We start from the raw sequence: 69874 nt of genomic DNA, 5'->3' as shown, positions 1-69874 counted from the left end.
AGTCTTTTCATCTTTGTGGCCCATCTTCTTTGCCAATGGAGATCTAGTGGTTGATATGTGAAGCAACCTAATCTTTATTCTTGATTAATATATGCATGTAAATGATTTTTAGTATGTAATATGTTGTTACGTTATATTTTAAAAATATTTATCATTGTGTTTATGTTATTTCTAACTAATATATTTAAACGCCAAAAGATGCTCTTGAGCCTGTTTTATAAAACTTTGTAGGATTTTTTTTCACATACTTAGAACAATATAAAAGCAGTCTTACAAAAGATATTCAGTATGTATATAACCTAGACTACAAAATTTATTTATCACTTCCCCACATCATATTATCCCAGATCCTGGAACGGGGATAACAGTTGATGTCCGTAAGTATTGACAGGTGGCACTCATTAATCTTCGCCAATATTTTCGGGCGTTTTCTTTATTTTACACCATATTTGTAACCTGAAAATATCTAAATTGACCAAAATAACCTGCAAAGTTTACCAATGGCACAATGGCGTAGTGATAAGTTCTCCGACTTGAACGCACGTTACCATGGGTTCGATTTCAATTCAGACTGTTTTCATTAATTCGATATAATGTCATTTTATCGATTCTTTTTTATGCCCCCACTTTGGGGGTGGGGGGGGGGGCATATAGATTTGCTCTTGTCCGTCCGTCCTTCCGAAACTGTTGTGTCGCGCGTAGCTCTGAAAGTATTTGACGTAGAGTCACAAAACTTTACAGGAATGTTGGTCAGCATGTGTAGTTGTGCACCTAGGGTTTCGCGTCCGGATTCATCCAGTCATGTAGAAGTTATGGCCCCTGACTTTGTAAAAATTGGTCATTTTAGTGTTGTGTTGCGCCTAGCTCCAACAGTATATGACCTAGAGTCACATAACTTTACAGGCATGTTGGTCAGCATGTGTAGTTGTGCACCTGGGGTTTCGCGTCCGGATTCATCCACTCATGTAGGAGTTATGGCCCCTGACTTAGTAAAATATTGGTCATTTTAATGTTGTGTCCCGCATAGCTCCAAAAGTATTTGACCTAGAGCCACCAAAGTTTACAGGAATGTTGGTCAGCATGTGCAGTTGTGCACCTGGGGTTTCGCGTCCGGATTTATCCAGTCATGTAGGAGTTATGGCCCCTGACTTAGTTAAACATTGGTCATTTTAATGTTGTGTCGCACATAGCTCCAAAAGTATTTGACCTAGAATCACCAAAGTTTACAGGAATGTTGGTCAGCATATGCAGTTGTGCACCTGGGGTTTCGCGTCCGGATTCATTCAGTGGTGTAGGAGTTATAGCCACTGACTTAGTTAAAAATTGGGCATTTTAATGTTGTGTCGTGCGTAGATCCAAAAGTATTTGACCTAGAGTCACCAAAGTTTACGGGAATGTTGGTCAGCATGTGCAATTGTGCACCTGGGATTTCGCATCCGGATTCATTCAGTATTGTAGGAGTTGTGGCCCCTGACCTGGGGAAAAATTGTCATTTTAATGTCATGTAGTGGGGGCATCTGTGTCCAATGGACACATTTCTAGTTGTATTCTTATAACATTTTGTCAAATATATCTAACACTCTTGGTAATAAATTGTACGTAGAAGAATGTCAAAAACTTGTGTATTTCTTTCAATAAATGAACAATAAATCACGATAAGTGTGACAGTTTTCCTGCATTCTAAGTTTACAGATGAAATTAAAAAAAAATGAAAATGGTCAAACAGGTGTCTCGAACTCACATCCCCGAGATTGGTAGCTGAACTTTTTGTCAGCACAACTATAATCTGCATATACGACCTGATGATAAAGAAATGTTTATATTTTATTTGGTTTTCAATATTTATATTTTTGTTTAAGTTTTGGCACCGAAAATTTATTTACGGAAGCATACGGAAAATTCTTGAGTGACAGTTTAATAGTTTCGGACAATACTAAATAATCCTCAGTAGATAAAAAATTACATGCAGGTTAAATATTCAATTGTGGTAAAACCAAGACACCAGTCAAGAATGAATTGAGGTGGAGATCCCCTGATAATAGTCATAACATTTAATCCAGGCATCACATTTAAATTAGGCTTAATAGTTTTGCTAGCTACAGGCTTATTCCCAGGTGTATAATTTTGCCGAGTGGGAATTCAAAATGTATTTATATAATGTTTGAAATATCCAAACATATTCTTGAATTAACAAATTCAAAAGTCAGATTTTAAAGATGCTGTAGAAATCACTTTCATCTTTAACAAAATTGAAATCTATGGCCTGGCCCGGCTCACTCGAAAATTGGGCTCATCGGGCCAGGCCAGAGATTAGAACATGCCCTTAACAGCTACATCGTGTAAAATAAAATTGAAATTATGATTTTGTGTTAAACACAAATGTGTCCATTCAAGAAACGTGTTCATCACTGGAAAATATAATTGTGATTTTGCTGCGAAATATTAAAAAAATTCGGACGTGTATCCAACGTCGCTTAACTGTCTACTACCAATGGCTGTTAGACGTCGTGGTTTCAACGTCTTTTCGACGTTGCATTTAGGTCGCCGAGGCCGCGACCTAAATCAAACCAATATTCAACGTCGATTCGACGTCTACTACCGACGTCTGCTAAACGTCGGGGTTTCAACGTCTTTTAGACGTTGCATTTAAGTCGACGACGTCGCGACCTAAATTCAACCAATATCCAACGTCGATTCGACGTCGCATGCCTGCTGGTATGCACCTCCTATTCATGTGGGGAAGTTGACAGTTAATTTCAGAGAGCAAGTTGTACTGTTACAGAATCCATGAACACTGGTTAGATTAAATGTCCGCCGATACATAACTGAAAGGCGGTTGAAAAACGGCGTTAATTAAGCAAAAAAAATCAAAACAAAAACAACACACACATCATCATCATCACACACACGCACACATGTTTTAGACTTTCAGTGCATAAACAATACAATTTCAGCTTTAGAGAGTTTATGTACGGTTACGGATTTCGCTAAAGTTATTAGATGCGACCATCAAACAATAGAAATAACGTCTGACCAACTTTTCTAACTAGAGCTAGATACTCCTGTGAAGAAAATCAAAACTCTGTCTGATAAGAAATTCAAAACAAGACGTTTTTAAATAGTTATTAATTAGAGATTTACTCAGAGAAAAACGCTGAACATTGAAGTTCTCGAAACCCTATGTTTAATTTTCCAAACTGCTAACAGTCTAGATCTTGGACTTTCTAAAGGGTTATACTTATCATCTCTATAAAGTAGGGATGGAATTCAAGTTCTAGTTTGTATAGCAACAATTTTGTTTCCTGAATGTAAATCACTTGTCAGTGATTTCTAATAATTTGTGGATGCAATATATGTGAATGGACAGCGTAGTAACAAAAGCTTTTCAAACATTTCACGCCTGATAATTTGGAACCCTTCTTTCTATAGTTTGATGAAGATTCTATTTAGACTACTGTATGTAGGAAGTAGATCCACATTGGAATCTGACACCAAAACAAAACCATTTTCGAAACAAGATTATTGTGACAATATTTGCAAAATTCATGTTAAATTCATTAAAAAAATGAAACTGATGAAAAAAAAAAAAATGAATAAATACAATTTCAGTGGAGTTCGGACTTCAAACTTCTGTCTTGTGAAGCCAGCAGCCTACCACCAAGCTACGGCCCTGCACGAACATTACTGTGAATAAATATGTATATATCTATATATAACTGATTTCATAGGTTAAAAATTAGGATAAATCAAAGAAATATAAAATAAATTTATTTTATAGCTCTTTGTGTAAATATATCAGGCACTACTTTTTAGCTCACCTCAGGTGAGACTTTCTGATCGCTCGATGTCCGGCGTCTGTAGTCTGTCTGTCGTCTGTCAACATTTAGCTTGTGTATGCGATAGAGTCTGTATTTTTCAACTGATTTGGTCAGAATGATAACCTTGATGAAATCTAGGCCGAGTTCGAAAATGGGTCACCTTGGGTCAAAAACTAGGTCACTAGGTCAAATCAAAGAAAAACATTGTGTATGCGATAGAGACTGTATTTTTCAATTGATTTTCATGAATTTTGGTCAGAGTTCGAAAATGGGTCATCTGTGGGCAGAAACTAGGTCACTAAATCAAATCAAAGAAAAACCTTGTGTATGCGATAGAGGCTGTTTTTTAGCTTACCTGAGCAATGCTCAGGTGAGTTTTACGGATCGCTCGATGTCCGGCGTCTGTCGTCTGTCTGTCGTCTGTCTGTCTGTCAACATTTAGTTTGTGTATGCGATAGAGGTTGTATTTTTCAACTGATCTTCATGAAATTTGGTCAGAATGATTATCTCGATGAAATCTAGGCCGAGTTCGAAAATGGGTTATCTGGGGTCAAAATCTAGGTCACTAGGTCAAATCAAAGAAAAACCTTATGTATACGATAGAGGCTGTATTTTTCAATAAATCTTCATGAATGTTGGTCAAAATGATAACCTTGATAAAATCTAGGCCGAATTCGAAAATGGGTCATCTGGGTTAAAAAACTAGGTCACTAGGTCAAATCAAAGAAAAACCTTTTGTATGCGATAGAGGCTGTATTTTTCAATTGATCTTCATGAATATTGGTTAGAATGATTGCCTTGATAAAATCTAGGCCGAGTTCGAAAATGGGTCATCTGTATCAAAAACTAGGTCACTAGGTCAGATCAAAGGAAAACCTTGTGTATGCAATAGAGGCTGTATTTTTTCAATTAATCTTCATGAATATTAGTCAGAATTATAAGCCTGATGAAATCTAAGCCGGGTTCGAAAATGGGTCATCTGGGGTTAAAAACTAGGTCACTAGGTCAAATCAAAGAAAAACATTGTGTATGCGATAGAGGCTGTATTTTTCAATTGATCTTCATGAATTTTGGTCAGAATGATTGCCTTGATAAAATCTTGGCCGAGTTCGAAAATGGGTCATCTCGGATCAAAAACTAGGTCACTAGGTCAAATCAAAGAAAAACCTTGTGTACATTGTATGCGATAGAGGCTGTATTTTTCAATTGATCTTCATGGCATTTAGTCAGAATAATTGCATTGATGAAATATAGGTCAAGTTTGAATATGGGTCATCTGGGATCAAAAAGTAGGTCACTAGGTCAAATCTAAGAAAAACTTTGTGTATGCGATAGAGACTATATTTTTCAATTGATCTTCCTGAAATTAAGTCAGAATGATTGCCTTGATGAAATCTAGTTGAGTTTGAATATGGGTCATCTGAGGTCAAAAACTAGGTCACTAGGTCAAATTGAAGAAAAACCTTATGTATGCGATAGAGGCTGTATTTTTCAATTAATCTTCATGAAATTTGGTCAGAATGATTGCCTTGATGTAATCTAGGTCAAGTTCAGTTATGGATCATCTGGGTCAAAAAGTAGGTCACTAGGTTAAATCAAAGAAAAACCTTGTGTATGAGAGGTTGTATTTTTCATCTAATCTTCATGAAATGTTGTCAGAATGATAGCCTTGATGAAATCTAGGTCAAGTTCGAATATGGGTCATCTGGGTTTAAAAACTAGGTCACTAAGTCAAATCAAGGAAAAACTGTATGCAATAGGGACTGCATTTTACACTGGATTTCATTAAATTTGGTCAGAATGGTTGGCTTGATGAAATCTAGGTCAAGTTCGAATATGGGTAGTCTGGGGTCAAAAACTAGGTTACTAGGTCAAATCAAAGAAAATACTTATTTATACTCAATATTTTTTGCTCCAATTTTAATGATAATTGGTCAGAATATTTTTTTCCATGAACTCATTACTTCAAAGATGTTTACACTGTTATGGTGTGTTATGGTGTGTTTCTCAGGTGAGCGACCTAGGGCCATCTTGGCCCTCTTGTTTTCAATTTTGGTCAGAGTAATTACCTTGATAAAATCTAGGCCGAGTTCGAAAATGGGTCATCTGGGGGAAAAAACCTAGGTCACTAGGTCAAATCAAAGAAAAATCTTGTGTATGCGATAGAGGCTGTATTTTTCAATTGATATTCATGAAATTATGTCAGAATGATTACCTTGATGAAATCTAGGTCGAGTTCGAATACGGGTCATCTGGGGTTAAAAAGTAGGTCACTAGGTCAAATCAAAGGAAAAGCTTGTATATGCGATAGAGGCTGTATTTTTCAATTGATCTTAATGAATTTTGGTCAGAGTGATTACATTGATGAAATCTAGGTCGAGTTCGAAAATGGGTCATCTTGGGTCAAAAAGTAGGTCACTAGGTCAAATCAAAGAAAAACCTTGTGTATGCGATAGAGGCTGTATTTTTCAAATAATCTTCATGAATTTTGGTCAAAATGATTATCTTGATAAAATCTAGGCCGAGTTAGAAAATAGGTCATCTGGGGTCAAAAACTAGGTAACTAGCTAAAATCAAAGAAAAACCTTGTGTATGCGATAGAGGCTGTATTTTTCAATTAATCTTCATAAGTTTTGGTCAGAATAATAACCTTGAAGAAATCTAGGCCGAGATCGAAAATGGGTTATCTGGGGTCAAAAACTAGGTCACTAGGTCAAATCAAAGAAAAACCTTATGTATGCGATAGAGGCTGTATTTTTTTTCATTAATCTTCATGAATTTTGGTCAGAATGATTGTCTTGATGAAATCTAGGTTAAATTCGAATATGGGTCATCTGGAGTTAAAAAGTACATTGTAGGTCACAAGGTCAAATCAAAGGAAAAGCTTGTATATGCGATAGAGGCTGTATTTTTCATTTGATCTTCCTGAAATTAAGTAAAAATGATAATCTTAATAAAATCTAGGCCGAGTTCGAAAAAGGGTCATCTTGGGTCAAAAAGTAGGTCACTAGGTCAAATCAAAACGAAAAAACTTGTGTATGCGATAGAGACTGTATTTTTCAAGTAATTCATGAAATTTGGTCAGAATGGTTATCTTGATGAAATCTAGGCGAGTACGAAATTGGGTCATCTGGGGTCAAAAACTAGGTCACTAAGTCAAATAAAAGAAAATACTTATTTATACTCAAGATTTTTGCTCAAATTTTAATGATAATTGGTCAAAATATTTTTTCCATGAAATTACTAGGTCAAACATGTTTACACTGTTATGGTGTGTTATGGTGTTTCTCAGGTGAGCGACCTAGGGCCATCTTGGCTCTCTTGTTTAATTATCAATTACATTGCTATTCACAGTTCAAAAGAATAAGCGGGTCGCTATGATCGTCCGTAAACTGCAAGTGTCTATTGACTCCGATTCAAACAAACATAATACTGTTAAAGTACAGAGCTAGTTTATTTCAACGGGTTTTCGAAATCATTGGAATAAGCCTAATAGAAAAATCGAAAGATTTTATCCGTATGTATATTTATTGGAGGAGGAGGAAGCGTTTGTACAGGCCGGTATGTCTTCGACAGCGACGTCCTCGGCAACGAAGCGAAGTAGGGGGTCATGCGACCCGTCATGTGGTCAGTTTTGGCGCGATCTTTTTGCATTAGAGCATATTCCTACGACCAAAATCAATAAACAAGTAAAATTTTGATGCAGAGCATCAAGTCGCCGGAGAGCAGTAATATTTTGAAGATTGTTTTGGGGAAAAAAGGCTAATAAAGCTATAATTGCTATTGCGGTGCATTGCATGCATGAAAGGCTAAATAACGTCGCATCCTTGATGAAAGTTACCCCAAAACCGTTACCCTCTTACCATCTTAATATTTTTCTTTGTTTACAAACCCACGCTAAGGCTCGTTCTGAATCCCACGCGCCAGCATCCTCACGAAAAAGAACGGAAATCGTCGACGGCAAATATTTTTCACATTTTCCAACAATGAATGCAAAAGATTTCTTGTAACCGAAACATTTCGACAAATTATATTATATGTCCTCTAATGAAATGCCCATAGTTTGACAATAAAGTAAAAAAGAATCACGAAATTTATAGACTGTTCCTATAGGTTGATGGTCAGTAATTTTGTTTCATATCAAGAACGGCGACTTCAGGTCGTCTTGAAGTATCTTTATAGAACATCACTTTTTCCTACACCTATTTTTCATGAATGTTCTATTATAAATTCACGACAAAAATAAAAAGAAAATAGGGGGCTGAATAGTTCCTAGTGAAATGCTAGTCAGTTGTGGTCTGCTACCCTAAAATGGCGCATATTTGCTCTTGTCCGCACAAATAACCCCTGCTTTCGGTTTCGATCTGCAAAACCTGCCATGTGGGGTGTATAAACATGAAAACCATTTCATCTCATGCAGAATGTATTCTAGCAGTGAAAAAGTGTAATTAAAGCACTCGTTCTACAGGAATTTGCGCTAGAAGTGGGAAAATTAGGATCTATTTAATATGGACTTCTTTCGACTACACCACAGAAGCTACACCACAGAAGCGCATTTTCAAGCGAATTACTGACCTTATATCGACAGACAAGAGACAGTCACATATTATTCCCTTAAACTGTGTTACTTCCCTTGTCTTACATGCTCTCATGTAGATTTGTTTTTCGTCTGCAGTAGTATATTCTAAATATAGCCGCGTGACGTAGATACAGATAAAGACTCGGCCAATCATTGCCCGCTGGAAATCTCTAGCTGTCATTTATTTATTTATAGGGATAAGTTCTTTATACATTTTTCCTATTTTCCTAAAAATGCTATCTTTTGAAATAATAAAAATCTTATGCAGTTTTCAGCTCATAATACATTTATGTAAGCATTTCAATAACCGTCTTATAATTCTTTTATCTACAATATCATTTTTTCATTGTCACATATTAATAACTGCTGTTCTCCAGTGGCAAAATCTTAAAGCGTATCAAGTATAGTCGCCGGTTCCTACCGGCGACTAATAAAGGGACAACTTTTAATACTACTATATCTGTTTTGTTACAATATTTTGGTAGCTGTATATCACTCTTTATGATAATGTTGCAGACTCGCATTTTTTACAGGCGAATCCAGAAGTGAACTGTTTTATTTCAACGGAGTTTTACTAGCTCTTGAAGTGATTAAAAATTCAAATAAGAGCCGAAAAATCGTATATATATATTTTGTGCAGGGGTGGAGAAGTGTGTGTGTGGAAGGGAGTGTGGTTGCATTGGCCGGGTTGTCTTCGACAACCGTCCAATAAAAAGGTGTTGATAAGCAATAAACTTGCAAAAAGATGTTGATTGGTAATAAAGTTCTTTGCTCTCTTATGGAAGTATCAGATGCTCAGAAACAATTTACTCAAAATGTAAATAAAGATAATTTACAAAGCTGCTTTTCTAATGTATAAAACAAACAGAACATTCAATTTCTTTCTTTCTTTAATTCAGTTCTTTCTTTCTTTCTTTCTGTCTTTCTTTCTATTGAATTACTTACTGTCTTTTTCTTTCTTTCTTTTGAATTACTTTCTTTCTTTCTGAATTTTTACAAAAATTATCAACTTTAACGTCTAGGGAAACAAGAAGACAATAACAATTTTAACCAGAAAAAAACCTTTATCGCCCAGGCAGGCGTTTTCAAGGGGAATAATTTTACTGATAAGACGGCGAACATAGCCTAATTGATGATCATGAGGGTCTTATCGCATAGATGCTTAGCCTATGTCTTCTTTATTAGCCCACCATCATCAGATGATGGGCTATTAAAATCACTCTGCGTCCGTGGTCCGTCCGTCCGTCATTCCGTCCGTCCGTCCGTCCGTCCGTTAACAATTTCTCGTTATCGCATCTCCTCAGAAACTACTGGGGGGATTTTGACCAAACTTTGTCAGAATGATGTGTTGGTACCCTAGTTGTGTCCCCCTGAAAATCAGACTGGTTCAACAATTCCTGATTGAGTTTTGGCCCTTTGTTTATTTCTATACTTTACATAGATTTATATAGGGAAAAACTTTGAAAACCTTCTTGTCCAAAACCACAGAGCCTAGGGCTTTGATATTTGGTTTGAAGCATCATCTAGTGGTCTTCTACCAAGATGATTCAAATTATTTCTCTGGGGTCAAATATGGCCACGCCCTGGGGGTCACATGGTTTATATAGACTTACATAGGGAAAAACTTTGAATAACCTCTTGTCCAAAACCACAGGGCCTAGGGCTTTGATATTTTGTAATGTGACATCATCTAGTAGTCTTCTACTAAGATTGTTCAAATTATACCCCTAGGGTCACATATGGCCCCGCCCTGGGGGTCATATGGTTTACATATACTTATATAAGGAAAAACTTTGAAAATCTTCTTGTCCAAACCACAAAGCCTAAGGCTTTGATACTTGTAATGTAGCATCATCTAGTGGTTCTCTACCAAGTTTGTTCAAATTATCCCCCTAGGGTCAAAAATGGCCCCGCCCCGGGGGTCACATTGTTCATATAGACTTTTATAGGGAAAAGCATGTAAATGTTCTTGTCAATAACTACAACATTCCAATTTGGACCACATGTATATTTGTTGAGTGGCAAGATGAACCTTGACATGAGTTGACCTTGATTTTGACCTAGTGACCTACTTTCACATTTCTGTAGCTACAGCCTTCAAATTTGGACCACATGCATAGTTTTGTGCACTGGAAAAAACTTTGACCTTGATTTTGACCTAGTGACCTACTTTCACATTTTTTAAGGTACAGGCGTTAAATTTGGACCATATGCATAGTTCCTTGTTTCAAAATGAAATTTGACATTGATTTTGACCTAGTGACCTATTTCACATTTCTCAAACTACAGCCTTCAAATTTGGTCCACATGCATAGGTTTGTGTACCGAAAAAAACTTTGACCTTCATGTTGACCTAGTGACCTACTTTCACATTTTTGAAGATACAGGCTTCAGATTTGGACCACATGCATAGTTTTGTATTCCGAAATAAAAGTTGACCTTGCTTTTGACCTAGTGACCTACTTTTACATTTCTCAAGCTACAGCCTTCAAATTTGGACCACTTGCATAGTTTTGTGTACCGAAATGAACTTTGACCTTTACATTGACCTAGTGACCTACTTTCACAATTTTAAGGTACAGGCTTCAAATTTGGACCACATGCATAGTTTTGTATTCCAAAATAAAATTTGACCTTGATTTTGACCTAGTGACCTACTTTTACATTTCTCAAGCTATACCCTTCAAATTTGGACCACATGCATAATTTTGTGTACCGAAATGAACTTTGACCTTTACATTGACCTAGTGACCTACTTTCACATTTTTGAAGGTACAGGCTTCAAATTTGGACCACATGCATAGTTTTGTATTCCGAAGTAGAATTTGACCTTGTGACCTACTTTTACATTTCTCAAGCTACAGCCTTCAAATTTGGACCACTTGCATAGTTTTGTGTACCGAAATGAACTTTGACCTTAAGATTGACCTAGAGACCTACTTTTACATTTCTGTAGCTACAGGCTTCAAATTTAGACCACATGCATAGGAATTTATTAGGATTGTGTACGGAAACAAACCTTGACCTTGACATTGACCTAGTGACCTACTTTCACATTTCTCAAGCTACAGTTTTCGAATTTGGACCATATGCACAGAGTTGTGTACGGAAATGAAATTTGACCTTGAGCTAGTCAGTAAGTCTTGAAATTTGGTACACTCAAAAATGGCACATTGGTGGGCGCCAAGATCACTCTGTGATCTCTTGTTGAAGCTGCATTATTTACCCTGACTCCTTGATGCTCAGCGCCTATATGCTATCACATGTAGCATTTAACTATCATAAAGGTAACTCTGATGTCTTGTATATCAAAGTACTGAAAGTACAGAATGGCACTGGATGAAAACTGTGCGGGAAAGATGTTTGCAAAACCTTAGATATCATGGGTTTTCCATATCAAACTAAGGCGAGCATAGGGTGTTGTTGTAATGAACAATCTTGATTAACTTGTGAAGGTAGTGTAAGGATATTACAGACTATAGATGGTGAAAAAATACATTGTGTTTGCTTCATAACATAATTAATGAGACAAACAGCACATAATTCTCACTTGTGAGTCTGAAACCGAAAAAATAATATCTTCAAAAAAATGTCAGGTTTCGAGAACGTAATCCATCAAACCACAACCCCGTAACAGTGTATGTATTGATTTGTATACATAAACATATCTTCAAAATATAAATGAAATAAAAATTATAGACAAACGAGGGCAAAATGAACAATGAAAGGAACACAGTCGGGCACCATCTTGTAAATGTCAGTGGCAAACACACCACAGGTTAATTTAAACCGGGTTATGCTATGTTTGTAATCTTATCATTGGCCCCCACTAAAAAGCCAAGTTGATTCATTGACTTTAATATAGCATTTGGACTTGCTTTAAATATGTTAAATCTCATATCAATATACTGTGTTTAGGAGACTATCGTAGGAACAATAAAATTGCTTAAATTGTTTAAGGGGTACAAACAAGAGCAATACAATACTTTCTTCTGGTTAGGAACAGTAGAAAAAAATGAGGTATTATGATTAAAAGCAAATTGACAAGAAACGGAGGAACTTATAGGAAGAAGTAAAGAATGTGAAAAATACGTACCCTACGTTGCTAAAATAAACTATCGGCTTTAACATTTCAACTTTTGATAACGATTTTGCATAATTTGACAGTCAACGTTTATGGCGCGCCAATTGTCCAAAAATTACGTGAACCCAGGTTCACGATTGAAAAACTAGGACTAACGAACGATGAACCAGGTTTTTCGAACGTATAACCAGGTGTTTCGAATACTTACCAATATTTTCGAGCGAAAACACGGCCATGAACCTATAGCTATTTTACGAGTTTGAACTTGCGTTTAGTTTATACGAATTTCTTTAATCTCGATTGCAGAGAGAGCTTAAAGCTTATTTGAACCACTCCCGAGTCCGCTTTCTGGAAAAACAAAAGACTTACTATCATTGATTTGTCGTACAAAAGCGGAAAAATGTCATTTGATTAGCCATTTCTAGCTGTTTAAAATGAATTTAACCTCTGATACAGAAGGGTGAAGGTTTAGACATCTTTGAAAATACTAAGTTACATTTTGTTAAAGTTCTTGATTTTGCGTATATTCTTTAGTTTACAAAGTTTGGTTTTACTTCTGCCCTATGTTTTTTTAATGCAGCGAGTAACTGTTACGCAATACTTTGAGATCTCATTTAGAAAGATATTTGGTAAAATGAATTCTCTGCGAGCGTTTTGCGCAATCATTCGGGTTATCACTTTGAAATTTGTCTCTGTTTGAGCTGGATGAAAAAAAAATATACAAAATAATACAAAAAACAACAACAACAACAACAACAACACGGCAAAAGACATTTAAAGATGCAACAAAGTGCGAAACAATGTTAACTTCATGACTGTATCAAGTTAATGCAATTGTTTTTATACGCCCGTTTGAAAAACGGGATGTATTATGGGAACGCCCCTGGCGGGCGGGCGGCGTCCACAGACATTGTCCGGAGCATATCTACTTCATGCATAGAGGGATTTTGATAAAACTTAGCACAGTTGTTCACCATCATGAGACGGAGTGTCATGCACAAGAACCAGGTCCCTGGGTCTAAGGTCAAGGTCACACGTAGAGGTCAAAGTTCAAAGAACCAGGTCCCTTGGTCTAAGGTCAAAGTCACACTTAGAGGTCAAAGGATACAAGAATGAAAACTTTGTCCGGAGCATTTCTTCTTCATGCATTGAGGGATTTTGATATAACTTGTCACAAATGTTCACCACCATGAGACGGAGTGTCATGCGCAAGAACCAGGTCCCTAGGTCTAAGGTCAAGGTCACACTTAGAGGCCAAAGGTCAGATACAAGAATAACTTTGTCCGAAGCATTTCTTCTTCATGCATGGAGGGATTTTGATGTAACTTGGTACAATTGTACACCATCATGAGACGAAGTGTCATGCGCAGGTCCCTTCTTTAGAATTACTTCCCTTTGTTGTTACTATAAATAGCTTATATTGTAACTTTTTCATTACAAGTCGTAGGGAAAAATTGAGATCACTTTTCTGTAGTGCAACATGCATGTGAAATCCGATTTTGAGGTGTATTTTGACCTGGTAAGGATTTTTGTGTGGACTTTGAATTTTTTGTTTTGGATTTTTTTTTAAAGATTAACTTCCCTTAGTTGTTACTATAAATAACTTATATTGTAACTTTTTTATAATTGACCGTAGGGAAAAACCAAGACCACTTTTCTGTGGTACAACATAGATGTTACTTTCAAATTTTAGGTGTATTTTAAGGTATTCTACCTGGTAAGGAGTCTTTATGTGGATTTAGAAAAACAAAAGAATTACAATAATTACTAAACAACCGCAAAATTAAAATTCCATTTGCAAATACAGGTGCTAGAGTAAAGAAATTTGCTGTGACGGGCGTATATTGTGACATTCTAGCACTCTTGTTAACACTACCATTACGGGTCCACTATCTTAATTTAACCTGAAATACAGTTGAAAATATGTGTTTAAACAAAAATCGCTTACATCTTCGCCCCCACCCTTTAAGCAAATTGGCGACAAAGCACTTTTCGTGCCCCCTATGAGTGGTGGCGGCATATAGATTTGCTCTGGTCCGTGCGTCCGTCCCTCCATCCGTCCGTCCGTCTGTGAGTACGTGCGTCCGTCCGAAGTTCGTGATGCGCCTAGCTCAAAAAGTATTTAATATAAATTGATGAAACCTTGCATGAGTCTTTATCATGATATGAACTTGCGCACCTCCTTTTTTTCATCTGGCTCCGGCCCCCTATTTTCTGAGTTATGGCCTCTGAAATAGTCAAAAATGTACATTTTCACCTAATTATGTGCCTCACTCAGAAAGTATTTAATGTTAATTCATGAAACCTTGCTTGAGTCTTTATCATAATGTGACCTTGCACACTTGGCATTCTTCTTGAGAATTGTAGCGATTATTACAGAGTTATGGACATTGAAATAGCCAAAATAGTGGATTTTTTGTTTGTGATGCTCATAGCTCAAAAAGTATATGGTATAGAATAATGAACCCTTTTCATAAATTGTTTTGAGGCTATACCCCATTAAGACTGCAAACATTTGAATCATTTCCCTTTATTTGTGACAAATGTACCAGTTGGGGGCACACCCTCTGTCCTACAGACACATTCTAGTTACAGTTTATCTTTCAGCATTCGTCAGAAAGTTTCTGAAACGAATTTAGTATAAAGTGATAGCCAAACAAACAAACTGCCGTTAAATCAAATAATATTATAGTTTCTGTTGTAAATGTAAACATATTTCTGTAGAAAAATATAGCATGTACGCTGTTTAGGTATACAACTCGTAGAATGTAGTCATTTGTTTCTTCTCACGTTACTGTGGCAATTCCACGCAGCGATTACGTCCCGCAGTAAGTATAGCAAATGATCCGTGGAAGAATAGATTCTTAAAACTTTAGCCCTAAATATAAGACCTGACATTACTCGTGTCACTATAAGTTCATTTTAATTGATATTTTTTATTTTCATTGTTATGTCAGATCGTCGAATAATGTGCAGTATAACTCATATCGAAAATTGTTTCTCGGTACCAGCTTTTGTTTAATTAGCTATGTATAGATCGGGGCCATAATCTATAACGAAGCGGTCAACAGTGTTGTGTTACGAAAAAGTTCCATTCATATGGACATTAATTTACCATCATTATGCAATATTTTCTTATGTTATCTTTCAAGTATTTACCGTTAGAAAAATAAAACATTATCATAACATGTTTCAGCAAATAGATTTATCGAAACGGGTAAGTTTAACAATTTTTATACAACCCTATAGCAAGATAAACGTGGTGAACTATTTGAATTGCGCATGAAATTATATTTTGTGTTTTCAGTCTCAGCACCTGTTTGAACTTTGTGGAATCTCGATTTATGGTTATAATAGTCTGGCGAATAATTCGCCAGCCTAATAATATAATGTGTGATGCTGGTGTCCAGCTATCACTGTAACTAAGTTACTAACCCAAATCGTCCATAAATGACTCAAATCCTATAATTTACAGCACGAAGAGGTATCAAGCACTATCTGTGCTTAATCAATATATCAAATATAGAAATTATTCTGACAGACATATGAAATGATGACTCTGACGTGAGCTGTTGCAACTTGAACCAGTTTAAGTCCAACAAAATCTTAAGTCTGGCGACTCTTCTTAAGACGCTCAAGAAGATGTTACATTGACTGTATTTATTAAGTTATTTCATTTTGTATGATTTTTCCAAATGTTAGAGATACTTTCTTCATCAGAGTATGTTGTAACCGAAAGGGCATACAAGTAGCTTTAGATGAATAAACCATTACTACATGGACACCAAGTTGCAGGGTCTAAACTTTGTCTAAAATATGCTAAAACGTTTTATTTAATTTCTCAATTAGATTGTGGTGTTATTGAACCTTCTGTGATAATTTTGTTTGTGTGCTAAAATGAAATTTACTTGTAATAATAACAGATGGGATAATTCAATATGTTTATATCTGTATTTTTACTTCTTAAAATATTTTTTTTTTATTCACAAAATGATTGTTCAAAGTCTTGCTAAAGTTCAGTCAATGTCATAGAACTCGTGTCTTATTTTCAGCTGGAATCTGATCCTTTCATCTTTAGACAAGAAACTCCAAGACCTCGAATAATTAATGCTAGTGAAACTGGCGCACAATCAATGGAAATGGTATTGAATGCTTTTGGTTATAATCAGTTTCGTTTGATTGATATATTCCGTGTCTCATAGATGCCGATAAGCATGTTTCATCAGAAGGGTGTAAGGTTCACTTTAGATTAGTTAATACAGATAAGTTCTAGTTTAAGTCATTTAACTGTTTCTATTTTGATATCATGGCTATTTCTTTATAATGCAATTTATTATTCTATGTGTCATAACAGTAGTTTTATTAGCCTTAATTCAAAAACGTATTTCTGTATAAGTTACATACTTGTAACATGTTAGACTGTGTGTTAGACTTCGCTTCGATATATTGGTGAAACAAGTTTTTTCATGTCAGTCAGTTTTTCATCGGGAGGTCTACAGGACGCGGGAAAACTGGAGAACACTTTATAAGATTTAAGACAGTAATAATCTGTCACCTGCTGTAGAAGATGGGATATATCTGGTTTGAGGGCAACTCTTTTGGTGGTAACGAGAAACTGCATTAGAACCACCAAAATGTTTAGCCGAGAGCTAGTTACTCCCGTCTGCATTTACAACCTGTGGTAGTCCTGTCCAGTCCATAACTCTGTCATGCACCAAAGGATTTAATATTTTAGTACAAATGATACGACATGTCATGCATAGCTTCCAGACCCCAAGCTCAAAGATCAAGGTCATTGAAAGTCAAAGGAAAATTCGGCATAAATAGGGTATGTTTTGTTTCTGGTCAAGAACTCTGCCATAACAATATTACTTGGAACAAGTGTTCACCTTAAAAAGACAATATGTCACGTGCAACATTCAGTTACCTAGCTCAGAGTTAAATGTCGCACTGAGGCCAAAGGTTAATGGGTTTTTGCCTGTCTGGTCATAAGTCATCATTGATCTTTTCATGTGCAGTTGTAAACTATTTAAGGTCACTTTTCTTGTCCCGTCTGCGGCGTTTTTCGTCCATGCATGTATATTTTAATATTTTTGTATATATATTCAAAATGGTATGCACATTTGCCATAAAGACCCAGTTAAACTGTTGGTGTATTTTTCAAGTGTACAGTGTAACTTCCGAAAACCGAACGACCTCCGGACCAACCTAAAAGTTCGGTATTTGGAAGTTTCCGGAATTCAGAAGTTTGGAAGTTTGCAGGCAAAGTGGACTTGGTGCACTAGAGTTATGTTTTCTTACACACGTAGGATGAAGGGGATTTTTGTCTTTAATAATTCTACAAGTTTGTGTAAAGTGATTAATTAATAGATTAATTACATAATTAATGAATTAATTAAATAATTAATGAATTAATTAATTACGAACATTAAGGAGAGTCAAGTATGTATAATGAATACACAGATAACAAGTATAAAAAACATATCTTTTATTTATCATCAACTATTGCAACCGAATAGAATCAGTGTATATACATTTACATGTAATAAATATTATCTTGTTATTTATAAACATAACTACAATATTTACTAAACACTATGATCATGTAACTATAAAAATACATATTTACTTTTTCAACATTTTTTGAAAAAACTGTCAAGAGTTGCTTGCTTCTGAATGCACTTTGTTTTTACGATTTTCTTTTCAGCTAATGTTTGAAGCCCTTGCACAGATTTCAAGAAATCACTGTCTTTTGTCATTGCAAAATTCTTAATTCTTATCAACATGTCTAACACATCTTTATGAGAAAGTTCACTTCCTGGTAAATCATCCTGAAAATCTTCCTGTTCAATATCAGTTTGTTCATCATTTGACTCGTTATCTTTGAATGACTGAACTAGGTATTTACTTTCTTTTAATAGAACGAAGTAGACATTACATTTGTTTTATTCTGTATCAAGCAATCAACAAGTAGATTTTTATATATGCAAATTTTAATCGAAACACTGTGCGTTATAACAAGTGACTAGTTAGAACTTTAATTAACTGTATTGAAATTGTACCGATCACCATAATTATCTAATTTGGAGAATGAAAGTTTCCGATGACTATCTTTTGTCCAGAAAGCTGTTAATTAACTTTTCTGTCAGTACCCAAAATCATCTGTCGATATAGCATTATATGAATAGAGTAAATAATTATATATGGCTAAACAATGTACTATCGGTACATCTTCAAAATGTCAGAAAGTTCCGTCACCGCATGCTGAGAAAGATGGATTTTGTTCAATATTTAGGTATTTAAGCGTTATCGTAAACATTAAAAGCAGAATTAATTACAGAAGCAAGACATACGGTTAAAAGGGTCATAATGCCTTCGTTTAAAATGTGGTTATATATTGTATTTAATATTATTTTTTCGTGCTTACTCTTATTGTCGATATTTTCTTTTATAGGTTTAAATATTTGATTAAGTTGTAGAAAGTGCTATTGATAAATTATTTTGACTGCATTCCTTAATGGCTTTGACTGTAAAGGTTCATGTGTAATATGGAAAGCAGTGTTGTCCTAAGTATTTAATTATACATCTCAGCTTTTTTGGCAATTACTTTATCTAAATTTAGCATCAATTTAAAATTATTATGGAATTTTCGAGATCTTTTAACCTTTTTGCACTGTTTCGATTCCCTTTCCTCATTAATATTTCCATTTTCAGAAGCACCACAATGGTAAATGCGAGGTTTGCAAACAAGACGGGCAACTTATTCTTTGTTCGACATGCCCACGTTGTTACCATGCATCGTGTGTGAAATCAGAATCAAAAGAAATTGCTGTGGATCATTGGTTCTGTCCAATATGTGTATGTGCATATTTACCAGACGATACTTATACTTATTCTGGCATCGTACATGCGTAATTTTTGTTCCCCCATGAGTGGTGGGGGCATATAGATTTGGTCTTGTCCGTGCGTCCGTCCGTCGAAGTTCGTGACGCGCCTAGCTCAAAAAGTATTTGATATAAATTGATGAAACCTTGCATGATTCTTTATCATGATATGAACTTGCGCATCACCTATTTTTTGTCTGGCTCCGCTCCCTATTTTCAGAGTTATGGTCCCTGAAATAGTCAAAAATGCACATTTTCACCTTGTGACGCGCCTAGGTCAAAAGTATTTGATATAAATTGATGAAACATTGCATGAGTCTTTATCCTGGTATGAACTTGAGCACCTTCTATTTTTTGTCTGGTTTCTCCCTCTATTTTCAGAGTTATGGCCCCTGAAATAGTCAAAAAGCACATTTTCACCTTGTGACACACCTAGCTCAAAAAGTGTTTGATATAGATTCATGAAACCTTTCACGAGTCTTAATCATGATATGAACTTGCATGGACCTCCCTTTTTCATTTTGGTCCGCCCCCTATTTTTAGAGTTATGGCCCCTGAAATAGTCAAAAATACACATTTTCACCTTGTGATGCACCTAATTCAAAAAGTTTTTAATATAAATGATTGAAAAGTTGCATAAGTCTTTATCATGATATAAACTTGCACACCTCTTATTTTTGGGCTGGCTCCACACCCTATTTTAAAAGTTATGGCCCCTGAAATAGTAAAAATATGCACATTTTCACCTAATTATGTGCCTAGCTCAAAATGTATTTGATGTAAATTAATGAAACCTTGCTTGGGTCTTTATCATGATGTGTCCTTGCACACTTGGCATTCTTCCTGAGAATCTTGGCATTTACTACAAAGTTATGGCCCTTGAAATAGCTAAAATAGTGGATTTTATTTGTTTGTGATGCTCATAGCTCAAAAAGTATATAGCCTAGAATTATAAATCCTTTTCATAAAATGCTTGTTGAGGCTAAACCCAGTTAAGACTGCAAACATTTGAATTATTTCCCTTAATTTGTGACAAATGTACCGGGGTGGGGGGGGGGGGGGGGGGGGGGGGGGCTCACCCTGTGTCCTACAGACACATTCAAGAAGGTCAATGTCATTAAATTTTCTCTTTTTTTCCTATCAGTAATTATGTATGGCAAGAATATATTTGATAAAAAATACTGTTACACAGTTTCTCTCTTTTACAAATTAATAGGCCATTAGGTGTAATGAGATTTTATTATCAACGTATTTTTTTTATATACATATTGTTATATTATTTGTATCTTAAATATTAATATCATAGTTTCTTTGCTACATATTTTGGCTGGTAATGTTTCTATGATTGTATCTGTATACGCATTGCTTTTTTTTAAATTACAGATAACCTGGAGAAATGACATTGAAGATATAGAACGGTTTCGTACTGCACAGAAGCAAAAACAGCAGGGTATTGTACTTTATAACCATTAATATAAGTAGATTCATGTATTAAAATTATGATCATAGTAGACCTGATGATCCATGTATATACAGTTTTTTGCACTCAATTTGCTATTTCCGGTGCTTCTGTGTCGTTGGATTCTATTCAGTTTTGTTTCGAATTCTACATAAGGGCGTAAGTGATACATGTAATACTCTCTCAGTAAATAAAATGTTAATATGTTTGGTAAGTAACTGGTCCACTGATATAAAATAATACATATGTTTATAGCAAAATGCACAACTACCACGTTGTCTAAATGATTAGTAACCTTATATTCGTTTTCATGCTTCCAAAGCTCTTTGCTACCAAATTATTACACGCCCGGCATTCGACCTGGCGACCTCTCGATCTATAGCCTAATGCTAAAGCTACCGAACTAATAGTGCGTTCTCATATTTTCCAAGTATTTATTAGCCCACCATCATCAGATGGTGGGCTATTAAAATCACTCTGCATCCGTGGTCCGTCCGTCCGTCAGTCCGTGCCCGCGAAATGATGGTTAAGTGACTGCATAACGGTACTTTCTCTTTGATGTCATTCGTTCCGTTCTGTTTATGTGACCTATTTCTTTTTATGTGACTGTTAGAACAATAGAGAGAACAATGGGGGTGTCACATAAATACCGTTTCGTTAGAACGTCCGTCCGTTAACAATTTCTCGTTATCGCATCAACAAGCATAACAATTTATGAGTGAGTTATGGCCCTTTGTTTATTTCTGTAATTTACATAGATTTATATAGGGAAAAACTTTGAAAACCTTCTTGTCCAAAACCACAGAGCCTAAGGCTTTGATATTTGGTATGAAGCATCATCTAGTGGTCCTCTACCAAGATGATTAAAATTATTTCTCTTGGGTCAAATATGGCCCCGCCCTGGGGGTCACATGGTTTATATAGACTTACATAGGGAAAAACTTTGAAAAACCTCTTGATCAAAACCACAGGATCTAGGGCTTTGTTATTTTGTATGTGACATCATCTAGTGGTCTTCAACTAAGATTGTTCAAATTATACCCCTAGGGTCAAATATGGCCCCGCCCTGGGGGTCATATGGTTTACATAGACTTATATAGGGAAAAACTTTGAAAATCTTCTTGTCCAAACTACAAAGCCTAGGGCTTTGATATTTGTCATGTAGCATCATCTAGTGGTTCTCTACCAAGTTTGTTCAAATTATCCCCCTAGGGTCAAATATGGCCCCGCCCCGGGGGTCACATGGTTCATATAGACTTATATAGGGAAAAACTTTTAAAATATTCTTGTCAATAATTTCAACATTCAAATTTGGACCACATGTATATTTGTTGAGTGGCAAGATGAACCTTGACATGAGTTGACCTTGATTTTGACCTAGTGACCTACTTTCACATTTCTGTAGCTACAGCCTTCAAATTTGGACCACATGCATAGTTTTGTGCACCGGAAAAAACTTTGACCTTGATTTTGACCTAGTGACCTACTTTCACATTTTTGAAGGTACAGGCGTCAAATTCGGACCATATGCATAGTTCCGTGTTTCAAAATGAAATTTGACATAGATTTTGACCTAGTGACCTACTTTCACATTTCTCAAGGTACAGCCTTCAAATAAGAACCACATGCATAGTCTTGTGTACCGAAAAAAACTTTGACCTTGACATTGACCTTGTGACCTACTTTCACATTTTTGAAGGTACAGTCTTCAAATTTGGACCACATGCATAATTTTGTGTTTCGAAATGAAATTTGACCTTGATTTTGACCTAGTGACCTACTTTCACATTTTCTCAAGCTTGTATATACAGCCTTCAGATTTGGACCACATGCATAGTTTTGTGCAACCAGAAAACACTTTGACTTTGACATTGACCTAGTGACATGCTTTCACATATTTTGAAGGTACAGGCTTCAAATTTGGACCACATGCATAGTTTCGTGTTCGGAAATGAACTTTGACCTTGATTTTGACCTAGTGACCTACTTCCACATTTCGCAAGCTACAGCCTTCAAATTTTTACCACATGCCTAGTTTTGCGTATCGAAAAAACTTTGACCTTGACATTGATCTAGTGACCTATTTTCACATTTTTGAAGGTACAGGCTTCAAATTTGGACCACATGCATAGTTTCGTGTTCGGATATGAAATTTGACCTTGATTTTGACCTAGTGACCTACTTCCACATTTCTCAAGCTACAGCCTTCAAATTTTGACCACGTGCACAGTTTTGTGTATCGAAAAAACTTTTACCTTGACATTGACCTAGTGACGTACTTTCACATTTTTGAAGGTACAGGCTTCAAATTTGGACCACATGCATAGTTTTGTATTCCGAAATGAAATTTGACCTTGATTTTGACCTAGTGACCTACTTTTACATTTCTCAAGCTACAGCCTTCAAATGTGGACCACTTGCATAGTTTTGTGTACCGAAATGAATTTTGACCTTAAGATTGACCTAGTGACCTACTTTCACATTTTTGAAGGTACAGGCTTCAAATGTGTACCACATGCATAGATTTGTGTTCTGAAGTGAAATTTGACTTTGATTTTGACCTAGTGACCTACTTACACATTTCTCAAGCTACATCCTTCAAATTTGGACCACTTGCATAGTTTTGTTTACCGAATTAAACTTTGACCTTAAGATTGACCTAGTGACCTACTTTCAAATTTCTCAAGCTACAGATTTCAAACTTGATGCACGTGCATGGTTTGTGTAAAAAGAACTTTGTCCTTGAAATTGATCTAGTGACCTACTTTCACATTTCTCAAGCTACAGCTTTCGAATTTGGGCCACATGCACAGTGTTGTGTACGGAAATGAAATTTGACCTTGAGCTAGTCAGTAAGTCTTGAAATTTGGAACACTTAAAAATGGCTCTTTGGTGGGCGCCAAGATCACTCTGTGATCTCTTGTTATGAATTTGATTTATTTGTTTTTAGTGAAGTTTTTTGGTTTAAGGTGGAATGCGCCCCAAATTTTTTTTCCGAATTTCGTCCTGAAATTTATTCTATACAAAATTCAGGATATATGCGATTAGGTTCCGATTTTACTTTGTCGCCATATTGTTCGAGTTTTTTGCTATTGTGTCACAAACATGGCCCCTGACGTCACTTTTCGTGCAACGCCCAATTCCGAATGCTCTCGGCATTTTTCCTTTCCTGCGCTCTGAATGTCATAAAAATGAAAAATACAAAATAAATTTCACTTTGCATTTAGAAAATGCTACTCAGTGGTACAAAATTCAGCGAAATAAGATTGACGCTTAAGACGTCAGAGACGATATTGTGACGTCAGAACGGAAAAACTCACATCAAGTTTTGCTATAAATTTTGCCTTAAAATCCAGTTTATAAAAAATCGGCTCGATAAAAAAACGTATAACTTTGGTATGTTGTTTCACAGTATGTGTACGTCTAGCAGACATATATATACTTAGGGGTCACCGACTTTTATTTTTCAATATTTGACGATATTTTACCCCTACCCCATTAAGAAATTTCACGCTTAATCGTGTTTTCACGCTAAATCGTGTTTTATTTAACAAAATAATCTAAATAGTATGCGAAGTTGCATGTATCAACGGTAAATCGGAAAGTATTGAGATACATAAGCGGAGATTCGCTAAGAAAGTGTTAAAGAAAAAGTCAGATTTTTTAAAACATGTAATAAATTGAAACATTCAGTGATTACGGACATGTTCCGAAAAGAAGAATTGTAGATATGAAATGTAGATATGAAATATCTTGGTGAGATATTTGATAAAGGGTGTAAATCATGTTAACGACATGTCGTATCTAAGGATATTATCGAAAACAAGAAATATCTTTAAAAAAGATGGTCGGCGTGATGTAACTGAAGCACAAGTTATACATAGGCAGAAACATGTATTTTAAATCTTTTGGCAATGTTGAAAGGGGCCTCTGTGAAGTTTTGTATAAATGAGGACAGTAGTTGTGAAGAAGACTGTGTTTAGAAATTGTGGAGGGACACACGACGGACAATCACAAAAGCTCTCTTTGAGCCTTTGATGCTTAAAAGATGGTAACAGTAAGCAAACAATATTAAAATACGTTCTATACTTTATTTCTGGAATTGTTGGAAGCAACATGAACCCTTACCCTACTTCAGCTTATTATCAAATTTGTCTATCATTCAGAATATGTACAGTACTGTTTTCACCGGAAAGATTAATTTAAAATTTAGAGTCTAAAATTTAACAGTATTGGACATGTTGTTGCAGGTTAGTAATGATTCTCACTGGTTAGAAATTGTTGCTGTAATGCAGGGTAAGAGTTAATGACTGTTAACATATAATAACCTTTTTGTAAAAACAAAACTTAAGGAAAGGAAACTTAACAAAACAGAAATAACTTAACAAAAAAGAAATATGTCCGGATGAGCAGATGAATATTTGGTTACGCACACCTGTTCAAGTGGTACGCATACAACCCGATGGTGCTGCTCTTATAGAGGTTATAGATTACGAACGCGTTGTCATTTCACTCAGTGTCACACATGACTCAGAGTGAAGCATTTCAGCCTTTCCTCTAGTCAGCGCCGCTCTTACAATATCTCTCATTATGGCTGAAAATACCTAGAATACCTTACCAAGCAATCCGATTGGTACATTATTCAGGCGGCATAAGGTCATACGAGGTCATAAAATCGTGCTTAATACGGCACGCCGAAAAAACTTGTTGACTTTGTTCATTGGTTAAATTTTAAAAGTGTTCAGAATGTGAACACGAAACTATAATTTCTACATCCAGGACATTCGGAGAAACAGATAGGACTTTTACTAAATCTCCGTACTCCGTAAATCTGAACGCTGCAACTGGTGAGGGTTTTATAACATCTTTTCTAGTATCTATTACTTTATTACTTTGAGTTTGTTACTGCATTTGATTAAAAGGTTTCCGCCTAGAAATGAATTCTTTGCATCGGACCTGCAGCTGTGCTTAATTGTAATAAAAAGACACTGTCTGAAGAATAAATTCTCTGCGTCGGACCAGCTGCAATACTTTATCGTCATCTGAAGATATGTCTTTCAGAAATAAAGTCTCTTCACTGGACTAGTTACTCTGCCTAACTGTGACCTCTCTGTCACTTTGTCTGTCTGTCTGTCTGTCTGTCTCTCTCACTCTCTCTCTCTCTCTGTCTCTCCGGTGGGGCTCAAACTCCGAAACTCGCGATCCAGAGGCGAACGCTCTTCTACTGAGCTATAATTGCACACGATTCCACTTTCAGTGAAGTCATCTTGTCTGGAGCGTCCGCTTCCGGTGCGAAATATCATGACTTTGATCGCCAGTCGTTTACCAAGAATGTGAAAAATGATACCATTTGCTCAGCTTTATGCGGATAGAATAGACTCTTTTCTCAACTCGTAATCTTGCATGAATGAGATGTGGAGATTGATGTCTAAATTAGTAGAATTTATTTCATGATTCACCATAAATTAATTAGTGTAAAAAAATAAAAATTTCTTATCAGATATAGGATCCGATATACTATTTTCGTGCTGATTATACATGTAAAGTGGAGCAACCGTCTGCCATGCGTCGATAAATATTTCTGATAAAATCAGGCAAATGCTCATTTCATAAAATTACATTTGAACGAACTTTCTAAATGTTAAAAACATGTTAAAGAACCTATTTTCACGATATTAAATCGACAACGGACCACATACAAGCTTTTTTACAAAGCTAAGTTAGCATTTGCAAGAGACTGTGTTGAACGTAAAACTATTCTTCAACCTCTGAATTTGCATTTTGAAAACATCAATAGGAAATAAACAATGGATAGTAAATAGTGGATATTGTCCGTAAGTATTGACCTGGCACTCATGAGTATTCCGTACATTTCCGTAATTTAATTCTCCGTGTCCGGACCTAAATAGCTTAAATATTTCTAGATGATAAACAAAATATTGCATGTGTAAGTAGCTGCGGGGACAAACCGATTATCCATCAATCTCGGGGTTGTGGGTTCGAGTCCTCTGTCTGATAATCTATTTTTCAAATTTCATCTCCAAATTTTACAGGCTGGAAAATTAAAACTTATCTGATAAAATTTTATGGTTCATTTATTGAAAGAAATACACTTGTATTCAAGATATTTTGTAGAATGTGTCGAGTAAAGGTATCTTAGATAAAAAGACAAATTACTCCCGAAAATTGATACTACAACTGAAAACAAATTAAAATGAGTGAATATTGTCGCAAAGAAATGTAAGAATACAAGCAATAACGATAACACTACATTACATTTTGTACATTGAATATACAAAAATGGTTTGAGGTAATTTTGAACCCGCGGTAACGTGCGTGGAAGTCAGACAGTTAATCTTTTGAGGATACAATATTGCGTAAAGTAACGAAAACGCCCGAAAATATTAGTGAAGATTAATGCCAGGTCAATACTTACGAACAAAAGTATAAAATATATACATTTTTTTCAAAGTTGTTGTCTTATCTTCTGCAGTTCAGATCGATTATCGTGAACATTTCTTATAATAAATACATCTCGTTTTAACACGAACGTAAGTTGTGCAAGTTGAAAACGCATTCTTTTTAACTCTAACGTCATATAGCCTAAAACCATGTGGGGGTGGGGGTGAAGTTATATTATATTGTGAAAAATAAAAGTCGGTGACCCCTAAGTATTTATGTGTCTGTTAGACGACCACATACTGTGAAACAGCATACACAAGTTATACATTTTTTTATCGAGCCGATTTTTTGTAAACTGGATTTTAAGGCAAAATTTATAGCAAAACTTGATGTGAGTTTTTCCGTTCTGACGTCACAATATCGTCTTTGACGTTTTAAGCATCAATCTTATTTCGCTGAATTTTGTACCATTGTGTAGCATTTTCTGTACGCAAAGTGATAATTAGTTTGTATTTTTTATTATTATGACATTCAGAGCGCAGGAAAGGAAAAATGCCGAGAGCATTCGGAACTGGGCGTTGCACGAAAAGTGACGTCAGGGGCCATGTTTGTGACACAATAGCAAAAAACTCGAACAATATGGCGACAAAGTAAAATCGGAACCTAATCGCATATATCCTGAATTTTGTATAGTATAAATTTCAGGACGAAATTCGGAAAAAAAATTTGGGGCGCATTCCACCTTAAGTGAAAGTCATTTTCTTTATGGCCAAAATAAATGTAAGTTGTTTAATTCGGAGAAACCACTCGTAGCAGTGGTTTTCGAGAAAATAATGTTTTGATCCTCTTTGTCTCGTGCATTATTATTCACGAATCCATTACTATTCGCGGTTTCACCTATACCTAAGTGTTTGTCGTGTTAGCATTTCAGTGCAGGGTTGTTGTTTTTACTGATTCACACCATTACTAACATTGCAGGAAAGCTTCCTAAAGAAATATTAGAAATGGACAGCAGGTCAATTGACATTTATAGGCAAGCCCTGAAAGAAGGCGAATATCATGCACATCATATAAGAGTGATGGTTGTTGGACATTGTGGAGTTGGAAAAACTACCTTAACCAAACGACTTTTTGGAGATGAGGTCGATATTAATAAACGAGAAAGCACAGACGGTATCGACGTCCACGTCGGAAGATGTAAGGTTTCGATGAATGATGGAACATGGCAAGTGCATGGAAAGCAGACGGATAAAGGTAATAAATGAAAAGTAATGATATTTAAATAAACAACAAGAGGAGGAGTAAGACACGAAAATACTTAACACCTTTGCATTTGTACATTATCATCAGTATTCCGTTGCTTATAAAGTTTAACATACTGAATCTTATCTGTTTGAACTTTGTCATAATTCATGTTCATACTTTGCGGGGTACTGAGAGAAGATGAAATAATGATTTGCAAATGTTTTGCGTTTAATTAGCGTAATAATATTTAATGCTGTAAACATTTATTAAAGATATTGAAAGGTCAACATTGTTTCATCGGTTGGCCAGTGTTTTACATGCGACTGCAGATGAAGCTACAAACCAAGCAGATAATAAAGAGCTGGTTGGTGCGTCCTCTAGCACTGTTATTTACCAAAGAGAGGAAATGTCGAACAGTGCAGAAGGTAATACAAATGTACTATGTTAGACCGTGTTTAAACTAGCACCTGTTAATAAGCATATTTTCAGTAGGTAGCGTGAAAACCGCCGGACAAGTCGGATTATGTTAACCTTTTCCTAAATCCATGAAAAATGGACGGAAGAAACTGGTTTTTCAAACACTTAGGTAGAGAAACTGGTTTTGTTTTGCAATTTGCCAAGTCAATCCATAAAAAGTTGTGGTCATGGTCTTGTGTGTTTGGTGTACGAATACCATGGATAACCCTATTTATGTGTTTTACTTTATAAAGTCTAGTATTTTGTCACTTATGATAGAACTTACCTCAGAGGGGAAACATTGTTTAACACTGTCTTGACCTTTTAATTGAAAACAGGGTAAGCGTGAAGCTGGCATGTCGCGAACGGGTTAAAACACTAAGTTTTCTCTCCGTTTCAAGGCATTGTCCCTGTTTTCAACTTGCTTTTAGTTTCATATGTTATACATATTGTCTAGTAGTTAAGATGTGCTTGTTGATAGATATTTGAGGTAACCCGTCTGCTGTATCTTTCCACTACAGTTTCTGTTTATGGCTGGCTTACTTTGCAGTGTGTGGCTCTGGATGTGTTTACTGTGCTCAGTGTTTCAAAAAGTCTACACTTACCTTTTAATCTTTGTCTTGTCATATAATTCTCGGATGTTATTATATGGTTTTATTACAATACACAATGTATCTACTCATTGCACAATTGATATCAAACTTTTCATACTCTGAATAGTCAGATTTTAGATATCCGTGAAATAGTTGTTTTCCAGTATACAATTTGTGTGTATGATATGAAATTATGTAGATCAGCTCTAATTGATGCCGTGTTCAAAACGTTACATATACCTCACTAGTCAAATACAGTCCGAAGTCTAGAAAACTCTAAGTCATTAATTATTACTGGAGTGAGTAAATCAGAAAGAGAGGTTGTATAGTGTCAGTAGATTTTCTGTCATTATTCTCTTCAGTGTGAAAAGTGCTTAGCAAGGTATAATGTTTAAACATGAAAAAATTTCATTTTATGCTTAGTTGTAAAAATGCCATTTAGTTTAAAGAAATCGAGTCGATTAAGGAAAATATTATAATCTTAATCACGTTTAAACTCTCTCGTGGAAACAGGCATCATGTGTGTCTTTAAATTTATGTGGGCATAAAAACATTGTTCCACTTGCTTGATAAAGGTATCGTGTTGGATGGATCGTGGCATACCTAGAGGATTTTTGCAGACCGGAGACTAACTGTACATTATCTTGAAAAATAAATCTTGCATTGTAATTTGTATTTTTATGTCAGAATCAATGAAAAAGAAGGCAAGAAGATGCGAGGAGAATACACCAGAACGTATTGATCACACAAAAAATGATTCATACATTAGGGAAATGAAACATTTGAAGGTATGTGTATTTTCTTCTGTCAAATGACTAAATATCTACCCACGTGTCCGCTCGTGATGAGATAATGCACGGAGGGGCACCTGGGGTCTTCCTCCACCATTAAAGCTGGAAAGTCGCCATATGACCTATCATGTGTCGGTGCGACGTTAAATCCAACCCCGCTCCCCCCAAAAAAAACAAAAAATATTTTTCTTTTATCGTTTACCTGTCGTCAGTATTTTTAGCTCACCTGAACCAGAGGCTCAAAATGGGCCTGTGTCCATCGTCTCGTCCGTTGTCCGTTGAATTTCATCTTTGAACAACCTTTTCTCATGGACCGCTTGGTGGATCATCATATTTTGTCTAGAGCAACCTTGTAAGTTTCTCTTAGGTTTCTTCAAATGGAACCACGTGACTGATTTTAGGGCCCACCAGAACAAGAAGTAAAACAAACATTTAACTGCTTGATGGATCATCACCAGACTTGGTTTGTCCATGTAACATCCTTGTAAGGTCCTCTCTCAAATGTGTTCAAATGATTCCGCCTGACTGATTTTAGGGGTCGCTTGATCTAAAAATAGAAAAACATTTAAACAATTTTTTCTCATGAGCCGCATCACCGCATCACCAAACTTTGTCCGTCGCATCATTTAAAGGTTCTGCCTCCGTTTGACTGATTTTAGGGTCACCAGTGCTAAATAAGAAAAAAACACCTTTAAATGACTTAACACCTTTACATGAATGTCACCAAAGTTTGTCTGTTGCATCATTGAGAGGTTCACTCCTATATTTGTTCAAATGGCCCCCATTGATTTATTAAAGGAGGCGCCAGATCAAAAAAATTCTATTTGTTTTGCTTGACTTCATCATAAGATTTTAGGGGCCGCCAGAGCTCCATTTAATAACCTTCTCTTTTGAAGTTCTGGATGGAATGTCACTTAATCCGCGTAAGGTCCTCTTTCAAATTTGTTTAAATGGTTTCTCTTGATTGATTTTTTTAGGGGACCGTCAGAGCTAACATTAGAAAATCCTTTGAGCGACGTCTTCCGTTGAAGCGCTTGATGGATCATCACCAAACATGGTCTGTAACATCCTTGTAAGGTCCGCTCTCAAATTTGTTATACCCCCACCAAACATGTTTGTGGTGGTGGTTGGGGGGGGGGTGCTATATAGGAGTCAGTTTTGTCCCGTCCCGTCGCATCGCGTCGCGAAATCTATTATCTCAGTTACTGCTAAATGGATTTGATTCAAACTTAAAATAGATGTATCACCTTATCACCCACATCATGTGACACAAGGTGCATAAATCTGGCACCAATTTTTCATGAGTTATGTCCCCTTTTATTTAGAATTTAAGGTTAATTTTGATGCATTTTCACTATATCTCAGTTATTACTAAATGGTTTTGATTCAAACTTAAAATAGATATTCCACCTTATTCAGGCTGACCTTATCACCCACATCATGTGACACAAGGTGCATAACTCTGACACCAATTTTTCATGAATTATGCCGCCTTTTAATTAGAATTTAAAGTTAATTTTGATGCATTTTCACTATATCTCAGTTATTACTAAATGGATATGTTTCAAACTTAAAATAGATATTCCACCTCATCACCCACATCATGTGACACATAATTATGCCCCCCTTGTACTTAGAATTTAAGGTAAATGTTGATGTATTTTCACTATATTTCAGTTATTACTAAATGGAATTGATTCAAACTTAAAATAGATATTCCACCTCATCACCCACATCATTTGTGTCACATGCATAATATGTGCCGAGGAAGCCCAGGATGAAGTACTTCAAAGACGAATAAAATTTTGTTTTAAGTATTAAGGTTTTTTTACGTTTTATATTACTCTAAGTATTTCTAAAATTTCTTATGGTTAATGGTTGCCATTCTTCTGTGACAAGACCGTATGGTGGGTGTATAAGTCACTCCTGTGACAGTTCTAGTTTAAATTGTGATGCTTGACGGCTTGGAGGTGCTGCCAGATCATAATAATTCTATTTATTTGGTTTGACTGATCTAGCAGATTTTAGGTGCCGCCAGAGCTTAAAATAGAAAACCCATTTTATGGCTTTCTGTCATTAAGGGTTTGATAGAACGTCACTTAACTTGGTCTGTAGTATCCGCTTAAGTTCCTCTCTCAATCTTGCTCAGATGTATCGCTTGACAGATTTTAGTAGCTCCAAGAACGAAAAATAGAACAAAACCTATGTAATGTTTGTAGTCTGTAGAAGACACCTGATGTTAATAAGGTCAAGGTCAATGTTATAAAATTAGAACTTACACTCCCCTTTGCCTTCAACAAACCATCCTGGGGGCATATGTTTTGTACAAACACCCCTTCTTTATATATCATATTTTATATAACTTCAGATAAGTTATATGAGCCGCACCATGAGAAAACAAACGTAGTGTATTTGTGACCAGTATAGATCCAGAAAACAAACATAGTGCATTTGCGACCAACATCGATCCAGACCAGCCTGCGCATCCGCGCAGTCTGGTCAGGACCCATGCTGTTCGCTTTCAAAGCCTATTGCAATTAGAGAAACCGTTAGCGAATAGCATGGGTCCTGACCAGACTGTGCGGATGGTCTGGATCGATGCTGGTCGCAAATGCACTATGTTGGTTTTCTTATGGCGTGGCTCATATTTAGTGCAAATCACCTTAATAATAATTCTAAGATATGTTTTAAAATTAGTGAAGAGTAACTGCCCTTGACTTTTCATTTAGCAGTTGGATAAGTTTTGCAGTCACGAACTTTCCAAATAAATCAGCATTTAACTATAATCATTTGAAGAGAACAACGGAGTAGCAATATCGTTTTCCGTGCATTTTCGCTATTTTTGCCCCTATGGTATAATCATTTGCCTTATTCAAGGTGGGTTGGTGAATAAATTACTTCTGTTGTTTTTTTTATTTGACAAACTTGCAAATGAAAGTTACTAATAATTCAAATGAGATAGTAAAAAATTAAAGTTTGAATGTAAAGGTTTCAGTACTTTTCGGTAGTGTTGCTTGCATTTTATCACATCACAATGAACAGGTTGTTAATTCTAATTATTGGCTACTGTTTAAAATCTAAAATCTCTTAAATACTCCGAATCTATCTTTTAGTTGTCAAAATATAGATTATATTGTATACGTGACAAAAAGAATATCTCTCCTTGATTGATGGTCGAAAATTTTTATTATACATTTTTTTGCATTATATAAAGTGGGTGGGGTACATAAAATACCACGGATTTGCGCTTTTTGTCGCCAACTAGATTGCACGAAAGAGTATTAAAATGAATTTCTTTTCAGATGAATAGTTTGCAGGTAAAGGTTTCATCCCTTTCATTAGTCTTGCTCGTATTTATCAAATGGTAAATAACAGGTTGTTAACTAATTATCGGTTGTAAAAGACATCATTTTCATATCCCTATTTTCTATTAAAATCTTTTAAATACCCCTCATCCATCTTTAAATTGTCAAGAATATGCATTTCATTGTATGCGTGATAAAAAGTATCTATCTCCTTTATTTTGGTCGAATATTTTTATTATGAATTTTTTGCATTACATGTATACACATTACCAACTTTTAGTAACATCGATCTATCGGAAAATCGATAAAGGACCATGTATGATAAGGCACAGTTTTAGCCCCCAAATTTTGAAGAAAATGAAAGTAAAAATACATCTCAACAATATGGATTATTTGAAAGATAAAGGCTTAATCTTGCATTTTTTGAAGAAAAAATGTATCAGTTTTGCGTTAAAAGTCATGATCCATGGTCTAGTTTCATGTCATCAACACAGATTTTGTACATTTTTAGATGTTTTCATGCGTAACAGTTTAAACAAAAGTAAATAATATTATAAATAATCAAGTGGTGTCAGCAACAATTACAAATTAGACTTTTAATATGTATTTAGCTAGTTTACTTCCGAAAATTCTTCTGCATCTTTATATCAGGAAAAAGATATTAAAATATTTTACAACATGCGATGCCTCAAGAGTCAATACGTGATTTAGAAGTTCCTTGTTCCGTTCAAGGGAAAACAATCATCTCAATTGACTTTAAATGATCGAGAACAATCCACTAAATCTGGATTTCTTCTTTCGAAAAATTCGTGATCATTAACTGGAAGTAACGGCGTTTAAACACAATGCATCTCAAGTGCTGGTGTCCTGTCCCTATTTCAAATGTCCGTATGGACTAATTGTCTTTACCAATGACAAAAAGTACAACAAGGAAGACAAGTGTGGTATTCTAAGAAGACGGCTTTTAAACACAATGCATCTCAAGTGCTGGTGTCCTATCCCTATATCAAATGTCCGTATGGACTAATTGTCTGTAAGAATGACAAATAGTACAAGGAAGACAAGTGTGGTATTCTAAGAAGAAGAAATTTGAACAATTAAATATACTTAAAAATAAATTGAAACACTTACGCGTTGGGATGGGAATAAACATTTTCGTTTTATCTTTTACACATCATATTAATTATTGAAATCCTAAATAATAGATTAAAGAATTAATACAATCCTGGTGGGATTCAATGTATGTCAGTAACAACAAGGCCAGGTATCCAGTTAGGAAAGCCTTTCAACATAAAACAAAGTTTCAAAAATCATGTATATATGAAACTTAATCTGATCTTAATTGAAGATCATCAAATGAGTGAAACTGCTATATAAAAAGATAACTATATGAATTTTTCCCTAATTTTCATGTGTCAGTTCCTGAGTACAATTATAGAGTGACTTCTTGTGCACTTGAATAAAATGAAGACAATGCAGTATGTGTTTACAGCAAATCATCTAGTTTCAACCACTTATTTTAAACGTGAATTGCAACAGGAAGTAAATGGTAACGTACATAATTTTGCTCTTTTACACCACAAGCTGGGTCAAGTGTTTAAGTGATGTGTTTCAATCTCATATTGTTTATGTATGTTTGTTAGATAGTTCATAGTAAATTATTGAGTTACAATGTATAATAGACAGAAAACAAAATATATTTCGTACTTTGTTACTAATATTGTAAACCTTTCCTGTCTTATTTTTCATTTTATGAAACTACACAGCGCAAAGGGCTTGGATTGTTTAATTATGTCTGTTTTGAAAAGTTAAAATTGTTATGTAAGATCTTGTTGTGCCCTTGGATTTGTGTTTTGAGCGAATTTGGGCTAAAGTCACATGCACTCCTTTCATATTTTTTGTCAGGTCCTGTTCTAACCGCTCATACAAACTATTTTCCGACACTATCTATCTCCCGATACTGACCAACCCTTTACAGGGACGTAGACACTTCCGTGCGCGTCAAGCCCAAAAAAAATCTGTTAGTAGAAAATAAAAGATAATCGAGCCTAATAAAAGGGAAAGAAACATTTGTTAGTGATTAAAACAAGAGGACCATGATGGTCCTGAATCGCTCACCTGTCCCCAATTGACACAGTTTTGAACTGAGTATGACGTCGTTTATTCTATAATTTGACATAGTGACCTAGTTTTTGAGCTCATGTGACCTAGTTTTGAACTTGATCTAGATATCATCAAGATAAAATTTCTGACCAATTTTCATGAAGACCCATTGAAAAATATGGCCTCTAGAGAGGTCACAAGGTTTTTCTATTATTTGACATAATGATCTAGTTTTTAAAGGCACGTGATCCAGTTTCGAACTTGACCTAGATATCATCGAGATGAACATTCTGACCAATATTCATGAAAATCCATTCAAAAGTATGGCCTCTAGAGAGGTCACAAGGTTTTTCTATTTTTAGACCTACTGACCTAGTTTTTGACCGCAGTTTACCCAGTTTCGAACTTGACCTAGATAGCATCAAGATGAACATTCAGACCAACTTTCATACAGATCCCATGAAAAATATGGCCACTAGAGATGTCACAATGTTTTTCTATAATTTGACCTACTGACCTAGTTTTTGTCGGCACGTAACCCAGTTTCAAACTTGACCTAGATATCATCAAGGTGAACATTCTGACCAATTTTCATGAAGATCCATTAAAAAGTATGGCCTCTAGAGAGGTCACAAGGGTTTTCTATTTTTAGACCTACTGACCTAGTTTTTGACCGCAGTTTACCCAGTTTCGAACTTGGCCTAGATATCATCAAGATGAACATTCAGACCAACTTTCATACAGATCCCATGAAAAATATGGCCTCTAGAGAGGTCACAATGTTTTATATTATTTGACCTACTGACCTAGTTTTTGTCGGCACGTAACCCAGTTTCAAATTTGACCTAGATATCATCAAGATGAACATTCTGACCAATTTTCATGAAGATCCATTCAAAAGTATGGCCTCTAGAGAGGTCACAAGGTTTTTCTATTTTTAGACCTACTGACCTAGTTTTTGAACGCAGTTGACCCAGTTTCGAACTTGACCTAGGTATTATCAAGATAAACATTCAGACTAACTTTCATACAGATCCCATGAAAAATATGGCCTCTAGAGAGGTCACAAGGTTTTTTTATTATTTGACCTACTGACCTAGTTTTTGTCGGCATGTAACCCAGTTTCAAAAGTGATCTTGATATCGTCAAGGTAAACATTCTGGCTAATTTTCATGAAGATCCATTAAAAAGTATGGCCTCTAGAGAGGTCACAAAGTTTTTCTATTTTTAAACCTACTGACCTAGTTTTTAACCGCAGTTGACCCAGTTTCAAACTTGTCCTATATATCATTAAGATGAACATTCAGACCAACCTTCATATAGATCCCGTGAAAAATATGGTCTCTAGAGAGGTCACAATGTTTTTCTATTATTTGACCTACTGACCTAGTTTTTGTCGGCACGTAACCCAGTTTCAAACTTGACCTAGATATCATCAAGATGAACATTCTGACCAATTTTCATGAAGATCAATTCAAAAGTATGGCCTCTAGAGAGGTCACAAGGTTTTTCTATTTTTAGACCTACTGACCTAGTTTTTGGCCGCAGTTGACCCAGTTTCGAACTTGACCTAGATAGCATCAAGATGAACATTCAGACCAACTTTCATACAGATCCCATGAAAAATATGGCCTCTAGAGAGGTCACAAGGTTTTTTATTATTTGACCTACTGACCTAGTTTTTGTCGGCATGTAACCCAGTTTCAAAAGTGATCTTGATATCGTCAAGGTAAACATTCTGGCTAATTTTCATGAAGATCCATTAAAAAGTATGGCCTCTAGAGAGGTCACAAAGTTTTTCTATTTTTAAACCTACTGACCTAGTTTTTAACCGCAGTTGACCCAGTTTCAAACTTGTCCTAGATATCATTAAGATGAACATTCAGACCAACCTTCATATAGATCCCGTGAAAAATATGGTCTCTAGAGAGGTCACAATGTTTTTCTATTATTTGACCTACTGACCTAGTTTTTGTTGGCACGTGACCCAGTTTCAAATTTGACCTAGATATTAAGATGAACATTCTGACTAACTTTCATGAAGATCCATTGAAAAATATGGCCTCTAGAGAGGTCACAAGGTTTTTCTATTTTAGACCTACTGACCTAGTTTTGGTCGGCACGTGACCCAGTTTTAAACTTATCCTAGATATCATCAAGATGAACATTCAGACCAACTTTTATAAAGATCCCATGAAAAATGTGACCTCTAGATTGGTCACAAGCAAAGGTTTACGGACGCACGGACGGACGTCGCCACGCGATCACAAAAGCTCACCTTGTCACTTCGTGACAGGTGAGCTAAAAATAAAAACAGGGATGAAGAGCAAGGTTATGGTGAAGTGTGTTCAATGTTGCAAACAGCGGCATTAAACTGCTCAAGGGTTGGAAGGTAGGGAATGTCAGGTGGAAGATTATTCCACAGGACTATAGTCCTGGGGAGAAAGGAATATTCGAGGTTGTCAGTGGTGACAGAGATTACCCTGTAAGACAGCTAATGATAATGGCGTTATTGCCTTGTTAAGGGGATGAGATAATCTTCCATGGGGAATGCAACCAGTTGATTTGAGATTTTATACATTAGAGAGAGTCGGTTGTAAAGGCGCCGGAGATCTAGCCTACGGAATTTTTAGACTGTATAGCATGTCAGTGACAGTGGAGTTGCGGCCAAAGTCAGACATAGCCCAACGTGCTGCCCGTCTTCGGACCGCTTCTATTTTGGTTGTGTATATGGAGACAATACTTCGGAACTGTATTCCAGCTGTGGTCTGACGAGGGTCTGATATGCCATGGAGTTTGATTTGCCCTTTTGGTTGACCTATTTATATGGGCGTCCCACGACAGATCGTTTGAGATATCCACGACAAGGTATTCTGTTGAGGCGACATATTCTAGTAACAAGGTCATTTACAAGCATTTGAGGAGAAATAATGGATGCTTTTAAAAAACAATGCGTAAAAAATCAATCTGTTACCATGGTAACAAGTAATTAGATTTGTAACCATGACAAGTTCTAAACTTACAAAATTAGATAAAATAGATATAAAACAATAAACATTTCTTGATGTGTCTTTATTTTGGAAAATTGAGAAAATACAATTTTTACCTTACTTTTCAGCTGTTTTGAGTAAAGAAGAGTTATCTCCCTTTATATTGTTTTTTCTTATTCAAGTATTATAATGGGTATTAAATGCCAAAATGAATTGTACACTGTATTAGCAATGAATGATCAGGTCAAGTTCTAATTTAAGTAAATAATAACTTCAGTATGACACTTTTTAAGCATACCCCCTCATAAACCAAATATTCACACACTTGGACGCATGCATATATAAATCAGTATTTATTTTAAAAATACTGACTTTATTCAGATATTTGGCAACTAAATCAAGAAAATAGACATATTTTATAACCTAATGATGCATTCAAAAACAAAATTGGATCGGGGGCCCAAAACACCCCTTATCATACATGGTCCTTTGCCTATATAAACAAAAAAGGAAAAAAATACTTAAACTTAAATAGAAAAAGTTCTATTTGGAAATCAAAAATTCGATACCCCACAAATTAAAGTTTAATTTATTCCGGATATTATGTATATTTTTTTAAAAAATTATTTTAATATTTCGTTGGTCCTTTTGACTTTAAATAGACCCACCTCAGTTCATATAGACTCTGCAGGAAACGGGTAAAAAAAACTGATTTTTTTTCAAATATAACAGGTAAAATGAGATATTTTCCGCAAACACCGCTCGCTCGAGCATCAATGACTCGAGCACCCGGGCTCGCTCGAGCAATTCATGTGGTCCCGGCCGATTTCCTTCTATTTTCTATGTGAAATTACCACGGCTGGGTCGAGCATCGATAACTCGATCGCTCGAGCATGACACCTGGTCCCTGTGTATTAATTTACTCTTTGTTGCTTCTGGCTAACTCGAGCAGAGGTGTCAAAATTTTTTGCACCTCCGACGATCAAAATGTATCGGTTAATTTAAATTTTTCGCACGCCGTGAGAATTGCGTGGTCTATTTCCCGACTATCTTAAATGTTTGTTTGCCGGTATATTTGATCTGATAATGAGATTAATTATTGATGAAAGGTTAAAGAAAAGTTTTATTGATCAAATATTGATCAATTACTGTTTACTTAAGATTAAAGCAAGTATGTTATTACTTATTACATCGTAGATAACGTTTTTTTTTAAATGTCACGCGTTTGTTATTATTACGCATCACAGTTTCCTCTGCAAATGGTCCCGATGACAATTGGTAAAATAAAACTTCAATTTTCTTCGTATGTTGGTCAATGTTTAGGTCGCTCGAAACCATGGATAACTCGAACATTTTGCTCATCCCCTTGCGACCTCGAGCGAGCGGTGTTTCACTGTAATAAAAAAATCGATACCCCTAAAAATGTAGAAAAAATATTCAATTTTCGTTATGTGTAATTTGTTTTAAATTTGATAATGGTTTGTTTGGCCCTTTTTGCATTTTAGTGTGTACAGTGAACATTTCTTTAAAACATCCGGCCTTTTCCGCCGTTATCCGTAAGTACTCGGAAGCTGTTACGGAAAATATTGTCGTCTGCTAGTCTGGCTTTGTCGGTACAAATTGTTATAGCTCAAAGTCTATGAATTGTAGGCAACTTCACATTGACAAAAAAAAAACTGAGATTGTAATTAGACAAATTAAAACAAATTAATTGTTGAACTCAGAAACGCCGAAACCTAGATCCGCTGTCGTTTAAAATAACGCTATGGAGGATTTAGTGTTCAATTCGCATTAAATATACAAATGCTTTTAATTTTCATCGCAAAAAAATACTTAATTAAGGTGGAATGCGCCTAATTTGAAGTTCTTGGGTTCCGTTTCGAAATTTTGTTTAATGTAAAATTCAGCATATTCCTCATATAATGCGTATTTTACATTTTTGATATGTCTGTAACTTTTTTCTGTTCAAACCTTCAAACACGACCATTGACGTCCATTTTTGATGAACCATTATTTCACGTCCGTCAGACTATTTTCTTAAATCGTTCTGTTCAGTCAACAAGTATCGACTTGCTTGTTTCTCATCATAATTTCATTTAAAAATGTCTTTGAAATGGTGTAAAATTTGTGGAGATCATTATAACGTTGAAGTTCCGTAAAATGTAGTCTGTCAGTAATTGAGTTTCAAAGCATTCTTAAGAAATATAGCGATGATTAATTTCCAGATACCTATATTATTTTTTCCGAACGATCTGGAGACTTTTCTTATTGCCGCGGCGGTCCGGGTCCGATCTCCGACGCGGTCATCTTTTTTTCTTCGTATGGGATTTTTTAATAATTTTGAAACAAAAAAAAAGTCATTTTCTATTATTCATAATATGACCAAATTTTAATTTGAAAAATAGTCTTGATATACTGATAATTCTGCTTCTTTCCGAACCTCCTTTGTATATATTATTCTGTATTCTTAAATTAATGCATGTTTTTGGTACATTCTTTAATCATTCGTTTAAAAAATTGCGATATCTATTATTTGTTTTAGTCTCAAGATTGCACACAATCACATTAAGCATAAAATAATTTAATTGTAACAAATATCTTAAAATTACTCTTTGACTTTTATTGCGTATTACAATATTGCCTAGGGGTAAACAATATCCGGTCAGTGTTGTTTCAAGCCGGGTCATAAAAGATATGTTACCCCACTTACTATAAGTGATAGGTATTTTTATGGTTTTATGTTTTTTTGCGTTGTAATATATATCTTTCACTTTCTTCTGTCTTTATAGTATTTTCCCTTTCTTTCAGGAATTTTGTTTTTACGATTTTTACCCTTATTTCATGAATCCAAAGAAGTATAAAATATTTTTATAGCTTTTTGATGAATCGTATGACAGTAGGAAGAATTAGTACAAATTTAGAATTCACATCGTTAATAGAGTTGTTTCGTAAATATTTACTGAGTAAAGATCCTGGCCCAAATTTCACGAAAAAAATGTTATTACTTAGTTAAGTCTGCTATTACAGAACTGAGATATTGCTGAAGTTATTGTTATCTAATGTTGATTTTTTCCTGTAAAAATATATTTATAGTTAAAGTATACTATGGTAGTAGTATTTGTCAGCAGTACTTATTCAAGTCACGCAAATATGATATTTCTATTTGAGCACGATATAAGAAAATTACAATAATGAACTTGTCTATCTTTCAATTTGGACAGTACTATTAATTATGAAAAGCGGTGCATACCAAAAAGTTACTGACTGAATGGCAGACAGTACAGATCATGATCAGTTTGCACGGATGTGCAGACTGGTCATGATCTACACTGATTGCAAAGGAAGAACCAATCGTGTCCAGCATGGGAATGGTTAAGTATTTCTTTTTTAAAGTAAAAGTCTTATTTCTATATTTCTTTTTCTTTAAAGCGACTGACCTCCTGATCGTTCGACACAAAAAAATATACTTTTTAGATATCTTGAGAAAAAAAATGCTATATTTCTTATGAAAGCTTCAAAACTTAATTACTGACAAACTTTATGTGAAGGAAATACATGATAATTTGCTGTTTTTACTACCTTTTACGATGAAAATCGAAAAACGTTAGTGATTTAGAATTTTGAAAGTATTTTAGAAACAAAAGCTCATATTCTAATGTTCATAATAAATGTGAAAGAAAGCGCGTATAGAGGAAGTATATAATTATGCTTTCTAAATATTTTAGATAACATATTCATATTCTTGAATATTTATTTTATTTACAGACAGTTTCTTGTGCGTAAATATTTCTTTTCTGTACATATATATACGTTAGCATGATGTTTCATGTATTAAAAAGAAAGTAAATCTATGTGTTCGATGTATAAAATGTAACGATTTCTAAATATTTTAGATAACATATTCATATTCTTAAATATTACTTTTATTTGACAATTAATAAAGTATTATATAAATGTTCGACTTGTTCCGATTTTCACTTTAATAATTATTAAAACTCCATTCAAATCAAGTATATCGTTTAGCAAACCGCCTGCCTGTAAATGCATCAGATAATGACCAAAGCTGTTAATTATCGATTTTTCCCCCGTGTTACTACAACAACAACAATTAGTACGGAAATCAACGAATCCGTCCGGTAGCGATGATATTGGATTATTGGTTTTATTGATTTTTAAAATCGGTAGATCTGTCCCGCTTTATCGGTTTAGAGATGTTACTAAAAGTTGGTAATGTTATATAAAGTGGGTGGGGTACCCCTTTTTTCTACTTAAAATCTTTTAAATACCCATCATCCAGCTTTATATGGTAAAAAACATAGATTATATTGTATACGTGATAAAAAGAATATATCTCATTGATTTTTTGTCAAATATTTCTATTATATATTTTTTGCATTATATAAAGTGGGTGGGGTACATAAAATACCCAGGATTTGCGTATTCTTTAGCCAAACCTGAACTAGATTGCATTATAGTGTATCCAAATGAATAGTTTGCAAGTAAAGGTTTTTTCGACTTCCATTAGTGTTGCTCTTATCTAATAACGGGTTGTTTATTCTAATTATCGGTTGTAAAATACATAGGTTTTCCTACCCCGTTTTTCTGTTTAAAATCTTTTAAATACCCCTCATCCAGCTTTATATGATCAAAAATATAGATTATATTGTATACGTGATAAAAAGAATATATCTTCTTGGTTGTTGGTCGAATATTTTTATTATACATTTTTTGCATTATATAAAGTGGGTGGGGTACATAAAATACCCCGGATTTGCGAATTTCTTAGCCAAACCTGAACTAGAGTATCTAGATGATTTTCTATTCTAACAGACTGTTTCGCAGCGGTATTAATAAATGACTTTGAGAAATAAGACCATTTTAAAGGTTACTTCTTCATACTGTAAATTTTAGGTTAAATATTTTTATTTTATTCTCTGGTATTTTAGGTGCCAAATCTTATAATAAAATGTACATAAAATGAGTACATTTTGCGTATTTTTCAACCATAAGCCTTATGCGTAAAAGCAATGTTGAAATATATATATTTGAACTGATTTTAGAAACATGATGCCATGTTTTGTTAGCAAAAAAGCGTTTTGAATCTTAAAAAACTGCAAATATACAGAGTTATCTCCCCTTAATATTCTCAAATTTTGCAAGAGCTTTTGTTTTGCAGGCCCGATTTTTCTGATCCGCGAGACTTTGCACTTTCATAATATATGTAGAAACTGACTATATTATGACCGGACAGGTAAATCCTGTTTCTAGGCACTTTTCGCACTTTTGGCTCCCTGGCTATTTACAACGACTTCTTCTGTTGAAGCGCTTGATGGATCATCACTAAATTTGATCTGTAGCATTCTTAGTAAGGCCCGCTATCAAATTTGCTCAACTAGTTCCGCTTGACGGATTTTAAGGGCTGCCAGAACAAAATAATTCTATTTGTTTTGCTTGACAGATCAGACAGAACATAAAATACAGCATATTTGATTCTCGTATAATATAAAATCTTAAAATTGCATCATTTCTGACATGAATCTTTTGTTTATTGATACATGTATTATGAAAGCTCTTGACTTGACCTGAAAGTGCCCTCTGCAACAGATTAAATAGGGAGTTTCATAGACATGGAGTGGAGTAAATTGATGTGGAGTTGATTTCATGGGTTTAAAAAGTCTTAGAGCCATACACTTAAAACCTTTAATGGACTGGAATTGAGATTATTATAGGAGATTTATATTTAAATACTTTAATGACTGATGCCTCTGATTTTGTAAACAGAATAGAATATACCTTTTATTTTATACAGTGGGGCCTTTTAGTATATACCTTTTCCTGTTTATTCAGAATGGGATGTGTTGCTGCATTGTTTTCATGCTACATGTACCGTATAAATACTTATTTCTGCGGGCTTAATATTCTGCGATTTTTTCAAAAATGAGGTGGTATTAAATTTCTGCGTACCTCATTTCTGCAGGGTCTTCCTTCTCACGTTGATGGGATTTATTTCTGCGGTTTTGTATTCACCAGTTGTTTCATTAATTTCAAATAGGCAGGTACATATTTGTTGTTATTTTGATAGTTATGTTTGCTTCCGGTTTGAAAATAAAAGTTAAAGGATACTGATGTAACATTGTCATCATCACATAATGTGTGTTAAACGCAAGGAGAAACAGCCGTTTTATAAATACGGTCATGCCAAACAAACACGAAAAAATGTCTGAATCTATAATTTGCAAACATTTTTGTCTGTGCATTTTAACGGTATGATAATTTTTGTTAATCACGCCTTTTTCAAGTCCCGTACAAATAACGGTAAATATGACGGAGGAATAGTTTAACAATATACCCAAAGAATACAATGGATTGTGTTTGTCTTATAATTTAAGAAAATTGAAACTGAGAGCTGACTGCTCAATGGTGAACGAAAATCAAAACAGATTCGATGTTTTTTATTATGGTTTATTCAATAGCAAAACAATAATAAAATGGTTCTATTATATTACCGTTACTACTAAATTTTCAACTTGATTCGTCAGCCTTTGGTTACATGGTTGACAAAAGCGGGTAACGCTAACGGACGTTGTATTATACTTAACCGGATTATAATGGCGGCTTATATCGTCGTATCACAGCATGTCAGGACAAAATTTTCTGCGGATTTTAAATCTGCGGTCTTATTGTCTTCCGCAGAAAACGCAGAAAAAAAGTTCCCGCAGAAAAAGTACTTATACGGTAATTCATACCAGTGATAAAAGTGTGTCTTAGTGACACGTTTTTTATTTATTTATTTTGTTGGGTTTTACATCGCACCGACACAATCAAATGTCATATGGCGACTTTCCAGCTTTGATGGTGGAGGAAGACCCATGGTGCCCCTCCGTGTATTATTTCATCAAGAGCGGGCAGCCTAGGTAGAACCACCGGCCTTCTGTGGATGGCTTTCTCACATGAACAATTCAACTCCCCGAGTGAGGCTCGAACCCACATACATGAGGGGCAAGTGATTTGAAGTCAGCGACCTTAACCACTCGGCCACGGAGGCCCCTCATTTCTTAAATGGCATCTTGAAGGGTACAGAGTTTGTCCTGATTTCTCCACTTGGTCATACTTTTTCGCATTTCAGCACCTTTTACATAAACACAATTGTTACCATTAATGATACAGTGTGTTAAACATGAAGTGATGGTCATGTGAACGATTTAGGGTCAATATTGCCCTCTTGTTGAAATTTAAGATAAAACTTAATAACAGCTTAAATGTAATCAAATTCAGAACATAATAAAAAATTATATGAGTGTAAGGAATGTATTTGTCGCTTGATTGAAATATTGAATTTTGAGATGTGACGTATTATTTTGATTCTTCTTACGGCGTTGTGTATCTTTCAATGGTCGGTAGTCTATGTAGTTACTGCTTTGGCCTAAAGTATTTAAATTTCACTGGATGATTGTCTGTGGTCAGCAGATGACTACACTTGTTTTTAGGGCCCTGCTTCATGGTCACAATGATCTTACACATAAACAAGACCTCTACAAAATTTGTTCAACTCAAGACCCCCGGGTCAATTTTGACTTCTACAAAATTTGTTCAAATCATGACCTCCAGGGTCAAATTGAGCCCATCCCATGGGGTTACTTTATTGTACATAGAAAAATCTTCAAAATTTTCTAAAAATAAACCGGAAGGCCTAGAGCTTAGATATTTCACTTATTTTTAGTTATTACAAACGTTACATTACACATAATTTTGCATATAACTTAAAAATTTGATAAACAGGAACACAATTATTTTAAGAATAACAACTTTACATTCGAATTATTTTAAGTACGAACAAACAGAGTACGGATGAGTACGAAGCTAGTGACTAGCTTTCGAGGTTTATTATATGAATTCTGCGAACAATCAGGTAAAAACAAACCGACTGATACTAACAGAAGTCATTAATATAATACCTAAAAACGGGCAATAGCACAAGTTACACGCGATACTTATTTATTCACAGTTATTTACATTTGTAAAGGGAGTAAACTCTAAGAGAAGCTAGTGCGTACATTGATGGGGGCAGTACGTTTGGGGTTGGAAACTCATACAGCTAAACATACTATGGATTACATTGTGTCTATAATGCTACAAGAAGAGGTTATTATGGAAGAAACAAGATGCAGATGCCAAATATCAGTCTGCGCAGAAATACGTACATACGTCCCTGGCAAAGCATTTCAAAAATAAAAATCATGTATTAACAGCACGTGAATTGCCTTGTTTGCACACGATTTTTCTCCCGTTTATACATGGGCGGATCCAGTGAAAAAAGTAGTTTTTATGCAAGAATAAAGTTTAGTTTTTGCTGTTCGTACGCTTGAAATAGAATAATCATAGACATATATTCAAGCATATCTAAATAATAATATTTATTTTATGCTAACTGATGAAATAATGGACTCAGTGAGATATAATCCATATCACTCACTGTTATCACTCACAGTTTTGCCGGTCTACTTGTATACATTGTGTATGAATTTTAAATCAAATACTTAAAACAAGATGAAAATTGTAGTCGTACTTTGTTCTTTAGCGTATATTTCTCGATTCAGATTATTCTACTTAATAGGAATTTCATAACGTTAAGCAGCAAGAAATAAAGTAAAATGGATCTTTATGACGTGTGTGTCTTTCCAACGTCACAACACGTCTGACGTCATGTTCGTTTCCGCATGTCTGTTTCCCGCGCTGAGATTAAAAATTGTTGCAAAATGGGTATCTCAACGTAATTAAGGATAATATATTATAAATAAAAGAAAAATTGTTTGTTTTTCGTGAATATGGAATATATCTCACCTCGAAGTGATAAAATGTTTACATTTTCAATCGGGCTACGCGCTCGTGAAAATATTTGAAAGCATCAGACAGGTTATCATATACATATGTTTTTCAAAACGCTCTTCTAATTATTGTCAGTTATGTTCTTAATTGTGATAAAGATCTACAACATTAATATATTTCCATTTTGTTACGACCACGATTTCAGGCTTAGTTTCTCTGCAGTAAATGGTTAAATAGACACATCTATCCCACTTCAAGTTACATGATGCTTTTCTTGATAAAGAATTCGAATGCTGTAAACGATGTATCAATGATTAAACTGAATAACTCCCGATTAAATGCTCTTTTTAGTCCACCTTTCAAGTTGCTCAATGTAAGTTTTCACCTGCGGGTAAATTGAAAACTGCAAAACGCAAGCAAAAACGTCAGCAGATGAAGGGTGCAAATGTCTTTGGTATATTTTTGGCAGTGCTTTATGTAACGTCACACAAGCAGTATTATTTTAGTTTTGGTGCCGATTACACCAAAGAACAATATGTTTTTTATGACAAATGAATCAAAGTATTATTCTGCTTACAACAGCACATGTTTACCCAATCAATCACTTTTTTATTGTTTATATTAAAAAGAAGCACATGTCTTCTTGATGATTGTACAAACAACTTTGTCCGTTAGCCCGGCTCCTGTTGTATTGTAAATGCTGGTTTTAGCTCACCTGTCATGTAGTGACAGGGTGAGCTTTTGTGATCGCCCTTCGTCCGTCCACAATTTCGTGTCTGCACGATAGTGGTTTCATTTATGATTTTATTTTAACCAAACTTGCACACAACTTGAATCACCATAAGATCTTGTTTGCTTTCTTGAACTGGCCAGATTCCTTTATGGTTTCCAGAGTTATGGCCCCAGAAAGGGCCAGAATTAGCTATTTTGACCTTGTCTGCACAATAGCAGCTTCATTTATGATTTGAATTTAACAAAACTTGCACACAACTTGTATCACCACAAGATCCTGGTTCCTTTTTTAAACTGGCCAGATTCCGTTATGGGTTCCAGAGTTATGGCCCCTGATAGGGCCAGAATTAGTTATTTTGACCTTGTCTGCACAATAGCAGCTTCATTTATGGTTTGAATTTAATCAAGCATGCACAAAACTTGTGTCACCATAAGATCTTGGTTCCTTTCTTGAACTAGCCAGATCCCATAATAGGTTCCAGAGTTATTGCCCCTTGAAAGGGCCAGAATTAGCTATTTTGACATTGTCTGCACAATAGCAGCTTCACTCTGTAACTCTTGAACCCCTTGAAGGATTTCAAAGAAACCTGACACAATTGTTCACCTCATCGAAACGATGTGCAGAGCGCATGTTTCGGATGGCTCACTTCAAGGTCAAGGTCACGCTTAGGGGTCAAAGGTCATATGACTTTGTTTTGTGTGTATATTGCTCTGCATTTGCGTTGCAATGCAGTGCTCTTGATTTTAGCTCACCTGAGCAATGCTCAGGTGAGTTTTTCTGATCGCCCGATGTCCGGCGTCTGTCGTCTGTCTGTCGTCTGTCAACATTTAGCTTGTGTATGCGATAGAGGCTGTATTTTTCAACTAATCTTCATGAAAATTAGTCAGAATGATTACCTTGATAAAATCTAGGCCGAGTTTGAAAATAGGGCATCTGGGGTCAAAAACTAGGTCATTAGGTCAAATCAAAGAAAAACCTTGTGTATGCGAGACTGTTTTTTTCAACTGATCTTCATGAAGTTTGGTCAGAATGATTACCTTGATGAAATCTAGGCTAAGTTTGAAAGTGGGTCATCTGGGGTCAAAAACTAGGCCACTAGGTCAAATCAAAGAAAAACCTTGTGTATGCGATAGAGGCTGTATTTTTCAATTAATCTTCATGAATTTTGGTCAGATTGATTACTTTGAGGAAATCTAGGTCGAGTTTGAAAATGGGTCATCTGGGGTCAAAAACTAGGTCACTAGGTCAAATCAAAGAAAAACCTTGTGTATGCGATAGAGGCTGTATTTTTCAATTAATCTTCATGAATTTTGGTCAGAATGATTACCCTGACAATATCTAGGCTGAGTTTGAAAAAGGGTCATCTGGGTTCAAAAACTAGGTCACTAGGTCAAATCAAAGAAAAACCTTGTGTATGCGATAGAGGCTGTATTTTTCCGTTAATCTTCATGAATTTTGGTCAGAATGATTACCTTGATGACATCTAGGCCGAGTACGAAAACGGGTCATCTGGGATCAAAACTAGGTCACTAGGTCAAATCAAAGAAAAAATTGTGTATGCAATAGAGGCTGTATTTTTCAATTAATCTTCATGAATTTTGGTCAGAATGATTGCCTTGATGAAATCTAGGTCAAGTTCGAATATGGGTCATCTGGGGTCAAAAAGTAGGTCACTAGGTCAGATCAAAGGAAAAGCTTGTACATGCAATAGAGGCTGTATTTTTCAATTGATCTTCCTGAAATTAAGTCAAAATGATAACCTTAATGAAATCTAGGCCGAGTTTGAAAATGGGTCATCTTGGGTCAAAAAGTAGGTCACTAGGTCAAATCAAAGAAAAACCTTGTCTATGCGATAGAGGCTGTATTTTTCAATTGATCTTCATGAAATTTGGTCAGAATGATAGTCTTGATGAAATTTAGGTCAAGTTCGAATATGGGTCTCGTACTCTGGGGTCAAAAATTAGGTCACAGGTCGAATCAAAGAAAATACTTATTTATACTCAAGATTTTTGCTCCAATTTTAATGAAAATTGGTCAGAATATTTTTTTCCATGAAATCACTAGGTCAAACATGTTTACACTGTTATGGTGTGTTATGGTGTGTTTCTCAGGTGAGCGACCTAGGGCCATCTTGGCCCTCTTGTTTTTTTTCTTAATACTACGTTTACATGTTGTTAATCACGTCATAATTCGTGTTAGGCATTTATTGAACACGTCCAGAAAGACATCGGAGACGACATCGAGGATACTTGTGACCTATCTTTGTGGGACTTTGCCGGACAAAATGAATTTTATGATACACATCAGGCGTTTTTATCTCGGCGTGCGATATACCTGCTTGTAATTGATATGTCAGCAAACATAGACGACGTATTAGAAGAAGATTCTTGGATTTTAGACTGCCAGGGAGAACGAAAATGTACCATTTCAGGTAAGGTAAATCTTTAACACATTATTTTGTTTGAATGTTTTTACTGAAGGTGTTTAAAAATGGTTCGAAAATAATGGTTGCGTTAAATCTTACATTCCCTTAGAATCGTCTTCAATCACAATTATGTTATATTTAAAAGTATTGAATGAATTATGTACGGCAGTTTCGGAAAGCAAGCAACATTTGTTGCGAATGCAAGAGGCACGAAGAGTGAAATAATGATACTAATTACAAAGCACCCCAATGCATTTTATCAGAGTAAAGATGATAATATCAGCATCTCTTGTCAAGCCATATAAACAAAGATAAAACTTGAAACTTAATATATTCTGGATATATTTGCATACATTTTCTGCTAAATTTCTAAAATGGCCCAATTCAAATTTGGCATACCATTTATTATTCGAAGGGGGTGCTCACTGAAAATTTACTGACTGAAGAGCGAACAGTGCCGACCGTGATCAGCCTGCACGTCCGTGCAAGCTGATCTTGGTCTGCACTGGTCACAGAGGCAAAAGCAAATGCCGCCAGCACCCTAAAGATTAATGGTTTGGTTTTACGACCTGACAAAGGGATAAATGAGCAAAAAGAGACAGTATATTTTATAGATGCATAACAAGTGCATCCGAGAAAATTTTAAACTGGGGCCTCTGTGGCCAAGTTGCTAAGGTCGCTGACTTCGAAAAATTTGCCCCACACAAATATGGATTCGAGCATCATTCGGGACGTCGAATTCTTCATGTGAGGAAGCCATCCATCTTGCTTACGGAAGGTCGTTGGCTCTACCTAGGTGCCCGTTCAGAATTAAATAATGCACGGAGGGGCACCTTGGGTCTTTTTCGAGGTATTCCTCCGCCATTAAAGCTTGAAAGTCGTCCTGTGATCTAAATTGTTTCGAATCGACGTTAAACCCAAGAAAAACAATAATAATAATAATTTGCACTCATAGTTAGTGTGCTTAAAAGTTAATATTTGTTAAGGTAGAAATAAGGTAGATTTAAACTTATAAAAAAGATTTTAGCTAATAGTATATTGATGTTCATGCTATATTTCTTCAGTTCTGTCATTTAACATAACAGATGTACATATTAATATATAGGTCCATTATGGGAAAAGAGAGAAAGTTATTTAACAACAGGCAAAAACTGTAAATTAAATCCGTAAAAAGATCCTTTGAAGGCAAAGAATGCAACCAAGAAAAATAATAGCAGACTCGGTTTGATTGAGTCTGTTCATGAGAGGTAATGAAATGTGCAACACCTCTCACGCCCCCTAGCAACGGGTTAAGCGGAACTCTATTACACATATGTTGAATGGACTCCATGATCCCAAAGGACCAGAAAATATAACAACACTGAATCCAATTACGGGGAGACTTTTTACAGCCGCCACACGACACTTAAAGATTGTTGTTGTGATAGTTAGTAAAATCCGTAAAAAACTTGATTAAGTACATTGTATTTAATTGCTAGTTCTTAATTCATTTTAATTTGTTCTTTCTGTCTATTTTGACCATGCATTATTTCTTTGTGTTAATCCCGTTTTGTACACATATAGTAGGTTTCGACTTTATGTTATTCTTATTGGGACTTGTTTCAAATCATTCTTTCTTTTTAATGAAAGGTTATACAATCACGATTCCTCCTTAAATAAAGTAAATCTAGCATTTGTATGTTACAAAGAATTATTTAATGATAAACATGGCAATTTTTTTTTTGTAGATTTTGTTGACTTCTGGTTAAATTCGATTCACGAGTTTTGTTCCCGCTCTGATGATGATAGACCATCAGTTATTCTTGTTGGAGCATTTGCAGACAAGATCAAAGAGGTAATTAATAGGCATTATTTAGTGAAAATTTATGCCGTACCGCTTTTCACGTTTTAATAGGGCCCGCTTGGCCGAGTGATTAAATCGCTTGCCCCTCAAAACATTTGGTTCGCACTGTCCTCAGCTCTGCACGTGCAAACGTTGTCCAGCTGAAATTGCGGTGGGTCAGTGGTTCTACCCACTTACATTCCTGCGCCTTAAAAAGAATAATGCCGGGAAATCAACCGAAAGCAGATCTTCGTTTTTAGCCCACCATCATCAGATGGTGGGCTATTCAAATCACTCTGCGTCCGTGGTCCGTCATTCCGTCCGTCCGTTAACAATTTCTCGTTATCGCATCTCCTCAGAAACTACTGGGGGGATTTTGACCAAACTTTGTCAGAATGATGTATTGGTACCCTAGTTTTGTCCCCCTGAAAATCAGACTGGTTCAACACTTTTTGAGTGAGTTATGGCCCTTTGTTTATTTCTATAATTTACATAGATTTATATAGGGAAAAACTTTGAAAATCTTCTTGGCCAAAACCACAGAGCCTAGGGCTTTGATATTTGGTATGAAGCATCATCTAGTGGTTTTCTACCAAGATGATTCAAATTATTTCCCTGGGGTCAAATATGGCCCCGCCCCGGGGGTCACATGGTTTATATAGTCTTGTATAGGGAAAAACTTTGAAAAACCTCTTTTCCAAAACCACAAAGCCTAGGGCTTTGATGTTTTGTATGTGACATCATCTAGTGGTCTTCTACTAAGATTGTTCAAATTACCCCCCAGGGTTAAATATGGCCCCGCCCTGGGGGTCATATGGTTTACATAGACTTATATAGGGAAAAACTTTGAAAATCTTCTTGTCCAAACCACAAAGCCTAGGGCTTTGATATTTGTAATGCAGCATCATCTAGTGGTTCTCTACCAAGTTTGTTCAAATTATCCCCAAAGGGTCAAATATGGCCCCGCCCCGGGTGTCACATGGTTCATATAGACTTATATAGGGAAAAGCTTTTAAAATCGTCAATAACCTACAATATTCAAATTTGGACCACATGTATAGTTTTGAGTGGCAAGATGAACCTTGACTTGAGTTGACCTTGATTTTGACCTAGTGACCTACTTTCACATTTCTGTAGCTACAGCCTTCAAATTTTGACCACATGCATAGTTTTGTGCACTAGAAAAAACTTTGACCTTGACATTGACCTAGTGACCTACTTTCACATTTTTGAAGGTACAGGCTTCAAATTTGGACCACATGCGTAGTTTCGTGTTCCGAAATGAAATTTGACATTGATTTTGACCTAGTGACCTACTTTCACATTTCTCAAGCTACAGTCTTCAAATTTGGACCACTTGCATAGTTTTGTGTACCGAACAAAACTTTGACCTTTACATTGACCTAGTGACCTCCTTTTTGAAGGTACAGGCTTCAAATTTGGACCACTTGCATAGTTTCATGTTCCGAAATGAAATTTGACCTTTATTTTGACCTAGTGACCTACTTTCCAATTTCTCAAGCTACAGCATTCAAATTTTGACCACATGCATAGTTTTGTGTACCGAAAAAAACTTTGACCTTGACATTGACCTAGTGACCTACTTTCACATTTTTGAAGGTACAGGCTTCAAATTTGGACCACATGCATAGTTTTGTGTTTTCGAAATGAAATTTCACCTTGATTTTGACTTAGTGACCTACTTTCACATTTCTCAAGCTACAGCCTTCAAATTTGGACCACATGCATAGTTTTGTGTACCGAAATGAACTTTGATCTTCAGAATGACATAGTGACCTACTTTCACATTTCTCAAGTTACAGGCTTCAGATTTGGACCACATGCATATTTTTGTGTTCTGAATTGAAATTTGACATTGACTTTTACCTAGTACCTACTCTCACATTTCTCAAGCTGCAGCCTCCAGATTTGAAGCTCAAGTTACAGGCTTCAGATTTGGACCACATGCATAGTTTTGTTTACTGAAATGAACTTTGACCTTGTGACCTACTTTCACATTTCTCAAGGTACAGCTTTCAAATTTGGACCACATGCATGGACCACATGCAGGGACCACATGCACAGTGTTGTGTACCAAAATTAAATTTGACTTGATTTTGACATTGAGCTAGTCTTGAAATTGGAACACTAAAAATTGCTCAGTGGTGGGCGCCAAGATCACTCTGTGATCTCTTGTCCTGAATGTAATTTGATTCCAGTAATGTAGGCATTGGATCTAAAAGTACAAACTTCAAGTAGGCACTATCATTTTTAGATACTAGTATATGATTGGCTAACTGCATCAAAGTATAGAGTCTGGAAAGAAAATATCAGTTTCCGAAAAAAGATTTTTTGAGCTCATAAAAGAAAGATTCAGGGTAAAATATTTGGAATAATGGAGAAAACTCTGCTAAAACTTGATTGAAGTCTTAGGTGACTATGTACATAGTACCTTGTGCAAACCATGCACTATGAACCTGTAGGTATGAAATATCATGCAGCGGTTAGCAGTTTAAAAATAGAAATGCTTTAGGGAAAATGTAACACATTTTGTGGTGTAATTTGACACCAAACAGACCTTTTTTAGAAAAGGTAAAACCCACAGCATTTCACAAGGACAAAGAATTATCTCTCCTATTCGTATGTGTACATGATATATATGCGTCAAAGTATGGGGAAAATATCAAAGAAAATAATTTTATGACTGTTGCATTATCCTGAAGAGCAGGTAACATACATAGCTTACTTTTCCTTTGCTGTGGTATAACATGGACAAGATTATGATTAAGTAACGGTGTTCACTTAACAACTTCAATCTACACACATATTGTTTCCCTACAAAGAGTGCTTTAAATATGGTAAGTCTCTAAATAATATCTAGGGTAAAATAAGATTTGGAAATTAGATCCTTCGGAATCTCCGTTGAAATCATCGTTGAAATTTCTTCGATAACGTATGCATTGCCGATAAAAATATTGTATCAATTAAAAGTATTATCACTATTATTTCGAACGGGTAGACTTCGCTATAAGTTTAAAGGTGGATAATCAGATTTTGGCCATGTAACGGATTTGTTCGAAACTTTAGCATCTGATCATTTACACTCATTTATGTTCACTTAACACTTAATACAAATTAGATTTTCACTGGAGGTATTTTTAAAATTTCATTTTCCTATCCTGGTTGCCCAACCAAGATAGAGTTATTTTATCATAAGTATAAATTTGATAAACATACTTTGCCTAAGGAAATGTATAAATATTAGACATATTGTAATATATTTGTAAAATATTTGCATTAAAAATTATGTATTTAGATGGAATTCATTAGAAACGCAAGTTTGAAAAATTATTATTCCCTCCCTTTGCCTATCTTGGTTGCGCAACCAAGATAGATTGGAAATAAATGAATTCAGAAGCTACACACAGCTTTAAAACTTGCATTTTGGTTCAGATTATTCAATAGTTGATATGTCTATCAAATGCAAATGTAAAACTAGACATTGTCTCGAAATAAAAAGAAATACCCAGCTTTTTATATACTTTCATATTAAAGGGGAGTAATTACAAAACTTTATAAAAATAATAAAATATACATTTCAAATAGGAATCTTACTCTATGTAATCGGTCTTTTTGTTCCTTAAATAATTCTCTACCAGAATATACAAAAAGTAAAAAATGTCATAAAATGTTGTTTAAATGTGATTGACCGAGACAGTATTTTTTTTCAAAGCATTAATATCAAAATAAAATGCTTTACAATACATGTAGATGTACATATATTTCTCTGAAACAAATTAATTTACTTTTAACAATCTTCATCGTTATAAGCATTTGATATTTCGGAATGTAAAAATGTTTGATAAAAGGAAATGCAACTCTGCTTAGATCTTTTAAGTCGATTTTTAGTTAATATATACTTTTAATAGTTCAGATGACATTAAAGAATACGCAGGATTGTTAAACAGTGTAACAATATAGCACCCTGCCCTAAAAGCACATTTAATTTTGTGAACTGGAACTATTTTGTGACATGACTTACGCTAACTGCAATATTCTGATAAACACGAATATAATCGAGTTTTTCCAGATATTACCTTCTGTCAGTTTTGCTTATATTATCATTCTTGTATTACGTCCGTCGTCTATACTTCAGATGAATTACAATGTACCTCCTTTTAGGACATATTTAGAAAAGGGTTGCAAAATACCTTCCGTTCGGCGGTCGTCTGTGACAATTACATAAAGAAAATGAAATAAGTACTTTAGACAAAGGTTCTCAACATTGATAGCCACTTTTAGTGTAGTGTATGCGGATTTCGAACCAGTTGAAATGTAAGCCATGTTCAGGGGTCCTATATATGCATTTTTTAAGGATGTGGATGCATCGTATTGTGTAGGTTACCAGCATGGCTGGCTTATGAGAAGGTGCCGTATTCTTACGGTTATGGAATGTGCATACACTGCACTGCGTTGCGGACCATTGTTCGTAAAATGGGGATTCGTCCGATATTGCACCACAGACGAGTGTGGGATTTTAAGTACCACATATGAATATGGAAATTATACGTTCAGCATGGCCTTTACGTCATCATACAGTATATGAGCCGTGCCATGGGAAAACCAACGTAGTGGCTTTGCGACCAGCATGGATCAAGATCAGCCTGCGCATCCGCGCAGTCTGGTCAGGATCCATGCTGTTCGCTTTTAAAGCCTATTGGCATTGGAGGAACTGTTAGCGAACAGTATGGATCCTGACCAGACTGCGCGGATCCGCAGGCTGGTCTGGATCCATGCTGGTCGCAAAGCCACTATGTTGGTTTTCCCATGGCGCGGCTCATATGATATATTGCAAAATACCTTCTATTCTGTGGTCGTTTTTGTTGTTGTTTTGTTTGTTTGTTTTGGGTTTAACGCTCTTTTTCAACAGTATTTCAGTTATGTAACGGCGGGCAGTGAAACTAACCAGTGTTTCTGGATTCTGTACCAGTATAAGCCTGTTCTCCGCAAGTAACTGCCAGTTTCCCCACTTAAATCAGAGGTATAGGACGAATTATTTCAGAAACAATGTCCTTCATTAAATCGTCACGGAGAACATACGCCCCGCCCAGGAATCGAACTCACGACCCAGCGATCCGTAGACCAACGCCCTCCTCATTGAGCTAAGCGGGAGGGCTTCGGTCGTCTGTTGCAATTACATGAATAAGATAAAAAAAGTAATTGAGACAAAGGTTCTCAACATTGATAGCCACTTAATAGTGTAGTGTTTGCGGATTTCGAACCCGTTGAAATGTGAGCCAAGTTCAGGTCTTCTATATATGCGATGTTGAAACATCTTCTTTTTAGGATGGCTGGCTTAGGCGAAAGTATCCTATTCTTAGTGTTATGGAATGTGCATACACTGCACCGTTGCAAACAATTGTTCATTAGACGTGTTCTTAAGTTTATCAACATACTGTTTGAAAAGATGCAAATAGTTGAGCTAAAGTAAGCATCAAAATGAATAATACAGTCATATATTAACATGTGCAATATATTTTATTGTTTTGTATATCATGGTAACACGATATATAAAAAAACAATTTACTGTTGCCTTTTAGGTTGACATATACATTTTTCTAGAGCTAAACCTGGCAAATATATCGTCAGTCAAGTAAAAACAACAATCTAGCGGACGCATTGATTTTGTAAGCTAAAGTCTGTCCAAGTTACAATATGTGTTTTGATATCTTACAATATGTTTTCGTATAGTGAAGTTCCATATCTCTAGGCACGTTTTTAGCTCGACTATTCGAAGAATAGTCTAGCTATTCTACTCACCCCGGCGTCGGTGTCGGCGTCACACCTTGGTTAAGTTTTTGCATGCAAGTACATACAGCCATCAATTAAAGGCATATAGCTTTGAAACTTATTTTTTTCTTTTTCTAGGTCAATTACTAACCTCACTGAGTCAAGTCCCATAACTCTGACATGTATTTTGAGCAAATTATGCCCCCTTTTTGGTTAAAGTTTTACATGCAAGTTACTATCTCCAAAACTAATGCAGATATTGAATTAAAACTTCACCTGTGTCTTCAGGGTTATAAAACTAGTTGATAGCAGCAAGTCCCATAACTCTGACCTTCATTTTGGCCAAATTATGCCCCCTTTTGGACTTAGCAAATTCTGGTTAAAGTTTTGCGTTAAAGTTCATACAGCTATTACTAAAAGGCATATAGATTTGAAACTTATTTTTTCTTTTTCTAGATCAATTACCAACCTCACTGGATCAAGTCCCATAACTCTAACATGTATTTTGAGCAAATTATTCCCTTTTTTGGACTTAGAAAATCCTGGTTAAAGTTTTGCGTGCAAGTACATACAGCTATTACTAAAAGGCATATAGATTTGAAACTAAATTTTTCTTTTTCTAGATCAATTATCAACCTCACTGGGTCAAGTCCCATAACTCTGGCATGTATTTTGGGCAAATTATGCCCCCTTTTGGACTTAGAAAATTCTGGTTAAAGTTTTACATGCGAGTTTCTATCTCCAAAACTAATGCAGATATTGAATTGAAACTTCACATGTGCATTCGGGGTTATAAAACTAATTGATAGATGGAAGTCCCATTTTTGTCAAATTACGTCCCCTTTTGAACTTAAAACTCTTTTGATATTTAACCTTTTTGTGTAATATTTTCCTGCTTCTGGGACAATATTCGAATAGTCGAGCTTGGCTGTCTTACGGACAGCTCTTGTTTTTTAGAAGATCAAGTTGATAATTATGCATTGTTTAGTATTTCTCCTCGTGTACCGTAATGCTAAGTGGCACCGCCTCGTTTTCTTGCACATAAGCAATATGGCAGAGCCATGTAATGCTTTTATTATGTATTAAACTATCCGAGTTCACGGTTGGTGATAGCCGTTCTGTATCGTTAGTACTATGCCACTAAATGTAAAATAAAAGATATAATCCCCTACCTCATACGTTCTCATAAAAGAATGGACAAATTCATCTTTTGTATTGTGTTGCAAAAAAGTCAGAGACAACTTCTTCAGTATTATTTTATTATCTCGACATGCAGCCACTTGAAAATTGTTCCTAACAAATACGGACATGGCTATCTAGTTAATTTGAAAAAAAATGCGATGTACATGTTGATGTAAACACGTGTTATAAACTTGTGATTAATATCATAAAGAGCTAAGCATATTGAAAACAACTGTCAGCATAAAAAGTAATAACGTCTATTCTAACAAGACTTGGTTTGTTTTCCTGTCAAACAAAGAAGACTTAAAAGACGACGTTACTATGAATAGCTGCGTGATATGGATTCAGCCGAAATAGGATTATGCGGAAAAAAAATAGAGAAGTTAAATCTTAAGACGGACCTGTACATGTCCTTTCTTAACTTTACAGAGTCTGACGCGTTTCAACATAATATAAATAGTTTGACAACGAGAATATCATTAAACTGGATCATTTATCATAAAAGATTCAGCGGTCAAATTACAATAGACTTTAAAACTGAAAATGAAGTCTGAACGCCTAGACCATATACCATTTTATTCAGTAATGTGGTCAGTAAATGACTTGTATGATTTTAAGGCCACTTTAAGAAAGCTTAATTAAGGTGACATGACTTTTCTGTACTATTTCTTTGCCATTATTACAAAAATAAGTTAGAAATAAACCTTCTTCTTCAGAACATCAGTGTTGAAAATGCTTTCTTTCCTTTGCGGACTTCAATCGCTGACAAGGTAACAAGTTGTCATTTGGCAGAGGAAAGTTTTCTTATTGACAACACTATCGAGGACGAACGCATTGTCTCATTAAGGAGATATATATTTGAAGTCGCAACAGAACAGGACTATTGGGGAGAACCAGTTCCTGTGAAATGGATTGCTCTAGAGGAAATTCTTATAGGTTTGAAAGAGGAAGATGTAAAGGTAAACCATTGAACGCTTATTTTAGAAGTTGCTTAGATGCGTGAATTACTGTGTAGCGTTTATTTAATATGGTCTGTTGCACTTATATGTCTGGCAATACAGCAGTTAATGTTTAGTATAAACGCTTGGAAGAGTCTTTTATTCAATATACATTTCACTATAGAAAATTCTAAATAGAAACAATAGCATCTATTCAGCCATTGCATTATTTATGAAATATTTAATTCATGAATCACCTCTGCATATACGTTCTGTTCTGTTCTGTTTTAATACAATTCGTGGATAAACATATATAATTTTCATCTCTTCCGTTAATATTCAGATTGTATATTTCAATTAATTCTATTTTCACCATCTGATGATGGTGGGCTATTCAAATTACTCTGCGTCCGTCGTCCGTCCTTCTGTCCGTTAACAATTTCTCGTTATCGCATCTCCTCAGAAGCTACTTGGGGGGGGGGGGGGGGGGGATTTAAAAAAAACTTTGTCAGAATGATGTATTGGTACCCTAGTTATATTCCTCTGAAAATCAGACTGGTTCAACAATTTTTGAGTGAGTTATGGCCCTTTGTTTATTTCTATGATTTACATAGATTTATATAGGGAAAAACTTTGAAAATATTCTTGTCCAAAACCACATGGCCTAGGGCTTTGATATTTGGTATGTAGCATCATCTAGTGGTCCTCTACCAAGATATTTCAAGTTATCTCCCTAGGGCCAAATATGGCCCCGTCCCGGGGTCACATGGTTTATATAGGGAAAAACTTAGAAAATCTTCTTGTCCAAAACCACAAAGCCTAGGGCTTTGATATTTGTAATGTAGCATCTGTTTGTTCAAATTATCCTCCTAGGTTCAAATATGGCCCCGCCCAGGCGGTCACATGGTTTATATAGACTTATATAGGGAAAAACCTTAAAATTCTTCTTGTCCATAACATACAACATTCAAATTTGGACCAATAGTTTTGAGTGGCTAAATGAACATTGACATGAGTTGACCTTGATCTTGACCTAGTGACCTACTTTTACATTTCTGTAGCTACAGTCTTCAAATTTGAACCACATGCATAGGTTTGTGTACCAAAGTAAACTTTGACCTTGACATAGACCTAGTGACCTATTTCCACATTTTTGGAAGGTACAGGTGTCAGATTTGGAATACATGCATAGTTTTGTGTTCCGGAATGAAATTTTATCTTGATTTTGACCTAGTTAACTACTGTCACATTTCTCAAGCTACAGCCTTGAAATTTGGACCGCATGCATAGTTTTGTGTACCGAAATAAACTTTGACCTTGACACTGACCTAGTGATCTACTTCACATTTCTCAAGCTACAGCCTTCAAATTAGGACCACATGCATAGTTGTGTGTAACAAAATGAACTTTGACCTTGATCTTGACCTTGTGACCTACTTTCACATTTCTGTAGTTACAGCCTTTAAATTTGGGCCGCATTCAAAGGTTTGTGTACCGAAATAAACTTTGACATTGACCTAGTGACCTACTTTCACATTTTTGAAAGTACAGGCTTCAAATTTGGACCATATGCATAGTTTTGTGTACCGAATTGAACTTTGACCTTGATCTTGACCTAGTGACCTACTTTTACATTTCTCAAGCTACAGGCTTCAAACATAGTTTTGTGTTCTGATTTGAAATTTGACCTTGATTTTTACCTAGTTAATACTTTCACATTTCTCAAGCTAAGCCTTCAAATTTGAAGCACATACATAGTTTTATGTACCAAAATGAACTTTGACCTTGAAATTAATCTAATCCTACATATTTCTCAAGCTACAGCTTTCAAATTTGGACCACATGCATGGACCACATGCACAGTTTTGTGTACTGAAATGAACTTTGACCTTGAGCTAGTCTTGAAATTTGGAACATTTGGCTCAGTGATGGGCGCCAAGATCATTCTGTGATCTCTTGTTACATTATCCGCTGATATGCTTAAATGTAAAGAGAACCTGTTTGTACATTCATTTTGTATATCAAAACGATTTGACACGCCTTGATAAAGTAATACTATGGTATTACATTGAAAATACGTAAAAAGATGCTGTTTGCGTCACAAGGTATATAGGTTGGGACTTACATGAATCGCAAATTGGTCCCTCCAGGTGAAACAGATTATGAGATAATAATCTCCATTTCTTTCTGTAAAAGCAATAAAAGCTCGATTAAGCTATAAAGCCATATCGGACTTTGTGACCAGCTTGACTGTTTAGTTTTAGTTCTAGTTTATAATCCATTTATCATTTCTACTATAATATGTAAGAAAATAATAATATGTTTTATAAGAGATTTGTTCATAAATATGAAATTTGTAATGCTTTGATGTCTGATTGCTCAACTGTCGCTTTTTCTTTGATGATTAGTAAAACCATGTGATAAATACTTGATTTATATAGTAATAAAACGATAATTTAGTTCCTGTTGACAATCAGTATCTGCCATATTGATAATATTGAAATTGGTCATACAAGGGAAAGCGATATTATCTTTGTATTCATATACCGTGATGACAAAAAGATCGTGAACTTATTATATTATCACCATGCAGTCAATGTCATTGAAATGTAACAAATAAAATAAAATTAGTTTATATCATCTGTTCTGCATGATGGGCTAATTATTTATTGGACCAACATTCTAGTGACACAATAGTCATCAACACAGTGGCAAATTACAATATTTTTATGCCCCCCTTCGAAGAAGGAAAGAAGGAGGGGTATATTGTTTTGCAGATGTCGGTCGGTCTGTCGGTCGATCGGTCGGAATGTAGACCAATCCGTTTCCGGATAATAACTCAAGAACGCTCGGGTCTAGGATCATGAAAGTTGATAGGAAGGTTAGTCATCACCAGCAGATGACCCCTATTGACTTTGAGGTCTGTATATCAAAGGTCAAGGTCACAGTGACCCTGAATAGTAAAACGGTTTCCGGATGATAACTCAAGAACACTTGGTCCTAGGATCATGAAAGTTGATACGGAGGTTGGTAATGACCAGCAGATGACCCCTATTGCTTTTAAGGTCAGTATGTTAAAGGTCAAGGACACAGTGACCCTGAACAGTAAAACGGTTTCCGGATGGTAACTTAAGAACGCTTAGGCCTAGGGTCACGAAAGTTGATAGGGAGGTTGATCATGACCAGCAGATGAACCCCTATTGATTTTGAGGTCAGTATGTCAAAGGTCAAGGTCACAGTGACCAGGAACAGTAAAATGGTTTCCAGGCAATAACTCAAGAACGCTTGGGCCTAGTGTCAGGAAAATTGATAGTTAGGTTGGCCATGACCAGCAGATGACCCCTATTGATTTTGAGGTCAGTATGTCAAAGGTCAAGGTCACAGTGACCAGGAACAGTAGAATGGTTTCCAGGCAATAACTCAAGAACGCTTGGGCCTGGTGTCAGAAAAAATTGATAGTTAGGTTGGCCATGACCAGCAGATGACTCCTATTGTTTTTGAGGTCATTAGGTCAAAGGTCAAGGTCAGATTGGCCAGGAACTGTTAAACGGTTTCTGATCGTCTTGTCCAAAACCATAGGGCCTAGGGCTTTAATATTTGGTATGTAGCAAAATCTAGTGGTCCTCTACCAAGATTATTGAGATTATTTTCCTGGGGTCAAATATGGCCCTACCCGGGAGTCACATGTTTTATGTAGACTTACATAGGAAAAAACTTTGAAAAATCTCTTGTCCAAAGCCACAGGGCCTAGGGCTTTGTATATGACATCATCTAGTGGTCCTCTACTAAGATTTTTGAAATTATTCCCCTTGGGTCAAATATGGCTCGGCCCTGGGGGTCACATGGTTTACATAGACTTATATAGGGAAAAACTTTGAAAATCTTCTTGTCCGAACCACAAAGACTATGGCTTTGATATTTTATAATGTAGCATCATTTAATGGTTCTCTACCAAGTTTGTTCAAATTATCCCTCTAGGGTCAAATAGGGGTCATATGGTTCATATAGACTTATATAGGGAAACACTTAGAATCTCCATGTCCATAACTTACATCATTCAAATTTAGACCACATGTATAGTTTTGAGTGGCAAGATGAACCTTGACATGAGTTGACCTTGATCTTGACCTAGTGACCTACTTTCACATTTCTGTAGCTACAGCCTTCAAATTTGGACCACATGCATAGGTTTGTGTACCGAAAAAAACATTGACCTTGTTATTGACCTAGTGACCTACTTTCACATTTTTGAAGGTACAGGCTTCAAATTTGGACCACATGCATAGTTTTTTGTTCCAAAATAAAATTTGACCTTGATTTTGACCTAGTGACATACTTTCACATTTCTCAAGCTACAGCCTTCAAATTTGAACCACAAGCATAGTTTTGTGTACTGAAATGAACCTTGATCTTGAGATTGACCTAGTGACATACTTCCACATTTCTGAAGGTACAGGCTTTAAATTTGGACCACTTGCGTAGTTTTGTGTTCCGAAATAAAATTTTACTTTGATTTTGACCTAGTGACATACTTTTACATTTCTCAAGCTACAGCCTTCATATTTGAACCACATGCATAGTTTTGTGTACCGAAATGAACTTTGATCTTGAGATTGACCTAGTGACCTTCTTTCACATTTCTCAAGCTACAGGCTTCAAATTTGGACCACATGCATATTTTTGTGTTCTGAATTGAAATTTGACATTGATTTTTATCTATTACCTACTTTCACATTTCTCAAGCTAAGCCTCCAAATTTGAAGCACATGCATAGTTCTGTCTACCGAAATGAACTTTGACCTTGAAATTGATCTAGTGACCTGCTTTCACATTTCTCAAGCCACAGCTTTCAAATTTGGACCACATACACATTGTTTTGTACCGAAATTAAATTTGTCCTTGATTGTGACCTTGAACTAGTCTTGAAATTTAGAATATTCAAAAATGGCTCAGTGGATGGTGCCAAGATCACCCTGTAATCTCTTGTTAGGTTAATAGGTTAAAGGTCAAGGTCAGATTAAACCAAAATGGTAGAACTTTTGTTTACAGTGAGCATATAATTTCTGTTCCTTGTGCAAATACTGAATGCATCAAGGGGGGCATTTCGTGTTCGACGAGGTCTTGTTGTAAAAATGTTATATATTTTATACCAAACAGAAGTGAACTTACTAAGTACCTTTGATATAACTTAAAGGCAAAAGCTATTGTTATAAACAAAACGAAAACATCGCTCAAAAGTATTTTCTTTTCATTCTGACGAGTTTGGTAAATTTTCTATAAAATAAACTGAAACAAAAAAGTACCTAATAGAAGGTTTCAGAACATAGTTGAACATTAAAATGCCAAAGAAAAGAACATTTAGTCGAGTGAATATTGCATGTGGTAATATACTTTGTGAAAGTTATTTCGATCTTACACTATAATATTTCACCTATTATGTTACTTAACAAAATGATTTGATTACGATCAAAGTATTTATTCATATTTCAACAAGGCTGTACAGAATACTACTATACAAATTCATTTCATCATATTATAACTTCATTACATATCATACTTACATTAAAAATGTAACCGGGTCACTTTAACGGCAGTCATTTCTAACAAGTTTTCTAGGTTATTGCGAGTTCCTAAAACAGTACGGAATGATCTACACGAGCAATTTAAGATAACATAAGTTCATGCTTATAAAAACAATAAATCTATTATATTAAGAATTACATATGAATTATGTAAATGGCATTTCATTGTTTTTAAACCAGTTATACTGTCGCTAAACTGACTTTCGCTGAAAGAATATAACTATAAGCATTTTTAGATAAATATTAGGGAGGAAAAGGCGAAATAAGTCATAAAGTGATTTGATTTTCGGCTTCTTTAAAGCTTTTCTCAAATTATATTTCGTTACTGTCACAAACATTTGATAGGAACAGAAAACAGAGAAAAATTGAAGTCAGTAAAATACAGCATGAAATTGGTAATAATGACTTACTTGTTTCAGGTTTTTCAGGTAAGTATACATTTTACTAATTATTAAAATTCTTTATAAATTTGTTGGCTTATTTTACTTAACGTTACAGATACTACCTAAAAAGAAACTGAAGGAATTGAATGCTACATTGCCTGTTCCTGTTGGCATAGAAGATGAACTTGAAGCATTCTTGAAATTCCACCACGAAATCGGAAACATTCTGTATTACAGGTTAATATTTTCATATTTGTCCCGACTAAAAGAAAGTACATGCACTGAAGATACACATTGTCGCGATGAAAGTTTACATTGCATATACAGTGAACATCCTTTATTACATATTAAAGTGTTGACACCGGTACAAAGTAAAACAAGAGCTCCACCAAGCGGGGCATTATACGCCCGAAGGGTTACATCAGAGGATTAGAGCAAAATTTAAAGAACTTATAGTGTGTAGCCCAAAGGAGAGGAACAACAAAGGGAAGAAAATCCAAAAAAATTCTAAGTCTACAAAAAATTACCAGGTAAAGGTATGTCAAATACACCTAAAAATGGAGGTACCATACTTGTTGTACCACAGAAAAGTGGCCTCAGTTTTTACCTACGGCCAATAATAAAAAAGTTTCAAAATAAGCTATTTATAGTAACATAAAAGGGAAGATTTATTTTAGGTGAACAAAAGAAGGATCTGCCAAATAAATACAAGAGCACTGCAATGCAGAACAATAAACACAAAGCAAAGTCATATATGACCTTTGACCCCTAAGTGTGACCTTGACCTTGAAGCGTGTCATCCGAACCAGGCGCTCTGCAGGTCGTCTCGGTGTGTCAAGTTTCTTTGAAATCCTTCAAGCAGTTCAAGAGTTACAGAGCGGAAACGAAACAAACTGATATGACCTTTGACTTCTAAGTGTGACTTTGACTTTGAAGTGAGACATCCAAAACATGCGCTCTGCACGTCGCCTCAGTGTGGTGAACATTTGTGTCAAGTTTCTAACGGACGGACAGACGGAAGGACAGACGGACGCACGGACAGACGGACACCAGCGTCATAACATAATACGTCCCTTCGGGCGTATAAAAATAAACAGTAAAAAAAGATAGAAAAATGAAGTTGCATTGCAGGTAACAGGAGACACAGATTCATTATTATGTTATAGGTAAATATTTTGGAGTCGGCGCGTTCATGTCGCGTTTAACTTTGTCTTCTTATGAACCGTTTCATTGGTCATTGCAATACTTTTTGGAAGAGTTCGTTTTAGACTGCTCTCTAGCCTGACTTCGATTTATTATCATCAGTCCACCCGTCAGTCGTTCGTCAACACCTTTACTCTATATCACTGGATACCTCATTTGTTTCGCATATTTAGGAAATTTGTGTAGAATGTATATGGCTATAAAATTAATAATGACAAAGATTACTTAATTAACACTGGAGTCGTGGTCCTTTAATAAACCAAAATGTCTTTTTTTTTCAAAAACAAAACATGTTACTACCCTCTAAGTCTAATTCTTAACATGAAGTTGCATCAGAGTCGTCTTGGATAAGCTAGTTTGAAAGTTGGTCGTCTGGGATTAAAACTTTTTTATTCTTTTTGTCCGACCTATGTGCAATTTCAATGCATTGATGAATATTCAAATAACTTAACACAAACAATTAACATAAGCAAGCCTCAGACATCAAGCTCAAACGTGAAGGTCACAATTAAAGGTTATCACATCCTTTGTATGTTTTCAGAAGTTCCTGCGCACATTTAAGGCGTTGTGTCTTTGCTCCTCAGTGAGCAAATGAGAAACACACCTAGCACAAACCTTTCTCAGGTCTATACGATTTTTCAGAAGTGTCTGCACATTGCCTTCTAATATGCCATTACAACTGGCTATATCTTTCACCGACAATCGAGCGTCCTGTTCGACCACAGGTTTTACAGCAGCAATGTTTTCTTGGTAACAGAGGTTTTAGGCTTACCAGGACGGGTATCATCTTCGATAGATAATTTTCAAACTTTAAAAGCTTTAGCCAATCTAAAACATGTGCGCATTGAAATGTCCTGAGGTCCATATATACCACACAATTCATCAAATATTTGGCATTTAAGGCATTTAAGATAGCTACGAATTTCAGTCTTTTCGTCCATTTTAGAATGTGACAAGTAAATTGGTCAGTGTATATTACTGCATGTATTTCAATTTGAAATAACTCGGTCATTTGAAAAGCAATTTGGACGAAATAGACGGATATCGTTAGCTAGTTGACACATCATTCAAGTGCAATGAAGCGTTTTAAAAATACCTGGAAAAAACTACGGAAGCCCATTAGTGACAGACCCTTTTCAGGTCCCTCGTATGGGTTAAATCACTGTTGTTATTTAATTGAAACACCGTTTTGAAGAATTTATAATCCTTTGAACATGTTGAAAGATGGATTAAAATACTTCTGTTTGTTTAAAAACAGCTGATATCATCAACACAACGCAAAAAGCGGATAAGTTCATCGGCATAAAGAAGAAGTTATCGACTTCTAGCGTTTAGGTGACGATATTCTTGTTGGAAATATAAATCAGACGTACACATGTGAAGTTCTGAATGTGCATTAGGTCATCTTAAATAAGTTTTTCAAGTTAATCTGTCGGTACTTTTTATAAAACTTTGATAATCCGCTTTATAATAGTATTGTTATAATCATTTTTGATGTGATGACGTCTGGTGAAAATAGTAGGTACACTTTAAAATCAACGAACGTTTAGGAACTTTGTTTCGTTAAATGTTAATTTATATGAAAGGTCAATTTTTCTGTTGCAGTAAAGGTATCCTCCAGGAGTATATACTTCTTGATCCACAGTGGTTGGTCAATGCTTTCAAAAGTCTTATTACTGCAAGAAAGTTTTATATCAAGCTAAAAGACGTTTGGAAACATTGGAAGGAATTTGACAAGACAGCAGTTTTGAAACCATATCTTATTGGTAAGTTGGTGTGTTACTTAAATACAATACTAAATAGAGGATATTACATGAGTGTCTTTCCATATTGCATTTATTAAACGAGTTGAATAAAATAATAAAATGCGAAGCTCTGCCGAGCATTTTATCAATTTTATTCAACGAGTTTAATAAATTCAATGTGGAAAGTCACAAAATTAATGTAATATTCATTTTATCACATGATAGCCTTTCCGGTCGAAACATTAAAAAATCTACTTTCTTTTACTATATAATCAAGACAATTTGACCAACGTCTCCGATACTATAAATGACGTCGACGTTAAAGCTTTATTACACTAGTGTATTATCATATTTATTTAATGGCTTTAATACACTCCCGTGACGCCAAACATGTGATAATACAATGTATTTAATAGCAATTGGATCATTTAAAACGCGGTATCCCTAGCTCGTTTATCTCAAAATTCTGGCCTGTTCCAAAAACACGTGCACAAAATATTTAAAATAGAATTTCGGTATCTCTAAGTTAAACGTCC

General features: G+C 35.4%; 1 protein-coding gene across 1 annotated transcript; it reads left to right on the top strand.

The window, feature by feature from the left end:
• Nucleotides 1-16405: 16405 nt before the first annotated feature.
• Nucleotides 16406-69359, top strand: LOC128551440 (uncharacterized; the record flags this gene model as incomplete). Its single annotated transcript, XM_053532299.1, has 11 exons — nucleotides 16406-16623; nucleotides 19196-19339; nucleotides 20749-20815; nucleotides 28205-28480; nucleotides 28744-28896; nucleotides 30208-30308; nucleotides 50468-50699; nucleotides 52421-52527; nucleotides 60204-60446; nucleotides 66506-66627; nucleotides 69199-69359. Coding segments are annotated over exons 1-11 (1615 nt in total), but the record flags the coding sequence as incomplete, so codon positions are not given.
• Nucleotides 69360-69874: the final 515 nt, after the last annotated feature.

Source organism: Mercenaria mercenaria, unplaced genomic scaffold (genome assembly GCF_021730395.1).
Source record: "Mercenaria mercenaria strain notata unplaced genomic scaffold, MADL_Memer_1 contig_1090, whole genome shotgun sequence".
NCBI lineage: Eukaryota > Metazoa > Mollusca > Bivalvia > Venerida > Veneridae > Mercenaria > Mercenaria mercenaria.
The sequence above is the reverse complement of the archived record's forward strand: the minus strand, read 5'-3'. Positions and strand labels throughout refer to the sequence as shown.